Below are 71,153 nucleotides of genomic sequence, written 5' to 3'. Positions count from 1 at the left end.
GCCATGAAGACGATACAGCTTCATTTCAATGTTTAAACTGTATCAGAGGAGACTGCCAAATGAAGGGAGGGTGGAGCAATGATTGAGGCACACCGCACTTGCGAATGCAAACACATGAAACAAAGAGTCAGAGTCGCTTATTGGTTCCAACCTCTTTAAACCTATCCTTGAAAACTCGGCATGGCTCAACCTTTCGGCTACAATATGCAAATGCACCGGCATCTGGTGAACAAAGGCGCATGACTTGTTTGGATGAGAAGTATACATGAATTCATACGTCCGCCTATAAACAAAAGGACTGGAGATCCTCTGATTGCATTAGCATTGTAAATCAGGCAACCTGTAGTGTCTGCCTGAAAGCGTTCTGCTCTGCTTACTTCGCCTCTATACACCCAGGCGGCGCATCTGAGCCTAGATCCGCTTAGGGTAACAAGCTATTCGACTTGTCTGAGTACCAGTCCTCCTTGCCTGAGCTTTGGGAAGTTAAACCCAATAAACTATATAAGCCCCCCCCCCCCCCCCCCCCCCGTAAGAGCCTCGCCCAGCAATCTTTTAATCTCTATCAAAAGGACTGCTTTGGAGTGCATCGCAGATACAGGCAACTGTGGCAAAAAAAAAAAAAATAAGGCCTCAAAGTTGTGATTGATATCCTGCCAGTCTGCACGTCCAGCTAAGCCCCTCTGTGGGCAAACATGTATCCGCCCCCTCCATGCCTTGCAAAAGTATTCGCATAGCGAGCGAGCAGCAGCCAACACTGTTCACTAAAGCTCTTCAATGACCATGTGTTCTCTCATGTCGTCTATCGCCGCGTCTTATAATGAAACATGACTAGGGCTCATAAAACGGGGGGCGCCCGAGATGAAGCCGAAGGGGATGATTTGTGGAGTTTCGGGAGAAAAGAGGGGAAATACGGGATAGGAGGTTGTCGCCAGGGAGAGAGGATTATGAGTGGGAGGAGATTGCTGCAACGGGGCTGTCTGTTGTGCGGCGCGACTTTATTGTTCGTCGGTGAGGAATCGAGGACAAACACGGAGAGAGCCATAGAAGGGAAGGGGAGAGGGAAGGGGGGGCTATTTCGCGCCTTGACAAAAGGCCTGTATCCCTTCTGGGGAAGGCGACTAGGACTTTCGGGCAATAACTGAGGGAAGAGGTCCAAAAAAGGTTGCACTCCCTTCGACTTGAGCGGCACTTGCTGCAGTTGCATCGGTGATATTTCTTGTCAATTTTTTAAACGGTTATATCCATGGCAATGCGCGTAAACTGCTATACGGCTTTATAACTTCACATAGCAAAACTAAACAACACAGAAGAAGGAACGTTCTTGGGCATAAAGCTTCAGCGCATGTACTGAGAATGAGAAACCATAACCAAGAGAAGAACTAACAATTGTTCTTTCTTTTCTTTCTGTCATGAAGTTCTCTGGCTCGGTCGATATCCGTTTTGTGAGGGATCTTTCGAGCGTCGCCGCTTCGACCCCGAGAAACTTGTTTTATCTTCAAATCTATATTTTGCTCCTTCCTGGTACAAGTGCTTTGGCGAGGTTTTCTTTCTGTTTCTTTTCTCAGCGGTAGAACAACTTTGAAGCGTTCGCACCGGGCGAATATTTTTCAGCGTAAGTTTGTCGAGGTACAAGTTAGTTCCTGTGCTGAGAGAGCCGAGAGGCATATCATTCGTGCCTTTACTACGGAGTATACCGAATTTAGCACCGCGTTCGGTACCAGTCCCGTGTTTCTGCCGCAGTATCGGTTTAAACTTTTCGCGCGCCCTCCATTCTCAAGTTTTCGGAAAAGAACCGTATAATATGCTTATTATTTACTTTGATTTTTTTTATCGTCAGATCCTGCACGCGGCAATGTGGATGGAAAAGGAAAAACGTGAACAGAAAATGTCACCAAAGATAATTGCAAAAAAAAGCATAAGCTGAGAAAAGAACAACAAAATTGTCAGTTGTTTGGGGGAACGATTTATGTCGCAAAGCACGCGCAAGCGCGTGTGAGCTATTGCTAACCTGCGAGCTCTTACATAGCAGTTAGAAAATACAATAGAAAAGTTTGTTTTGTCAACAGATTTTTTGTAAAGTTTGCAGTAACAACTGATTGTTTTTTTTTGTTTTTGCAGCAATAAGAGAATTTGGTTTACTTATAACAGAAAATTACTACAGAAAAAACTAAAGTACTATAGAAAAACGCTTCAAAACAAGAGAAATTCTGTTTTTATACGACAAAACTACAAAAAATTTGGCGTATTTCTGACACAATTATGTCGGTTTTTTTTTTCCAATGTGATGCGTCGTGCCTTTAGTTAGGCCGGCGTCATTGAATCACCGATATATAATTTTTCTAATGGAGAAAAAGCACCAGGAGAAACCACTCAGTAAAAGAGAGCAAGATATTTTTTTCCTCATTTGTCTATTATTGTACCTACCGTTATGAGGCACAAAAAAAACCGCTGCATGCAGATTGATTGCATTTTCTATATTTCGGGCGAGAAGTCATGCAGGCCATATACTCTAAACAAGCAACCACAACGAAAAGCCAATCTTTTGACATCTGATACCAAGGCGTGTAGAGAGAATATAAGCTGTATTTGAATTTAGTTTCATTGTTCTTTCGTATCCGCTACAGTGGTCCAGTGACAATTCCAGCATGCTACTGAGCACACGGCCTTGGTACAAGCATCGGTGGAAGCATCTTATCAATACTAAAATACAAAAATAACGCACATGTACTGGAACGTCCCTGAAAGCCCCGGATGGCCGTAATTAATATGGAGCTCAGCACAGTACCATGTGCCTTGAAGCAATTTCCTCGCTTATCATGCGTGGAAGTTTAATTATTTTTTAATATAAAATTCGTGTAGCACTCTCCACCGCAGCGCTATTGTCTCATCACGGCCTTATTCACTCGTGATTAAAACTGTCCTGCCTGCTTAAATTCTCGTGAGAAAATGACATGCGCAGAATTCATGGACGTTTAGAAAAAAAGTTCCACTTTCTTCTTATCAACTTCTTGCCTGCAAAAACAAAGTGTTACCTGCAGTCTCGGAATGCTTACCACTGCGGAAAGATTTAAGCAGATATAGTTGACTGAGAAAAACGCCGGCCAAACACTTCAACATGCTTTCATTCTTTGTCTATTGTTTTTTTTTTTGTTGAAGTACTGCAAAATCTAGCTGCGCTACTTGAAGTTTACTAGAAGTTTTCTTCTCAACTGTTTCTTTTTTTCAATTGTTTCCTAAACTACCGTTTGCCACCAACGATTGAGAACAGCGTGTTCGGTGTGCATAATATTCGGTTAGCGGTACTTAGTACCGTTGGCTAAAAAAATATACATCGTCTACGCGTGAGCTAACCGCCTCTTCATTCTCCTTATGTTTCGGTTTCTACATCCAAACGATAACTTTCACGGTAGCTTTCACTATATAATCGCTGATACACAGTATTTCACTATATAATCGCTGATACACAGTTTAATTCACTAAAATGTTCGATCCAATCTACTTCAAGAGCTGAAATGTCCGGACCCCGTAGAGTATCTGTTACGGGTCCAATTGGACTTATTTTTGGAAATGTGGCGGATAGTTTGAAGGATGCTTCACTCCCGCCACCGGTTGGCCCGGTATTGCACTACCTCCGGGATCGGCCTTGTCTTTAGCGCGTCTTTACTATCCTGTCTTTCTATCCCATCTTTCAACTCTCCTACTACCTGCACGTGGTAGCGATTGTGGCTCTGTTTGAGCCAGTGAGCAGGCCTGTGCACTTTCCTTTACTTTTCTTTCTGGCAGCAACAGACAGACAGACAGACAGACAGACAGACAGACAGACAGACAGACAGACAGACAGACAGACAGACAGACAGACAGACAGACAGACAGACAGACAGACAGACAGACAGACAGACAGACAGACAGACAGACAGACAGACAGACAGACAGACAGACAGACAGACAGACAGACAGACAGACAGACAGACAGACAGACAGACAGACAGACAGACAGACAGACAGACAGACAGACAGACAGACAGACAGACAGACAGACAGACAGACAGACAGACAGACAGACAGACAGACAGACAGACAGACAGACAGACAGACAGACAGACAGACAGACAGACAGACAGACAGACAGACAGACAGACAGACAGACAGACAGACAGACAGACAGACAGACAGACAGACAGACAGACAGACAGACAGACAGACAGACAGACAGACAGACAGACAGACAGACAGACAGACAGACAGACAGACAGACAGACAGACAGACAGACAGACAGACAGACAGACAGACAGACAGACAGACAGACAGACAGACAGACAGACAGACAGACAGACAGACAGACAGACAGACAGACGGACGGACGGACGGACGGACGGACGGACGGACGGACGGACGGACGGACGGACGGACGGACGGACGGACGGAGACGGACGGACGGACGGACGGACGGACGGACGGACGGACGGACGGACGGACGGACGGACGGACGGACGGACGGAGGCAGCTTAAATGACGACGAAACGACGATCAGCGATTATATGGCAGTGTTCACTGTTTTACACGTACAGGCCGTCATTCGGTTGTTGAAACCGAAAAAGCGTCGAGATAAAGTTGAATTATAAAAGAATTTAGCGGTCGTAAGCGAATATCACGAGGTCATATCCTCGTGAATATCCTCGTATTCTTATTTCTTATGCGCCGTCATAGAGAAGGAAACACACGACTGAAATTAGGGGTCTGTAGTTACTTAACCGCCAGCTTTTCGTACATGTAATATAATCATGTCTATGTCTCTCAATAGAAGGAACGAATAAAGCTCCGTCTACAACGTCCTTTTCATTGCTATATGGTTATAGAGTTCTTTACTGATATAAATGATCCAATGGAGTTTAGCTTCCATGACTATAGAGTTACAATTTAAGATAGCAAAAAGCTGTCCGCTATCTGCCTCGCTATTATCCTCGGCTGCTTCTTAGTTCTCAGCGATGCCGTACAATTTGTTAGCGAATGTCTTCTTTGACACATTAGCCTAATGGGTTTTATGCCCACCTCTTATTTGTGTGCTTTCGGTATCTAGACTGCTGTCAAAAAACACAGGAATGTTATTTCTTTTAACAGGAACGTTTTTGTTTCATTTTGTGCAACTGATTGGATCAATACCGATCGAGCGGCCAGTTGGTGCTGTTCTCAATGCGAAACTCAGGAAAGCGTCATCAAATTTTTAGGAGTCGAATACTTTGTCTTCTGTTGCATCACCACCGTTTATACACCAGAAAATAAACGTATGGTTTGCCGGGAACTTCAAAGTTAAGACTGACGTATTTTTCTCATGATTTCGTTGAAACTCACAGACATAACTCATCCACATTTATGATGACATCAAGTGTATTGGGGACTCCATGATGGTAAACAGGAACTCCGCGGTTGTCAAGGCTCAGAGACCATTAGAGAAAGGAACGCTTGATGTCACCATAGTTTGTAAAAACGGTGAGTGGGTGGGTTGTAATTTCGTAATTTCTTTTTCCAAGGCTTTGAATTCTCTGTGTCCACTGAAAGTAACCTCACTGAAATAAGGGAGTAATTATACTAATTGGAATCCACCCAAGCGCAGCAAAACGGCTACAAAGCTTTCGTTTGCAGCCCCATGGCTGTGCTTCGGTGGATGCCAATAAGTATTTATTTATTTATTTATTTATTTATTTATTTATTTATTTATTTATTCACTCCTTCCTTCATTCTTACTGTAAGCTGATGCCAGTACAGGAGTTGAATTGTTGAACAACTTAAAACACAATGCAAAGCTACAATGTACAATCAGACATGCGAGAATTCAGTACATAGCATTTAGGGTAAAAGCGACAACATAACAGAAACTGGTCAAAATTGGTTTTCTCTAAGCCATTCACAAAGGAAAGCCAGAAATGTAGCAGAATTTAATAATTAAAAGAAAGATGCAGTACATCAACAGATCACCGCCCCATATTACTCCCTTATAGCAAATCTACTCCACACTGGAGAATTAACTAAACATTTGACTAACTTCATTGAAGCTATTACGTGGTCAATTTTTTATACATGTCGGTTTCAATTCACCAGCAGTGTAATGCAAATTGTTATCCTCTATTAACGCTCTATAACGCGAGAAGAAATACGTGGGCGACAGTGAAGTTGGACGCCATCTTTCTGTCCCCCTAAACATGTCTTCAAAAAGCAAAACGTCACTGCAGTGTACGTCAGACTGTCAGCAGAACCCCGCCAACGGGCGGACTCCTCCATTTTCTCTTTTCTCGGGCACAATAAAAATGACCATCGCGCGGGGCATGACCCACAGCCGGAATTGATGAAATGTCGAAGGACGATGTTCGCGTATTTTCTGTCCGGCGCCTAACTTAATGGAAGTGAAGGCGTGATTGATAGGATGATTGCGGATTGAACGGCCTATGCGGGCAGAAAAGCGTTTATAGCTCTAAGCAAGGACGCGAATAGCGAGAGGACATAGCAAAGAGCACAGCCTGGGCGCCACTCTGGGAAGCAGAGAAAGAAATGGAGAGAGGACAATAGGAAAGAATAGTGTTGGAGGGAAACAGAGTATGCGCAAGATGTATTTGTCTCGGAGCAGACCGTGTGTTACTACCTCTTTTGGTAGGGCAACATTTTCGGCCTCTGTAGCAGCAACAAAGTTTGCTGTATGCTGAACTTTTTCGTGTGTGTGTGTGTGTATTTTTAGATCGTATTGCTCGCTACGACTCGAATTTCGAATCGGACCGCTTGTCTGCTTTGTAGTTTGCCTTGGAAGGTAATGCAGTCGGAAAACCATGAAAGCCATGGGACACACAAGAATCCAGCGAGAATTATACAGACGCCCAAAGAGCATTTGTTGAAATGGGTTATAGACCATGCACGATATGTACCGCTTTTGACAAAATTAACCAAGCAGTCGGGTTCGTTTGTCAGCCGTGTACAGAAGCACTTTGGTCCCATTAAGCTCTAAATCTATCTAAGGTAAGGAGAACCTGTGCCCTTACCTTTGGAGACCTTTTGGAGTTTAGAAGTGCACGGGTGTGATACAAACCTTGTAATTTGGTTATTTTGGCAAAGGCAGTACCTGATCCTCTTCCTCTCTCCCTGTTTCCAATCATGTCATCCTCCCGCATGCGACGTCGTTCCTTTACCCAACGTTCCCTTTCTTCGTCACGTGGCCTAACTTAACCACAGAAACCGCTCCTAGGTGTTCGCCCCTAAATAGGGAAATTTAGGATAGCGGAAACTGATGATTTAAGATAATTGGGGAATAGTGGGGTGCCTGTGCCCATGCGCACAACAACCCTAGGAATGCTTTTGTTCTGCGCATGAGCACTGGGTACCCGCTATATCCCTAACCCGATCGATAGGATTCCCCTTATTCTAAAACTCCCTAATGACCACACGATGTCTTGTTTGGTTACGCCAGTACGCGTATCTAGGGAAACATTAAGGAAAGTACGAAGTGCAAGCTTGTTTGGATAAAAGTGATCATCTCCTGTCTTCCATATTCGAAGACGCTCCCCCTCTCGGTTCCTATTGTCACTGTTTGTTCAGCCCATATGCAACGCATTGTGTGATGATCTATACCAGTTTGTCTCGGCCGTTTGGAGAGCACTCCTTTTTAAAGTGAAAAGCTTCACTGCGCTAGGTAAAGCATTCATGGCGTAGGCTGGAGAATGACCTTGGACGACCTTCAGCCCAACACCGTTAGCCGTGTATGCCAATATGTGGTACAGTTGTGGTGTCGAACCGTTGACCCCTGATCCTGACCCATGACTTTTAGTTAACCTTTGACCTTTGACATTGGGAGACCTTTGGGTTGACCTTTGACCTTGAAAACATTCGATGGGGTGCTGTGAAGCCACGTGATGACATCCAATGGGGGTGTCCTAAGACCATGTAATACCACGTCACAGCCACGTGGTATTTTGGGTGTATATAGAACGGCTGCCGCGAGCATGTAGCGGAACTGCCATGGACGAGCCTCAGACGCCCAAGAAGTGTCCTTTCTTTTCACTGAATTCCAAGTCTAGCCAAGTTAACCCACTGCCAATTTTTTCCATTGCCTTTCTAGGAGGTTGGAATACAAGTGAGATCGATTTCTGGTCTCGTGGCGCATGCGCAGCGACCGAAAGTGTATGCGGTCGAGGCCTCCCCTTCCGCTTCTCTCCTCCGAGAAATTGGAACTACACGTGAAGCACTATGGCGGTCAACTGATCGCGTGGTGGGGATGTTTTATTTTATTAGTTTTAACGCTTTCATTGTTTCCCGGCTTCGGTAAATGAATTTCGACTTGTAGGGCTTCACATTCACTAACCGCTCTTAATTAATAACGAAGAATTAAAGATAAAAACAAGCTAGTAAGTTGATTTTTTAGAATGTCCTCAATAATATTAATTCTGCGTATATAAACGGGATTTCACTTAACTTCAAACAACGACCTAAAAAAAAGTGGCTCACTGCGGCTGGTTGTAGCTAACGACATATTGTTTCTTGTCGTGTGGCGCTCCTGAGAGTATTTCGAAAGGCCGCCTAATTTGGAAAATAGAAAATAATTATGCGAAATTTCAGCTTTTCAAGTTAAGGTGACATGCGCTTCGTTACCTTATAAAATGAGTTTAAAAACACCGCTTCAGCTTTTTGTTCGGTGAACGTGTCGAGTACATTGTCATTTTTCGTGGTATTTAAATCAAACCGGCAAATTATAAAAACAAAAAACATGAAAAAAAAGCATAGCCGAGCTAAGCCCCTAAGCCGCAGCGTTCATTGGGTGACGAACCTCTCGCGATCAACCATTAATTTAACCGTTACCTGTCAGGGTAGGCGCGTTATCTATCCAGTGTGCGAAACGCACTCAGCCTTAGAGGCCAAGCCGCGTCTACTTATCCGATACACTGCAGCTACCGCAGCTAATTTTTTACTTAGGCGGGACATTTGACATATTGAAGATTCTATGAGGCATGCAAACTTAAGAGTTTGCAGTGCGGAAAAAGAATTTTAGAGCTTACGCCAGCACAACTCATCCTTTGTACTTTTGAGAGCGTACTCCCCATATTTAGAATTATTCTGTTCTTTTATTTTAAAAAATTCACACTCAACCACTCAGACTGGGCCTCCGCCCTCCCAACAGGTTAATAAGCCTGAGGGAACGGTCATCAATGGCAGGAACCCGGGTCAAAACCCTTAAAGTTCCGTAGCCAGCTTCGCGCTCAGGCGGAGACCCTCAACTCCTCATCGTGGATGAGTGTGTTCCGAAATCGCGACTTGCGACTCGGCGATCATCCTATAGAAATGATCCTATGAAGAATGATCTTGCTGCAGGACCGGTTGCGATCCCGAGCCACCTTCTTCGGCCGTACACGTAGGGCAAGTTTAGTCTGCTAAAGAAATAAATAATTTGCTGTTGAACACAATTGTTAACCTTCTTCCTTTGCAGCACTCAATTGAAGCGGTCGTTTGGCAGTGAACTCCTATCTGAACCAAGCAATATTTTCTGATATAATTAGAAGAATAGGAAACATAATGCTCAATACAATCAACAAAACACTGTTGGGAATATGACACAATTTCAAACTCGTGATAAAGACCCTTCTTTTGCGCTCAACCTACAAGCCCTGCCTCCATGGCGAAATCAGCTAGCGCGTTCGGGTGTTTACCGAAAGGTGGGAGGTTCGATGCCTGCCGGGGGCGGCTAATTTTTCTTCCCATTAGGGCGAAGAGGCACTAAAACAAATACAAATGTGCTCGCTCACTCAAGACTGTAACGTACCCCATACCGTCGTATCGTCCTTAGAGTATGGTGGAATCCTGTCTTACAAGTTTTGTGTCATCTCTGAGCTGACAGAGAAAAAAAGATTGGGATATGAACTGTGAAACGAAAAAAATATTATCGCAGTGTCCTGAATTTTCATTTCGTTGTGTTCTAGCCAATGCAGAATTTTGACTTCGCTGTGTTCTAGCCAATGGAGTATGCCTGACTTCATAAGCGGGATAACAAAGCCGCTGGAAATTTCTTTAATGGTTTTTGGGGAAAGGAATGGCGCAGTATCGGTCTCACCTCTCGGCCGGACACCTGAACCGCGCCGTAAAAGAAAGAATAGAGGAGGGACTGAGAGAAGAAAGGAAGAAAGAGGTGCCGTAGTGGAGGGCTCCGGAATAATTTCGACAGCCTGGGGATCTAAAGATTACGCTTGTTATCTTGTTGTGCAAAGGGAAGGAACAAAAAGTCAAACTTCATTATCGCCACTGCTTTTTAATGTAGCTGAGCATAAACATTTTAGGCACGTAAACAACCCCTTTCAGCCAAGATTTTAATTTGTAAAGAACCGAATGGTTTTCTTCCTGGTAAATGAAATCTATCCATACTGTTAGGAATTGGAATTGATTAGTTATTAATTTTGAAAATGGGCTTCTTACTGCTGGATTTTTTTTAAATTTCTCACCTTGATTAGGTTAAGCATGCTATACTACTCAGCAGATTTGAAATTTACGGGGTTCGTCGCGTCGCAAACGCACTGTCAGAGAGTCATTAAACCGCAAGTAGGGTTCGCACATATGCGCTTTGCGAAAAACAGATTGCGGTGAATTATGGTGTGAGCCGAAATTCCATTTCTAGGTCTTATTTATTCATTGTATGTTGCCATGTAGTGGAGCTGAACATTTGTAGAGGTAGAATTAATATTAGAAGACTCGTGGTGTATTCCTGATTCGCTCTAAAACATTCGAAAGCAGAAACCGGCGGCTGTCTGATTCAATGGCGATGGGAGTTCAAACAAGACCAATTCGATTCGTGACAATGGCCTTTGCATTCAGTGGTTGATCGGAGCGCGAAAAGTTTGAGCCACACCCCATCTGGACATGCCCACTTTGTGAACAGTGTCAAAATAGGATCCCATTCGTCTTAATATTGAGAGTACAGCAAAATAAAAATAGGGAAGGTTGCACTGCCCTGCGCTATCTTTGTCTGATTTTCCTTCGTCTGTCCCATAGAGACATCTGCACTTAACAAAACAATATTTTGTTGAATATTTCCGAACGGCAGCATTACGGGCGTGGATATACGCTTTCAAAGTATGCCTACTACAAAGATACCGAAAAAAAAGACACTTAAAGCGAGTCGCTTACTCCAGATGGCCCTATTCATCTATGAAAATACTTCAACGGTTCTTTTTTGTTTCCTTTACCCGCTTCTCGAAGCTTCACTTCATTTGTACGCTTCCTCCCTTTTTAAGAAAAGGCGCGAAAGCGAAATGTCCTCCAGCAAATCCTCCGGGACATCCGTGTTGACTCCTTTCCCTACCATCACATCGCATGCATCCCCAATCTGGTCCCCATTCCCTAGTGCCTGCCTTTTTTACTTTAATAAGTTGAAGCCTCGAGCTCCTCTCTAAACCATCTCAATGCCACTGCCTAAGCCAGCTTCAACACTGAGCATATCTCGTACGGATTTACTCCTCTCCTTCCCAGACACGTTATTTCGAGGATTTCTCTGCCTATACGAAAAAGAAAACCTGACACAAACATGGCGAACAAAAGCAAAAACGACGTAACGAAAGGAGCATTGTTCACATAAAAACTCCGGAATCCAGCGAGTGGCGTTTATAAAGAGCACGGCCATATACAGACCTTTTATAAAGAGCGCGACAGTAGGAGGCTGAGCGAACCCACGTTTGACCCTCCACACCCCATGGCGAAGACGCGGCTTGCGAGAGTCGTCGCACCCGAAATCCCTTGATTATTAGCTTATTTCTTTTTCGCGTTCTCCTTTGAAGGCAATCTTTTTAACCTTTTTTTTTCGGGAAGTGTGATTTCCTCGTGGAACGAATTGCGTCACCCGGGATCGAGGAAAGGATCCCTACGGAACGAAGCGTGTTCCTCCCGTTTGCATAGTGATGGGCTCCGTATGATGCCGCCCCTGCCGTGCACGTGGCTTCGACAGAGTGAAAACAGCTCATGCTTTTTTTTTTGCTCTTCTTTCGTCTTCTCCTTCCTTCTATCCCGCATTCCTCACCGTACTCCTTGAGCATTTATTTCGACTCCTCACTTAATCTTCTTTCGCAGATTCCATACTGCTTAGTTTTTTTTTTTTGTTCGATGTCTTTCTTTCAAATAGTGTTTTTTTTCTGTCCCTTTCTTTTTCCCCCTTCGTTTCTTCTTGCTTTGTTTCGTTCCCTGCGTACATGTTTATCACCTTCCTTGCTTTACTTGCTGGGCCTCTGTTACCTTTGTTACTGGCTTCCCTGTATTAAGCGTGCCTGGGAGTACTTGCTATCGCTCTTGCAAGAAGGGCGAAGGCTGGTGTGGTACGTTCTGGTGCCACTGTTCTTCTGTCGAAACATATATGGGAGCTGTGGCGATAGCTGTAAGTAGGACTTTTGCTTGTGCTACCAGTCTGGGCATTGTAATATGTGCTAACCTTAAAGCACCCGCTCATAAAAAAGACCGGCGATAAGGATTGCGAGATAAGGCGAGTACGGAGATCAGGACTGTATCGCTGCGGAGACCCCTTCTCTCCGATGATCCCTTCGCACCATAGTTGCTTTGTTGTTTCTAGAAACAACAAGCCTTAATGCGTGGTAGCGTTGACTGTGCGGATGTTTAGTTTCTCCCTGAACATTAATAGAACGAAAAGAAGGACGTTTCATTCCGCGTAATCCATCCCGCTATTTTATATACTAGTATATTATGTTTTTTCAAGTTCGTCTCTACCTTGAATGTAAATACAGCGCTGTCTGCTGGCGGTGTGCTTGCCGGAGCGCTGCTACAGCGGTAATATGCGAAACGCTGTGGCGGAGAGCTAAATGGCATTTTGACTGCTCAGATCAGTTAAAATCTTTTTTAGTTCCCGAAATTATGCGTACAGACCGATATAACGGATCAACCGATTTGGGGGCAAATAAGGTAGTTGTGTAGAGATGGTACTCGGCAGCGTTTTAAAAGGCATGTACACGACATACAAGTTCACGATATTCATTTGCGTGCTTGTTTGTTTTTTTCCTTATTAAGGAATGTTGTCTGACTGCGTAAAAAGTATGTGTGTGTTAAAAAGTTCACACAGACACCTAATACTTAACTCTATGTGTGGGCAGTGCGATAGCAGTTGAAGCTGTTGATCCATTTATGAGCATAAGATACTGTTATGGATAGCGTTATGAGCAGAGAGCATAGTCACGGGACCGGTGAATACTCTTGAGTGTATATAAAAATTTTGCTTTTAAAATGTATTCTACTCTAGCGCAGAACAGTTAAGACTACCGTAGAACACCGATAGGTGCACGTTTGACGATAAGTAGGAGAAAAAGCTGGCGTTCTTAGGAGCGATCTGCGCACATTGTTATTGTTAGGGTGAGGCCTTAACGATATGCGAAAATTGCTTTCAAAAACAACTTCTTGTTTAAATGTGGTTATCCAGAATTTTTGGGTGTGCCCTTCTCGCATTCCGAAGTTGTGGCGTTCTTTATGAGCAAAGCGCTCGTCACTGACAGCAAAAATAAGGCAGGACAGGAGGTTACGCGTTAGACATATGACATTTTAGGTTTTGCACAGCACAATCTCGCGTAAAACTGCCAACCGTTGCAGGCCTAACCCGACCCGAATCACGACCGTTTGCCTCCCGATCAATCTGGCAGATAGCTTCCATTCCAGTGTCGCTTTTCGCAACCCGCAACTACAGGTTACTCGCAAGGAAAGCAGTTTGTACTTGAAGGAAATAATATTTGCAAAAAAGATATAATGAAAGCAGTGGGAAGGAGAAGTCTGCAGAATTAGGAGTTATCTCGGCCCTCATCAAATCAGCCTTCAAGACACCCACAGAGGGACGCGAAAGATCAAAGATAAGAGCACGAGCCAGGGGAAAAGATATATGCCCGTCGACCCGGAAATGCTACACCACAGATCAAAGAGCTCAGGGAGAAGAACTGCTATCATTCTCGGAAGTCGGGGAATTACGAAGTCGTTCGGCGTTGTTTGGGCAATCAATGAACGAGAAGGTTTCTAGCTGCGCAGTCCCAAGCCGAAGAGCTTGGCTTGTCTTCAATTGGCGTCTAGTGGCCTGCCTCTGTTTGATTTCGGTGTTCCTTTTATGTTTCCTTTTTGTAGGAGGTTCCTTCAGTCAGTGTGGTCATTGGTGGCATTGGCAGAGATAAGAAAAACTGGGTAATTCCTCAGTCGGTTGGGCTGCGGTCGTTAGGATTCACGAATCTGCGTTGTTAACCTTTGTGATTCGGCCAGCCGTGCTGAGTCTACCCGTTTCCGCAGGAATTTTGTCCAAATAAAGCGGAAGTGCTGAGCATTCCATATTTATATAGGCACCGTGCAGCAACTTAGGGACAGCACTCGCGGTGAAGAAGCAGCACCGCCAGTGGGTGCAGGAACAAATGCGTTGGGAGGAGTAGGAGGAGAAAACTTTATTGTACTACGCGGTTTTGGGGCATCTTCAGAGATGTTCTCTCCTTGGTTGTGTCCCCAGGTGTCTTCTCTGTCGAGTTATTTTAATCAATGGTCGGTTGCCTTCAGTCCAAAGCTCCGCTCGCCACTGCCCCCCGTTGAGCTTGTTGTACCAGACCTTGTCGGTCTTCACAGCGGTCGCTGGACATCAGTCTCTCCCATTGCTCAGCACTCGTGTTTTGTATTTTGGTGACCACGTCAATGTTTTTACAGGCCTAAGTAATGTGATACAGTGTGGGTTTTTCGTCGCACCAGGGACATTTGTCAGCGTATATTGAAGGGTGCATTTTGTTTAGTACGTGTAGGTTAGGGTAAGGTATCTTTCCTGTCAGTAATTGTCTCCAAGTGACAGCTTCCTATCTGTTGAGAAATTTATGCGGCGAGGAATATCGGATTCTTCCGCCTCTGTAATTCTGTAGTATTGCCGAGTATTCCTTGCATGCTGGCACAAGTTCCACGGTCTAGAGTCGTGGCCGCCTGGGTCGGACGCGCTCCCGGTCGGGGCGGCCATGGGAAAGTTTTCGGGATGGTTACAGCGAGGTGGTGGTAGTTTGGCTAGCTGGGGGGACATAGCGATGGATAAACAGTGCAGAAACATCAAGATACAAGATATAGAGACACGGACGAGCCCTGATTGTATGCTGGGCGTCTATTTCCAAGTAGCAAAGCACAAGAGACCGAGCAGAAGACACAAGAAGGGTGCCCAAGAACAAGAAGCAAAACAAAACAACGCAGCGAAGGGCAGGGTATCAGAAACTGCCGTCAAAAAAGGAGTAGAAATATAAGAAAAATAAAGAGCAAGTTTTGTAGCGAACGCCCCGTCCACATGGGGTACAATGCGGAACAAAACCAGCCACGAGTGCGTCAACCGAAAGGGACAGCCACCTGAGGAATATTCCCAGGCAATTGCGAATATTGTGAGGGAAGGAAAGTGCTTAGGCAAAAGCTGTGAGAGCGAAAAGAAAAATAAAAGAACACTGTGGGGGAAGTGTAGTACTGAGGTGAATTTACTGAGGTGAAGAAGAAGAAGTGTAGTAGGAAGAAAAGGATCTAGAAGAAGAAGAAGAATGAACGGAGAGGGAGCTAAAGTTAGGTGAAAAATACGAGAAGACGAAACGCCTGAAAACTCGCATACGACGCCCGGCTAGGTTCGTAGAAAGCGATGTATTCCTCTCTGATATATTAGACTTGGGCAGAATTAATTTGAAAGGTTACAATTATCTCTCTGGTTGGGCAGTTTCTTCTTTTTGTACAGATGAGTTTTTAAAGGATAGCATATAGCGTTGCTCTCTGCTGCAAACGCCTATAATTAGGATGCACATAGATCATTCTCTTCACATTGTACTTGTGCGCGCAGGCGGAAGCTAACCCAGCATCTCAACTTAACCCTGTACTTGCCAATGTACCAGGATTGGAATATATAATAATAATAATAATAATAATAATAATAATAATAATAATAATAATAATAATAATAATAATAATAATAATAATAATAATAATAATAATAATAAATGGGTTCTGCGGAAGCGAAATGGCGCAGTATCTGTCTCATATATCGTCGGACACCTGAACCGCGCCGTAAGGGAAGGAATAAAGGAGGACGTGAAGGAAGAAAGAGGTGCCGTAGTGGAGGGCACCGGAATAATTTCGACCACCTGGGGATCTTTAACGTGCACTGACATCGCGCAGCACACTGGCGCCTTTGCGTTTTGCCTCCATAAAAACGCAGCCGCCGCGGTCGGGTTGGAATATATGTATTATAATTATAATTGGTTTTCGGGGGAAAGGAAATGGCGCAGTATCTGTCTCATATATCGTTGGACACCTGAACCGCGCCGTAAGGGAAGGGTAAAGGAGGGAGTGAAAGAAGAAAGGAAGAGAGAGGTGCCGTAGTGGAGGGCTCCGGAATAATTTCGACCACCTGGGGATCTTTAACGTGCACTGACATCGCACAGCACACGGGCGCCTTAGCGTTTTTCCTCCATAAAAACGCAGCCGCCGCGGTCGGGTTCGAACCCGGGAACTCCGGATCAGTAGTCGAGCGCCCTAACCACTGAGCCACCGCTAAAATTCGGTTTTTAATGCGAAAGTAGCCCATTACGAGAAAAGCCGGCGGCATGTGCGTGTTAGTGCGTCTACTCGCAGATCGTACAGCAAGTACCTGCGATGACGAGAAAAATAGGGTGACGCCATCAAGCAGCCCTATGACGCACACACCAGGCCGAGCGCCGTCACTTCAGACAATACTCTCTTGCTAGTGATTTTTTTTTATTTTCTTTTTATGGGGCTTAACGTCCCAAAGCGACTCAAGCTGTGAGGGATGACATATAATGGAGGCCTGTGCATAATTTCGACCACCTGGGATTCTTTAATGTGCAGTGACATCGCACAGTGCACGGGCCTCCAGCATTCCGCCTTCATCGAAATGCGACCGCAGTGGCTGGGATCGAACTCGTGTTTTTCGAATCAGTAGCCAAGCACCACAACCCATGTACCGCCGCACCGGCCAACTCTCGGTAGTGATGTTTCGCATTTTTTGTACTACGTCGCTTGCAATGAACTTCAGTGGCGTATCAGTGGAGCTGTGTGACATATAAGTCTCTACATTTACGATGGACTAGTGGCCAACTCGTCTCAGGTCATCGGTTTGCAGCGCTGTATTCGAAAATATCTGGTAATTGCACCCTAGGCTGGGGCTGCGCAACGTATATAAGTGTGTTAATGAAATGTCCGAAATGAACATGCTTCATCGCTTTCGTAACTCTCTCCAACATAAGACCGTCGTAAAGAAGCTAAAACCAACACCGCCTTTTTTGGAGGGAACAGTGCGTCTTCAATAGTTCACAATCGGAACATAATTTAGTTACCTGAACGCTCACTTTAGGAGCAGTTCGGCGACTTATAAATTGACTGAAGATCTCAAGTAAATATCGCTGTATAAACAACTGGCTTGCTCCAGCAGATATGTTGAATAGATTTCATTACTGCGTAGAATGGCCTGCAGCTGACCAATTCACAACACTAGCAGCCGGTCACATTGGCCCTGTAAGCGACGATTTCCAGGCAAGTTTATTCGTTTGATGCTGCGAACTTTCACTAAGCCATGAAAACACGCGAGCATACACTTGCGCAGCACTGGCAGTTGTGAAGTCTGGGCAACAATGCACGACAGCGTAAGCCAGTTCACGCGCCGACGCTAATTGATTTCACGATAAAATAAGAAATGAACTGGCCAGCTAGACAATCCCGCGCAACTCCTTGGAGATGCAAGATGTCTGCTGGTCGGACATGGCGGCTCTCACCACTCGGCTGCGGCTCGGCGCGTTTTCTGTCCCAAAAGGGCGTTAGTTCTTTCGCCTACTGCGTTCGTTTTAGAGGCGAATGCACGCGAACGCAGCGCGATTTGCGAACGTGGAGCCATCTCTTGACCGTACGTCTATACTAAGTGCTACTACATGCGTGCAGGCCGCAGCATTCAGACCGTGGTCCATGGTCCAGACCTGCAGTCGTCCGCTAGATTCAGCTACTGCTACCACCATGTTTGTGAACCCACTGAAAGTGCCAAAAGGAACGCTGCAGCGAGGCAGCCTAGTTTCGCTTAAAGTAACTTAAGCTATGCTTAGTTCAACTTATAGTTCAACTGCGGGCACGGCGCCATCTGCCGGGCTTGCGTGAAACCAGTCAACTCACCGTCACGGCCAGTCTCTACGGGAGGGCGTGCAGTTTTATAGTTTTCACAATCGATGGGGGAACAATGGGTGTTTTTTCTCCAGCAGTTAGGCCCTCCGCCGCCACTAGGGGTGCCATGACCTCACCGCTCAAATGCGTGCGGACGGTGGTGGTGTGAAAACTTTATTTGACGCAGCGGAGTTCAGGACACGCATGTCGTTGGGCCCCCGCATGGCCCCACTGCGCTCAAACGTTCATGTCCCGGAGGCTCATGACGCTGGCAGCCCGGCCTGTGGCGATGGCTTACTTGGCCGGGTCCTCGGAGCGCAGTAGGGTCTCCCAAGCCTCACAAGTTGAAAGGTGCTCCAGGCCACGCGGGGGAGGATCCGCCGGGCAGATGAAAAGGACATGGTCGAGAGTGGCTTTGGGGTGATGGCAGAGGGTACAGGAGGGGTTTGTGTGGACTTGGTGATGGCGCGAGCGTATATAAGGGCAAGGTAAAGTGCGTGTTTGGAGCCGCCTCCAAGGTGTCTGGTGATAATTGTTGAGGGAAAGACGGGGTGGGCGGTAAAGCCGACGCTCGGCTTTGCAGGCCTGCGTCGGTTCACTGAATGAATGCATGCGTTCCCGTGAGAACCCTAGATAGTGGCCCACCGGTGCCCGGTTGAGAGAACCTTGGGCTAAAGCGTTGGCAGACTCGTTTCCGGGATTCCTAGAGCGGGCAGGCACCCATAAGAGCTCCATGTGGCGGGGCGAGTATGCGGCGAGGGAGTTCAGTATGCGAAATGCAGGGACTTGAACTCTCCCGCGAGCAAAATTTAGCATGGCAATTTTATTAGAGTCTCACAGTATATACCGGGCCTCCGTGCGCGTGATGGTTAGGGCAACAGCGGCCTCTTCAGCCTTCTCCGAAGTGGCAGGGGGGGTTATGTGAAGGGTGACAATCGGTTGGAAGGAGGGTTTCGTAATGGCTACAACCGCGTCGGGTATTAAGGCACCCTAAGCGCTAGTAGAATCTGGAAGTCCTAGCGACTGCACAATCCCTCCCTGCTTCCGCTGCGGCGAAAGGCGTTCGCCTGGTTTCCCTCTGTCGCCCGCTGGTACCTAGTGGGCGCAGCACCAAAATAAAAGAAAACGAAAGTCCCATGCTTTATTTATATGTCCTCAATGTAGTCAACTTGCCACTTGTTCTTTACGCGAAAATTTTGGCGATAAACGCATTTAAAAGCAGGATTCATTATTCCCTTCGTCAGAACTAGAAAAGCGTTTGTTGGTTTAAGTCCAAAAGTATGTACCTACTCTGATCAATTTCTTGTCATACCCAATGATTCTGCACAAAAGCATTTTTGATAGGGGAACTGTTTATGAACGCAATTTTTTAATATAATTTAATGTTTCACTATAACGATCAGTATATCCGCAGGTCTGCCAACAAGTCTTGCATTTTTCTTCTTGTTTGCTGTTTTTGCTGTCCCCAAAACCGTTCCCCACTGGTCTTCTCTGGCAGTTTTAACTGTTCGATGCGATCCATAACAGAAAGATTTTGCTAAATATCAGAAGAATGCACCATTACCTTCAATACTTCTATAAGAGTATCTTACAATTCTCCAATTCTCAAATTTTTTGTGCGAGAATATTGGACATATGTCTCACGGTCCGTGACAAGATGACAAGTTAATTCAAAGGGAACGGAATGAAAACTAGTAGATTTAAAGTTCTGGGCTCCTGTCATCCTGTAAAAATGTGCTATCGGAGACATAATCTCCTGTACATGCGAACGGTATAGCTGATAGCGCAACTATTAGCGCTATTAAACAGTAAACTGGTGCATTTCGCGTTTTAGATGTGCTGAAATGAAGAGATGAAGGGCACAGTAAATCTATCGCCAACAATTATCCCGTTAACGTGGTGATGGAAGGATCAAGGATGCGGAGAAAGGATAACAGAGATCATGGCAGTCGTTTGGGTGAGTTGGTTCTTAATGAAGAAGCTTCGTACAGCTTGAAAGACATGGATATATGTGAAGATAGAGTGCACGTGTTGTCTGCTTCGTATACCTGTGCGTTCCTTTGAAGCGCTCCGTTTTGTCAGCAAAAAGGGAGAGAGGATGAGTTGTCATTAAGGGGAAGCTCCCATGATGTATGCAAGCTGCCATGGGGCGTTGCGCAATCACATACCAACCTCTACACTCGGACCGTGGCTAGAGCCGTGGCTAGCGCGTTCGGCTACTGAGCCAGAGGGTGCGAATTCGAACCTGGCCGCGGTGGCCGCAGCACAAAGAAGGTCGTTGCTATGCGATGTCAGTGCTCTATCCCCAGGTGGACGAAACTATTCCGGAGCTCTCCACTAAGGCACCTCTTCGTTCTTTCGCTCCCGAAAAGGGATACAGTTACTGCGTCTTACATTTCCGTATTTCCCTTCGCTTCGCATGCAAGTTGAAAGCAAACAGATGCCAACGAAACCATAAGTACCCTTTCACACTCGGCATGCACGTGTTTTGCACTCACCTCGGTGTCCGCCACGTGTGTCAGTGGCCCGTGTTCGGGCAGTCTTCGGGGTTATCGCTCGGACAGTCATCGCAAACTGCGAGCAGAGTGTGCAGCCTGGGGTTTCGCAGTAGGCAATGACGAAGCCAACATTTTGCTTACAATGATTGCTGACTCAAGTGAAGACGAGGTGCAGGATTAGTACTGACTTTGCCTGAACACGAGATATGCGTACATCTTTGTGTTGAACCCTCATCACGTAGTGAATACAAAAGGTATCATTCAACGAGCTCTTTGAAAGTGTGAGACATTTGCTTCATAACATGGTTTCCAACTCACTGCTTCGGAACAGAAAAGAAACAGCCAGAAAGAGTAGGAAAAAAGATTCTGCTACGGAAGAGGTCGCGCGGTTTTGGACTTGCCATCCTGCGTTGCCGATGTCCATGCAGTTACTAACGCCCAGAAAGCGTATTTATAAAGGTGTGTCCGTGTTTCCTATTGTCTTGCTGGAAGCCAGGAACGGATAGATATTCCTCGTCAGAGTTCTCTTCGTACACCACAGGGTTGACATCTTTGCATTGACCTCTCGGGTACCGGGAGTCGCCGGTATTCTTCGCTGTGCATGGCTTTGGCACACAATCCCACGAGTATAGTGAAGTGCGCGCTACGATAAAGACTGCCAGCAGTAGCCCGTAATCAGCTGTCTTTTATGGCAGACTAAATTATCCAAAAGACGGAGACAGCAGGCCTATACACAGCAAAATATTAAATCTGACATAAACCCGAATGCTCTTTGAAAAGTTACACTGAATTCTTCAGGAAAAAGAAATAATTCCTGCCCGGGGTGGCCAGGTATTGCAAGTATTTTGTAGCGATAGCTACATTACGGTAGCATTTCGAGCGTTCAGCGTGGCGGCGCAATGGCGGTGGCGGCGCCGCCACCCTGCCACCCTGTGGCTGCGCCGCCACGCTGTAACGTGGTTGGTCACGTGGTGCGGAGCAGCTGCCTGCGGCGCAGCGCCGTGGATGATCACGTGGTTCGTCACGTGGTTGGTCCCGTGACCATATTCCACTCGGCCAGCTGCAGCTATGGCGTCACTCCAGGTTTAGCCAAAGCTCAACCACCGCCATTTCTTTTGCTTCACTGCTTCACTACACAGTGTCCTATGATGAATACCATCATTGCAATATACCGCGGGAGCTTGGCTGAAACCTCCTTGCATCCGCATAAAAATTTATGTTTACACAATGTCGCATAATTCCAAAAATACAACGCCATCTTCGCTGCGCATATGCCCGGTGTGTAGCTTTTTGCGGCTTCGCGTGAGATTTGCGAACATCATCTCAGCTAGAACATCTCCTCCAAGCTTCCGTTGTTCTTTCCCTCACCCGCACTTGCTGGAAGATCCTATCGCGCTGGGTGCTGCGAGTTTTCTTCCCCTCGCAGCTTCCACCTCACCTCAGCCAGTTTCCATCCTCCGATCGGAACATGGTTACGCTTCGCCAGCGAAGTAAGCGGAAGGTATCACATGAAGATATCTCGCTGCAAAAACTGCTGTCGAAAAACATAGCCCGCGGAAAAACAATACTAGGATACGACTCCAGAACGGATCGATGAATGCCTTTCAATGGAGGCCCTGCAGCCAATGGCGTCGACCGAATTTAATCACGTCGCGGTTAATCTCTGTAGCTGTTATCCACCTGCGGTGTCACACAAGACAAGTGGGACTGACCGCGACCTCATGGCACATTGATGACGCCGTTGGCTAGCGAGCATGCTTGCGAGGCTGCATTATTGAGCTGCATCCGACTACAGTCACATGAAGTCGTTATCTTTCCACATTTGTACCCTTATGGCTTAGTGGTCACGAAGCTCGGCTAGTGAACTCGAGTACCCGGGTTCGAACCGAACCACGACCCCCGCGTTTCGGCGAAATGAAAAGCGCGCCCGTGTGCTCTGCGATGTCAATATACGGTAAAGATCCCCAGGTAGCCGGAATTCGACCTCCGCCACGGCACCTGTTCCTTCCTTTCTTCATTCACTCTCTCCTTTATCCCTTCCCTTACGGCGCTGTTCTGGGGTCCACCGAGATGCGAGACAATCACTGCGTCATTTCTTTTCCTCAAAAAAACAATTTTCCCAGGTGGGAATGAAAGAAGAAAGAGAGAAAGAGGTGCCGTAGTGGAGGGCTCCGGATAATTTCGAACCCGGGTAATGGAACCCGACCGCTGCGACCGCGTTTCGATGGCGGCTAAACGCAGAAGGCGTCCATGTAGTGTATGTTTAAGATCCCCAGGCGGTGGAATGAATGAATGAATGAATGAATAAAACTTTATTTTCGTTTCTTTGGGCTTAGCGGGTTCCGGACGTCTTCATCTTCCGAGTTCCAATGGTCGGTGCCCTCATTCCAGGGCCCCGCTGAGCTTTTCCACCTCGCTTGCGTGCCGCACGAGTCCTCTCTGGACCGCCAGCTCGCTGCTGGTGAGCAGGCCCTCCCACTGTTCCGCACTGGGCTTTTCTAGTTTGTGGAATGCATAGTTGTGTCTACATTCCCATGTAATGTGATATAGCGTGGGGGTTTCCCCGCACCACGTGTATTTGTCATTGTATTGTCCTGGATACATCTTATGTAGTGTGTGTAGGTTTGTAAAGGTACCTGTTCGTAATCTTCGCCATCCCACGAAGACACGTTTGACTTCCCAGACGATCTGTTTCGACGCCTTTTTCGACTGGAGAAGCAGACTGTGGAGTGGATGTGCGACAAACTCGCTGATGAACTGGGAGGTTTGCTTGCGAGCGCGCTGTCGGTGCGGCGGCAGGTGCTGTGTGCACTGCGGTTCTTTGCCACGGGCGGCTTTCAGGCTGCCGTTGTTAACGAGGCGCACGTCGGCATCGCACAACCGACGGTGAGCAAATGCGTGCGGCAGGTGTTGGAGGCAATCTGCGAAGTTAGCGCGCAGAAGGGGTGGGTACATTCGTCACTATCATTTTCCTGCACAAGCTCTGTACAGAGAAGTGCACTGTGTTCCTTTGGTGGACAATGATGTATTTCTCTGTGGTCTGACACTGTGTTTGAACCAACTGTGCCTGTGACTTTATCTGTGCTGACATTTTCTGTGACTTAATCTGTGCTTCTGACTGTCTGTGGTGTCTGGACCAACTGTGCCTGTGACTATCTGTGTTGGCATTATCTGTGACTATCTGTGCTTCTGTCTGTCTGTGGTGTCTGGACCAACTGTGCCTGTGACTTCATCTGTGCTGACATTCTCTGTGACGTTATCTGTGCATGTTTGTTCTGCGCCTTTGGGGTTTTATGTTCCTTTTTTGTTGTTTCTATTTTCCCCCTTTTCTCTTTAAATTAAGTTTTCTTTTTTGACCGTTTAGCTCCTTTTCTTTTTTTATTGGCTTTAAGCCCGGTAAAGCGTTGCTGGTCCGGGCTGCCTCTCTCTTTCATTTGTTTTTTTTTATTTTTTTCTGAGAGGACCAATAAAAGGGTAAAAGGGTTCCCGCGGTCACCTCTGTGCCACAGCTATATATAAATAAAACACGCTTATGCTGCCCAACCACTTTATTTTTCCCAGCAAATCGCACTTCGCGGTCGTCTAATGTTTTCCCAAGGGAAAAGAAACAGACGACAACACATCACACACAGCAACACCTCACCTTTCGGCATTTTTGTCATCGATCGAAAGAGCCGAACAACACAGACTTCAACAAGTTGTCTTCGTCGATTTCGTACCAAGTGGTTCGTGCAACATCGCTCGGCAGGCACGTAGCCTTCACTGCATTCGTTCAAATTTTTCTGCGCACTTAGGTCAACCGCACATGTAGCTTGATTTCGGACGGAAATGTACACATGGAACACACGAGAGTTCAGCTCTCGTGTGTTCCATGTGTCTTCCTTGTGTCCTCGTCTTTATTTGCCCTGTACATTTCCATCATGAATCACCGACATGCCCAGACTGCCACTTTAGTGATTTCAGACGCCGCGTAGAAAGCAATAACACGGCGTGGAATCGGCTGTTTTCCTGCAAAGCGGCTTGACTTATTACCGCCGTCAGCGCATCCCCGCGGCAGCTAAAGTTACCATCAAATTTAATAGCACAACTTCAAACGCATTTCGTTTTGCTTACTATTTTCAAACTTTAAACACAATGTTTTCGCAAAATAAAATATTAGTTATTTTGATCGCTGCTTATTTCTTCTTTTTACAAAAAATTAACAGACAGCCCCTCGCCTGCAAATAAATGCTCTTGGGGCGCCGCCCTGCTGTAATTGGCTGATTCCTCGTTGCGTCAAGCGGTGACGTCTCTTCGTTTTGTCATTTTGACGTCACTGTCAATAACTATTGACAGAATTTGTAAAAGTTACGTAATCCGGCCCCTGGTGGTCAAAATTATTCCGGAGCCCTCAACTACGGCACCTCTTTCTTCCTTTTTTCTTACACTCGCTCTTTTATTCCTTCTCTTACGGCGCGGTTCAGGTGACAGCCGATATTTTGGACAGATACTGTGCCATTTTCTTTCCCCAAAAACCAATTTTTCAATTTTTCAAATTTTTCTTTGGCTTTCTCTGCTAAAGTATCGACGCAGCCGAACCGCGTCGTGTTAAACTGGAACACCCTCTCGCGCTGTGCATTGCAGATCGTCTTCATCATTTAAGGCTACTATCAAGTTAATATTCGCGCATTTAGTTACATGGCGGTAGTTACAGAGAGATATGCGCTGCATGCATTGGCGTGGACAACGTTGCGGCAGGCAAACGGTAGTATAGAACAATATGCGTTTACGTTGACAACACTGCTGCAGAAAAGGGGCGCTGGAGCATAGGCCATTTGCGAACATTGGGTAAATTGGCATTGATGATGAAAAAGTTGAAGACATGCATAACAGGGCCTTCTCGATCGCACTTTCAGGTACGTGGCGGCGGCGTACACCTGGGAAAACTGTGATTTCGCACAATATTTGCTGCTTAGCAATTCTAAACCGCGAGCCAATTTTTTTTTTCTAGCATAAGCGTGGAGATGTAGTAGTAACCTGACACAAGCGACATTATAATGTGTAAAAAGCGGAATGAGGCAGTGGTGGACACATTTTCGTGCCTTCTCTTGTACAACGTATCCCTGTGATGAATAATCATTAAGGCTGCATCCTGTGATGGAAGAGGAGTTAATATTCTTATTGCGTTAGATATTAGTTATTAGCTCGCTTTGCCATGTGAGGTTGGTAACAGTTGGTCCTCTTCACCCATGGCGTTCTCCTGTGACACATGCAGCCAATTGTTCTCTACGTTAGAGCTTTTGGAAGAGCATCGTCAGAGCATGCAGGAGCATAGTCTACTGGGAAGACACCGCTGCGGCTACTGCAGCTACTCCAGCGATCGCAAGTAAGTCGAGGGTTGACCATGCCTAGCGCTTTGCTATTAATTTTTCGGATAGGTCCTGCGCTGGCGCTAGATAGAAGCTAACATGAAACGGTGTTTGGTGCTCTTTGATCACACAGCAACATATAAGGACAACCGCAGTACGAACCATTTTCAAGCGTTTCGCTTCTCTAAACGTACGGATCAGCGTGGTAAACAAGTGAATTGTTCCTTGAAGAGGAAAATGCGCTGTTATAAAAGGATGCATGTCGCATTTCATGACGAAGGCCTCATGCCTTCCCCCTTCCGAAGAAAGAAGTGATTGAAGTGGCATTTATACGGCTGTGACTTAGAATAATAATAATAATAATCATAATAATAATAATAATAATAATAATAATAATAATAATTGGTTTTTGGGGGGGAAACGAAATGTCGCAGTATCTGTCACATATATGGACACCTGAACCGCGCCGTAAGGGAAGGGATAAAGGAGGGAGTGAAAGAACAAAGGAAGAGATGTCCGTAATGGAAGGCTGCGGAATTATTTCGACCCCCTGGGGATCTTTGGCGTGTATTGACATCGTACAGCACACGGGCGCCTTAGCGTTTCTCCTCCATCGAAACGCGACCGCCGCGGCCGGACTCAAACCCGGGAACTCCGCTTCAGTAGTCGAACATGCTAACCAGTGAGCCACCGCGCCGGGTAACGTTATTTTGTCATTTCTTCGCATAGCCAACGTAAAGGACCACATAGCGTTTTCAACGCTGTTGAATACTTCAATGAACTCTCATCGCAGTGGGCAGCAGCGGCCGCTGACTGCACACACCTCTGTCGCACCTAATGTAGCCACTAAGTAGCTTAAGGATGGCATGTGCTCTTAGTATGACGCAATGGTTACTTCACTGGTCCTCTTCTGGCGCGATAATGAAGCTGTCATGTGCACATTGTATCAGCTCAACTCCTTTTAAAGCGAAAGCTCTACTCCTCGAGTACAACTCCGAAAGTCAAACTTGGCTGGTGTCTGGCCTTCAGCCGGCAGAGCAGAGGTGCGCCCTGTAACGTCGCGCCGCGTGACCCGCTGATGAGAGGCGTCGCTGCTGCGCTTGTTCGGAGCCTCGCCGGTGCGGTACCACGTGACTAGCAGCGATTTAACAGCTACTTCGCCGGCACTGGTTGCCCGGTCTCGCCATGGATGAAGCGCGCGCCGGTCTGAGCGGGTCAGCTCTTCTACGCAGGCGCCAGGCTAACCATGCTTAACACAGCTTTCGCTCGTATAACTAGGCTCTAGCCATGCTTAACCCAGCCTAATTTTGTCGTCTTTTATGTTACTCAGGTACCATGTCTTCCAGCACGAGCGGATCCACACGGGCGAGCGGCCCTTCGAGTGTCCCGTCTGCGGACAGTGCTTCACTGTACGGTGCAATCTCAACACGCACCTGCTGGTCCACTCTGGGGAGAAGCCCCACGAGTGCCTGGACTGCGGAGAGCGCTTCAGCCAAGCTGGCAGCCTGATGCGTCACCGCACAACGATGCACTTTGTATGCGGCAAGTCTGCATTGCTAACGTGTCCGCAGTGCGGAAAAGGGTTTCGCCGGAGGCGTAACTTAGAGAAACATACGCTGACGCATACAGGGGGCCCGGGGAGACCCACCGCCAGCTCGCATCCCGTCCCGGAAGAGGTCACAGCAGCAAGGCCGAGTCCAGAAGCACGACAGTTGGAAGCGTTGCCACCGCTACCAAGTGTACAGGACGCACTGTTGGATGGGCGCATGTAACATCAAGGATAAGAGAAGTCATGCACGTGCGCTTTCGGCATGCCTCCGCTGAAAGATACGGACCTAAATACAGCCACTGACGATGAAGATGCAAGTGTATGGACGCTCGCAAAAATGGCAGTGGAGAATTGCGCTAGTTGCGAGGCTGACATCACCAAAATAAAGAAAAACCTCTAACATCAGCGGTGTGAGGGCGTGCGATCTTCTTCGGTGATACGGGAGTAATTCTAGATGAGTAGAGAGCATGCATAAACCCAGCACGGTTGAAAGCACTCAGTCGCCTATACTCATGTCGCACGTACAGGCGGGAGAAAAAATGGGAGAAACCATTAAAAAGTGGCAGGCATTCATATTAAAAGAGGAAACAGACAGCTCGCCTAGGGCTTCTTTGTTTATTGCAATGCAGCGGAGGCTAGCCAGCAAGGGGAGGAGGCATGCGTTCGTCTCCATGCAGTGGTGAGTGGGCTCCTCAGAATTCCTCAGCATCAGCCACCCCGCAACCTCTCTCCATCTTCCCCTGTCACCCACACCCCTCGTCAGAACAACGAACAACCCACTCCTCACGGCCCGGGGCAACGACCCGTCTCGTTCCCTTTCTTGCCTAGCGTCTGTTGCTTTGAAACCGCGACGGCAAGAGAACCGGTCTACGCCAGTTCGCTGGAGCGCCTCCTTCGAGGGTCGTTCGCAGCTGCCTTCTCACCAACGTCATAGCGGCCGCCATCTCTGGGTCTGGAAAGCATAGCGAAAGCCTCGGCGTTTTGTTAACCCGCCCATCGCCAACCGGTTCCCGCGTACACTGTAGAAGCTAGCCACAGTACCTAAAGATGGCGCCCGTGACGTCACGTGAAAATTAACAATAAGCACGTGTACTGCAGTAAGTGGTGTCCAAAAAACATCCGACATTGCGTCACGGCTCAGCCTTGTCACGTGAATTTGGACTTCCGGGTCTTTCCTGCGGTTTCGTTTGTATAGGCATTGCTTGCAGACGTGCGATTTCGGCATTTCTTTCCTTAATACTAACGCTCACATCGCTGAAAAATGGGTTGCGCGCTGCCTCAAACTGCAGCCACTTCAAAGCAACGGAATGCAACATGTTCCGAGTGCCGTCAAGTAGTGAACGGCGAAAACAGTACGCCGTTGAGATCCGCTGGCAGACTGCCTGCTACGAGCTCTACGGTCAGCTCTTGGCTTTGCTTCGAGCGTTTTGTGTGCGGTAAACGTTTTAGAGCGTTGTGGAAGTTTGGGGGTTTGGTTAAGTAGTCTGTTTTCTCTTCTTGAGGAGCACCGATTTCTCGCTCGGACAACTTCAGCCACAGCCGTCCTTGCATGACTGCGGTAGCACCGCGCGGTAGTAGGTGTGAAGATATGTGCTGTTCGGCCTCCGTCACTACAGCTCGATAAGATGTTAAAGGACAGGTCGATTTATTGCTCAGGAGTTTATGCTGCATGCGAGTTGCTCGAATCCAGAGCTAACACTTTAGGCCTATGCGATCGCAACGGTCAGCTGCCGAAAAGGCGACTCCGGCCACGGCGGGGTCCCGTTGCCTGACATTGCTGGTCGCAGTATGTGTTTACGAGCACTTTTCGGATTTATGAATTGTTTTATGTGAACATATTTCCCAACTTCATGCCCAAAGTGAAACACGTACGTTTTCACCATGGCAGAGCAGTCGATCGACATGAGCACACTACAGGTGTGGAGAAGCGAGCTGTTAAGTTAAAGTTACCTGTTTGTGTGGTCCCGCATGTTGCAGTTATGTTTCTCCGTTTACTGTGTGCGGAGAGGGAGGGCGACAAACAAGCTGGTCACATTGCAAAGTGATAAGAGTTATTCACCACTATTCTTTTCATACTCTGAGGCAGTAAGTTATGAGACGCTTCACTTCAGGATAACCAAACTAAAAAAAAATTATTGCAGTCAACATAGTCTAGCTGCTTTTCACCTTTCATTGTACATCACGTGGGAGAATTGATGCATGAGACAAATGTTATAATAATGAGCTGTTGCTGTGCAGCAAAGCATGATTTGAAAACTGTCTAGGTGCTGAACATACATGTGAAGTAGATAAATGTGTCTCTAACTTACATGTGATACATCACATGGTTGCATATAGGAATATTGCACTGAATGGTTGACTTTTGATAGAGACGGTTATTTCAAGAAGTCCAAAATGCTGCAAGGACGGCAGAGGCCAATCTGGTGATCGTTGGGTCAATTATCCGTAAGGATAAAGAGTAATATGCTATAAAATTGCTAGTTTTAAAAGACCAAGGAACAGATTGTGTTCACAGACATCCTAGATTTTTGGTATCACCAGTGTCTTAGGGATGGCTTACCAAAGTCAGTTAACATTCAAGCTATGCTGCAGTGTTCACACCAAAACTAAAACTGGATGGGAATGCCTTTCGTTCAACATCGCACAAGACTTCTTTAAAGGAACTTGTAGAAAAAGCTGAAAACAACTTGAATCAAGCCTCTGTGTGCAGTGGAAAAGCCAAGGCATGTTTTTACCTTCTACCATGCTATTTATTATAATTTACTATTTGTCACTCAGATCTCCTGCATTAAAATCATTTATTACATGCTGTACTGCATACTTTGTGCCTGCAAGAGTTTTTGCAAGACAAAGGTTATATCAGATGTTACTACCCACATGACAAGAAGAGTTCCCAATTAACAGCTGATGAACTTTCTCATTCTGCAGTTAAACAGTAAAACTGCCTATGTGGAGATTTAGTTCGGCTTTTGGCTGCGGTCTGCTTTCTGTTTTGTCTTTATGTATGACGTTTACGTTGTGGTGCCTGTAGCAAAGTTGTGTAGCAGGCTTTGATGCTTTGTTTTGAGTTGGGGTTTTCATTAAGAAAAACACAAGGCAAGCTAATCTTCTGCCCAACTGCTTGTGTTATTACTTACCTACCTTACCTTGAACACTTTGCATATAATGCACAAGTTTTATATTTCCACATTTATGTACATATGCATCAACAGCTGAGGTACCAGCCATTGGGACATCTGCTCGTACCTTGGCTGGTGTTTCTTCTTCGACCAGGCTCCGAGCACTAAGTACACGACAGCAAAATAGCTACAGGCTCACCTCTGCCTTGCTGGGAAGCCATAAAGCCATTCAAGAGATGCCATAAAACAATGCATTTATTTTAGTACTTCTTTTTCATGTACATAAAGCAGCAACCAGCACTGGGAAATCAAGCACAGGAATTCTCAACATTCAGAGCTGCAAGTTATATATAAATGGCATGTAATGTTCCGCACCACCACAGTCAGGCTGTGAAATGCATTGCGTCGTTTTGTGTGTGAGTGAGGTTCTTGTGCACGTACCAAAGCCTCAGTAAGTGGGTGCACCTCTCTCAGTGCTGGAATAGCTGCTATGTCACTTGCCTATCCGTGCCCTTGACGCACACTAGTAGAGGTTTTTAGCCACAAAGTCGAGGCACGCATGCTCGGTGCAATTCGTACTGACAGAAAGAATACAGTAGGGCTGAAAATGCAACATTTGTCATGCAGTTGCATTTTTGCATTACAGACAAACTGAAATTCAATTGCTTGAGGCAGTTGTTATGCATGCGAGCTAGTGCAGTAATTATTCCATAAGCCATAGCAAATATTCGACAAAATCAGTTGAGCTGATAAGAACATGACAGACAGTAAAAACAGATTGTGCACCTTTACCGAGGCTGTGAAGCATTGTTAAGTACTGATTTTTGGGAGGAGCTCAACTTGCCGCATCTGCCAATTATAGCGCAACTAAACCGCGGTCAACCTTGCTTGCAGGCAACGACAACTCCGGTGCTATCGTGCAGCAAGAAACCCTTGCAGCCCTGATGCTATCGTGCAGCAAGAAACCCTTGCAGCTCTGAGGCAGTGCACATGAAAGCTTTGTAGACTAGAAAATCATAAAATATTGCACATTGTATGGTGTCACGTCTAGAAGCGATACATGAGCAACGAGGGACACTGTAGTGAAGGGCTTCGGATTAGTTTAGACGGGTTCTATAACACAGCACACGAACGCACCTTTCACGCTCCGCTGCCATCGAAACGCAGCCGCCGCGTCCCGGATCGAACCCGCGGGTCCTCAGACTCAGTAGCTGAGTGCCCTAACCACTAGGCCACCGCGGCTGGTGTAGAAAAAATACCTGAAGTCCTCCGAGGATTTGTATGGTGCAAGCTCTTCGCCCTCGCAGCCACTCAGCTGCTGGTAGTCCATATATTCAGCACCTGCTAGCGCGAAACCTCTCGGAAATATGTTCCCTAACATATATTAAAGATCAATGCAACAGCCGAGTAACAACAGGAGAACTTTTTAATGTGTGAATGAAGCGTCCTAATGTTTTGCGCGAACAGACGACGCACGCCGAAACGTTCGCACTTGCAACGCTTTTCCGTCATTAATTCAAATACAGAACGTCGAGCGCGGACATAATGCACGTACAGCATCCCGACCTTTTTACAGCTTCATTCGCGCGTATTAACGCATGAAGAGCCAGATTCAAGCTTGTCAATTCCGCACTTCAAGTAAAGCGCTGTACACAGGCATCTCGCCAAAAGACCCGGAAGTCGGAGTACCCAGCATGCCTTGCGGCTTGTTCAGATTGGACACCACCTGTTGCGCTAACCATTATTTTCCTGTTGCAAAGGAGGAAACGCTTTGCGTCACTGTATACTGACGCTTCACGGACTCCTTCGATCAATCAATATCCCTCAAAAGAAAGGTATACAAAAACTGTATCTTACCGGTACCCACAAATATGAGGCAGAAACGTGGAGGATAACGAAAATGGTTCAACTTAAGAACAGTGCAGCGAGCTATGGAAAGAAAAATGATAGGCGTAACGTTAAGAGACCGGAAGAGGACAGAGTGCACCAGGGCTCAAACACGGGTTTATGACATCCTAGTCGAAACCAAGAGGAAAGAATGAGCTTGGGCAGGGCATGTAATGCAAAGGCAAGACAACCGATCTAAGAGTAGCGGACTGGATTCTGAAAGAAAGCAAGCATGGCAGGGGGCAACAGGAACATAGGCGGGTGGATGAGTAAGAAGTTTGCGGGGATAGGGTGGCCGCAGCTGGTACAGGACAAGGTTGAGGGGAAGGACAGGACAGACGCCTTTGTCCTGCAGTGGGCGCAGTCACGTGATGACGATAATGATCAAAGCATTGACTAGAGATTCATACAGAAAGCTTTTGGCCTCACTTGCGCCGTAAGTAGCCTTCTACAGACAAGTGATTGATAGCTTGTGTACCGAACTGTGCCATTTGATATCACAAAAAAACAGAGCAAGCAAAATTTCGTGAATGTTATGATTGGTTGGACTGGTTGCATCTGAGCGGCCTGCACAAATCAGCTTACTAAGAGAGCACTGTACAATTTTAAAGAAGTTTACTGTGATACCTGTGAGCAGTTGTTTATGTAAAACGATATTTTTCATAGCGTACAAATTTTGAAGCCAAGCTAACATGAACTGTTTCCCATGAGCCACTGCACAGATTGGAGTAGCCTTTTATTGAGCAGAAGACTGCATTATGCACCAAATTTGATTCAGTAATTAAGCATTTTATGTTGCACAAGTGCAGACTCATGCTCAGAACTTTTGTTCAGTGAAAAAAGAAGGCAGGTTGAGTTTGAACCATTCTTTCGGCTCTGTTTCGTCTGCTGTGGATTTCGGGTTGTCATTGCGATTGTTTTGAAGAACCACAATGTGCTTTTCGCGAGTGACCAATCATTGACTTAGCTGCCACCTGCCATGGTGCTTAGCTTGCTCACAATTCGGTCGGCAGGTTGTGATGACGTCGCAAGTTCATGTGACGAAGGCAGCCCACCTAGAGGGACTGCCAAGATAATTTAATTTAAACACTTCAAGACTCCCTTTCCAAACTATAAAAAGTAGTGTTTTTGATATATGTTTGCTTAGTTGATCTATTATTTGTCGTACCTGCACGCTATTTTGGTTTTTACTTATGCTTCTGTAAATCTGCAGTTTTATTCAAATATGTATGTATGATGTATTCTTGTATTATTTGTGATAATATATTTGGAAACTAAGCTTGTTGGTGTTTTGAAAAGAATGCAAAGTTATTATTGCACAGTATATGCTATTCTCCATCTCTCCATTGTTTCTGTTAATTATTGTTAGTAACTATGTCGGCACTGGATTGTAGAGGTTTTCTGGGCCATGTAAAGCTGTAATTTACAGCTTTTAGTCCCAATGTCCTTCTAAACTTCTGGTAAAATAAATTGACTTGAATTAAATCTTGGGAGATTTTTCACTCACAAAGCCGACGACGTCAGATTTTCTGCTGAATGGGAGCCTTACAGCTATAGCGGTAATAAATGACTCAGTATTCGTAGTTGTTTTCTTAATTTCTTTTTTCAGCATCCTGTGAAGTGGCAGACTAATGGGCACTATCGTTAGCTTTATTGTATGGAGTTCTGGCACACCTGTGGCTATCGCGATGGAGGCAACCTAAACTGCAATGGAGCTGTGAACAGTTATCCAGCATTTGCTTTTTTTTGCCATTAATGAATGTCCTTTACTTACTGCCACCGGTTTATTCCGAAAGTATTCACATAGCTGACACAGCTCACATATTCATTGTGGTCAAATTCCTGGAGTACGATGATCGCAGTTCAAGCAGTTGCTTTGTCTTATCGCTTATCATGGACATCCTCAGATGCTAGACAGTGACATGGTGAGGTCAAACACGTAACGAAATAACAGCAGCAAGTTTTCACACCCAGAACAAAGAACAATATTGAAAACCAGGACAACCAACGGAAATTTAGGCACAATATTGCAACCAAGTTGCACTGCGTTAATACTGGCAGCGGCGTCAAATACACTGCTGTTACATAGAGCAATGAAAATTATGGGGGCACCTAAGCAATTCTTATGACGTGTAACTGCAAGAGCATTTGTGCTTGTCGGTAGTGTTGTAGGTGTTACCGAAAAAAAGTAACTAAATACGTTACTCGTTACGCTGAAAAAAAGGAACACGTTACCACCCTACGTTAGCTACAAAAGAATGTAACGCTTTACTGTTACCGAAAAAAAGTACCACACGCTACTTTGCCGTTACTTCATGGCCATAAATTTTAATTCGTGCATCTTCGCTGCAAGACCTAACGATAATTTTAAGTAGCTCATATTTCATATAAAACTCCTAGCGCAAACAATGATTTTACTAGAAATCTTGATTGAACGAGAATACTTTGCACAAATGTGCAGGAGCTTAGCAATGTTATAGTGGTATAAAGATGCCTGTAGAGTTACATGTGATGGCTTTTAACTCTGGGGCACACGGTGAAGCCATTTCTGAATGTGACATTAAACACAAAATGGCACTTCACCATCAGTTCTAACTTCACAAAGAAAACATCTCTGGACTCTCAACAAATTTACAGTAATTCTGAAAAATGTGATGTTCCAAAATGCTCGGCATGCTTCCTCTTTAGAGGGTTGTGTGTGAGTGGTTTGGGAAAGGAAGGTAGGTGAAGGCAAGTGTGTGAATGCGTGTTCGTGCACGTGTTTCATGCTTTATGGGTATTCTGCCTTTTTTTTAGCTGGGTGCGTCATGAAAGGCAGGTGTTTTTTGTGGCATGCAAAAAGGGTCGTCAAGATCACCTGTACGTTTTGTTTATTTACAGCATCATTTTAGGTGCTCTGCACCTTTTGTTTTTGGAAAAAGGACGGAGGGGCGGACAATTGGAATAAAAAGTAACTAGTAACGTGACACCTTACATAACTCAAGTACGTTACTCATTACAGCTCCGAATGGGAACGAGCATGTTACTAACTTACTGAAAAAAGTAACGCGTTGCCGGTAATGCCGTCACATGTAACACTTTACCGCCAATACTGCTTGTCGGTGACTGTGTCGCTGAGTTGTTGTCGGGGGCTTGGGGGAGGAGGGGGGGGGGGGGTGAATGTTGTTTTGCTGCGTTGCGATGGTCGCGGGCTTCATCGGCAGTGAGCTACTACCTCCGGCCGTGCTTTGCTGCCTCGCCTGATGATGTAACGCGAGCGATTCAACTTCGAATGATGAAGAGCCCATAAGGCAGGTTTACATGAACAAGATATTGGGCATCGTATTTCCTAGCGTATCTGGCAGATTTGACACTCCACTAGCCGCAGTTACATGAATGTGACAGAAGTCGACTCCAGCCCCTTTATGAGGGTAAGAGCACGTTTTGAGAAGGAGAGGCGTGACTCGTCCTCCGCTCTCTTTTTCGACATTTTGACACTTCCCTCAAAAAGTGGGCTGGAGTCGACTTCTGTCGCATTCATGTAAACGCGGCTACTTTGTACATGTAGCACATCAAGTCTGTCAGGAAGGTGACCTCTCGCCCAGTGCACGCCAGGGAGGAGTCTGCGGTATTGTATAGCACTGCAGGGGGGAAGAGGAGTGCCTCCAAACCTGTTCCCATTCACCACGAATGTCCACTTGCCTTTCTCGATCTTCCCCTGCCTTGTGATGGCCTATTGCTCCAGGATGGGTGATGGCGTTATTCGCAGGCAGTGTTTCTGCCACACGTGCAATGTGTGCAGCACTAGGACCATGGTCTTTCTTGCAAAATAAAAGTATCTAAATCGATCTAAATATATTTAAATATCACTAACACCGTTCCCCTTCAGTGTTGATCAATTCGGCCTCGCCCTGTTATCAGCTATCCATCTGGGTTAGCTTACTTGGTATAGTGACAACCCCAGACCAGTGGTGGTCCCATACCCGAACCCCGGATCATCACTACTTTTTTCTTCACCTATGAAGTTTCTGTGCAAGCTTCACAATTTCCTTTGTAGGCATATGGCTGCACTCGTGTGATGCACTAATGAATAATCCCTCGGTCCATGTCGAAATAGCCGAAGCACTGGACTCATTCTTCATAGAGCGACTCATTGACCTCTGACCAAATGAGTACACTTGCTTATTTTTAAATTTGTTTATTGATTTCCTCAGGCACAAGCACCTTAGGGACCCGTTCGGAAACGTGATCGCAGTAATCCACGTCAGGAAATGTTGATAACCACAAGCAGAAACAATACTGAAGAGTAGGAAAATGAGAACAAGATTATGACAAAAGCCCCAATGGAGCCGCACTATGCGTGAAATGCAGCTAGCAGGAGCAAATACAGTGCAACCATGTTCAACAAATAATACTATGAAAAAGGCTTTTATGCAGAGATCATCGAGAAATTAAACAGCAGATGAATGAAAATTATTGCAATGACAGCAGCACCTGATAGTAGCTTTCCAATCACACATGCGAGAAAAAATCTTTGAAGTAGGCGCGGATGATTTAGACATCCTCCTTTCCCATTCTTTATTTTTGGCGCTTGTAGAGCTATACCATCTCGGAAAAAGTTAAAAGCGGCGGCGAGCACCGGTGCCCGAATAGGACAACAGCAGGATGATAGCGAATAGAACAGCGTCAGGTTATAAACCGCGGCAAGAGCATCCGTTTACCGCGCATCTGCGGGCACCAAGGTGACTTTTCAACCCTATCAACGTGCAGCGGCGCTGTGCTTCGAAACTCAAACACATATAAGTGGGACGAATCCAACCATATCAACGCACTGTTGTCTGAGCATTTACAGTAAATATAAATGTGCTTGTTTTTGTTTCTTTCTTAAATTAAAATGCCGGCCGAATCCAGATAATTGTACCTGAAGACAGCAGGTTTTTTGTTTTCTATTTTAGTATTTGCCTATTTCTCTCCCCTTTTTTTTCGCCGTCAGTTTTTCTCAACGCTTCTCTTTCTTGGGGCTGCCTGTTGGCCTTCCTGACTCTTTCCCTGCTATCGCAGGAGCCTAATTTGGCTTCGCTGTTCTCCGTTCGTTTATCTGTCTATTATGTCGGCATCGCAAAACAAACACCACCCACGTCACTCGCGTGTGTAGGTGCATAATACCGCGCCTTCACTCCTCGCTGCACTGCTGTTACTCTTCCCCCGTGGAGCCGTGGCGAACACGCAAGTGCCTTCTCAGAGCGCCCATGTTAAACAACTCCATCTTGCAGTGAGGGCATTTCAGCCTGTACTGACGGTGGTGCACCGCTCTCTCTTGTCTTACGGCTTGGCTGTGTCGCTTGAACGTCTGCCCTCACTTCGAGCAGGCATGGGGCTTCTCTCCAGAGTGCCCTGATATGTGCCTCTTTAGGTTGCTGCGAAAAGAAAAACCCTTCCCGCAGGTGCGACACACGAACGGCTTCGCCCTGCCGCCAGTAGTGTGTCGTAGTCTGCGGTGACGCACCATGTTAGGAGCATGGCTGAAGCACTGGCCACAGTCCTTGCACTCGTGCAGTCTGTCCCCCGAGTGAACTGACAGGTGGTTGTTGAGGTTGCACCGCACCTTGAAGCCCTTCCCGCACACCTCGCACACGAAGGGCCGCTCGCCCGTGTGGGTCCGCTCGTGTCTGTTGTGGCAGGTTCTGTTTTGGAAGGGATGAAAGGATAAAGAGAGGCCACATTTCGACCAGCATCACTGATGGCTGAGAGGTGAAGAGCAGGGATACCCACTGCATAAAGCCCACACCACTTGCGGCCACCCGGGAAGGTAGAAAGCATCTGAGGTTCGTTTTCCCGAACTACATTGAATTAACCTTCCCACTTTCATCTTGCAACAAGAAGCTATCAGCCTTCGTGCTCCACCCAGTTTATTTCAGTTTTGAAAATAAAAATATCCAGAAAAACCACGTTTCTTTGGGTGTGATCTGCTTATCAACGACACTAAACAAATACTAGAGGCCAGACTTCCGCTTACTTGTTATTGGTGGAGTAGGGGCAGAATCTGCAGCTGTGCCTCTTTTCCGGTTTCGGCGGATGCATGTTCCGCCGGTGCTCCTCCAAGAGGTCTTCCTCAGAGAAGAGGTCGGCGCATATCTCGCAGGGGAAGAATGGGACTGGGGTGCGCTTACTGTTTCTGTCCTCTGGGAATAAAACGAAGTCGAGAGCGATGTGCTTGCACAGAACACATACTTGAGATCCGTTTAATTTTAGCACAGCCTGTGTTCTAAGTCGTCAGTAATCAGAAATGCACGACACCCAACGAGGTGGAATAGTTTCTCGCAACTATTCCGCCGATTTCTTTTCTTCAAAAATAATTACGAACGCTTATGTTTAGGGGCAAATCACGCGACGTTGTTGACGCCACTTTTTATGCAACCCATTGCTTCGGCGGTGCAGGCCGCAATAGGTGACGATAGGCCAATTTGACATGCCCGATTACACTCGACACGCTGCCTCTCACAGCGCTCCATGGACGCCAGTATGACGACTTCTGCGCCTCAAATGAATATTGCCTGTAGGAAAAATCACTTCAAGGTCTGCTCTTTCAGATGACAAACCCATTGGTAGTTTACTTAAAGTGCTATTTCTTTTTAGTGCTACAAAAAGTGCAGCAAGTAAGTATCCATTTGAGCATTTAATTCCTTACGCTACCCCCTTTTTTCATAGACTTATGCTGAGTTAACAAAGTGACATTATCCATGATCCATCACTCGGTAATGCATCTTTTCTTTAGACTAGGCCAGATTTACTTGAATAGATTAAATATGAGGAACGTAAACATTCCAACTTGGCTCATATCTTCAAATTACAACCACTTAGAAAATACGGCATTGACCTGATTGTATCTTGCTACCCTAAGAAGGTTAGTTCGCCTCAACCTCTTTTGCAAAAGTTAAACGGTCCATGCAACGCTTTTGAAGGTGACATTAAAACGGATGCATTATGTAAAGATGAACGTTCACGCCACATACAGATTTTCAAAAGTGAGTCAGTAACTTAAAAATTGTGTTGTCGGGACGTCTCTTGAAGAATAGAATCGCTGGGAACATACAGATTCGAGTATCCGTGCTGAGAAATTGTAGATTTTTTACTTCCCTGCCTGGCATTTTGGATCCTCAGATTGGTTGTCATCTAAATTTTTTTGCTGATTCTGCTAACATATTTTCTTCCCATTTTTTCATTTACTTAGAACCTTAGTACACAAGACAAAACTGCTTGAACGAAAACTCCTTTGCATGTATATATTAAAATATTCATGGTAGTGAAAGAAACTTATTAGACGGAAGACACTTTAAATATTCCAATTTGCCATTTAGGGTTAACAGAAGTTCAAGAATGATGCACCTTGGCTGTTATCTAAGTAGTTGCAGCAGAAGTATCCCTACAGGACTTCACCAAGCTACTGATTAACCGCAGGAAGAACGCCAGGAAGAACGAAGAACGCCTAATTTCCTTTCTCACGGTGAACAAGGTTCAGGAAAACCTCAAGGTGCATGCTTTGCTAAGCGTCATTAGGCCAAAGTCGTACAGCCTCTTGAAATCTTTGACTGCACCAAATAAGCCGCCGGAAAAGGCGTTAAAGGAACTAACTGAATTGCTTCGCAATTACTTCACCCCGAGAGTGTCTGTAATTGGAGAGCGAGTAAGATTTCACAGGAGATGTCAGCTGCAACATGAAAGTATCGCACAGTATGCCAAGCTCGGAAAACTTGCTCAGACCTGTGAATTCGGTCCCTTTTCGAACGAATCGCTTCGTGACAGGTTTGTGGGTGGTTTATTCCGCACCGACATTCAGCGATATTTATTTGCAGAAGACAAAACGCTGACATTCCAAAAAGCCATTGAGTGCACACTTGCTTTGGAAGCAGCTAAGAAAAATGTTCAGGAAGCACACGCTAGAGAAGCTGTCAACGACTTTCACAGAATGAGCGCTGAAGGCTCAGCCCAAAGGAGGCACTCTTTTGAGAGTTACCGCTGTGGCTCTGACAAGCATTTTTCCCGTGCCTGTCCGCATATCACAGACAAGTGCACGAACTGCGGCAAGAAAGGCCACGTTCAGCGTGCCTGCCGTAGTCCCAAGCAGAAGCCAAGCTCAAGGAAGTGGATACGCACTCTTGAAAGTGACGACACAGGAAACGTCCAGACGTCTCGGAAAACCCGGCGTCCCATTACCGTCGACGTCGAAATTCAAGGTGTACCCTTGTGTATGGAGTTAGACACAGGCGCTACGGTGCCTGTAATATCAAGGCAACAATTCAAGACACTTCGACGGCCATTGAAACTCCACCCGACAGAACTACGACTGAAAACATACACAGGAGAAGTTGTCCAGCCCTGCAGCATCTTCAAAGCAGCTGTAAGGTACAAGGATCAAGTCGATCACCTTCCATTGTAAGTCATGGACTACGGCAGACCAGCTCTTCTACGATGTGAGAGGCTTGCAACTTTGCGCTTGGACTGGGACGAAATCTGCAGTTTGCACAAGCTATGCAATGATTCGCACCTTTACGCAAACCAAGAGAGCTAACGCACGCCACTGAAAGCGCTCCTAGACCAATATAGCACAATTTTTGACAACACCCATGGCAAAATAGAAGGTGAGCAAGCTGCCTTATTAATTAAGGAAAAACATACAGTCTCTCAAAGCTAGAAATGTGCCTTTCGCACTACGTTCAGCAGTGGAGGAAGAGCTGCGAAAGCTAGAGGAGGTGGGCATCATTACACTGCAAAAAATTCCGTACCGATAACGTACATTCTGTACATTTTAAAATAGAACCATTTCTGCTTTGGATGGAATGTAGGGAATGACCATACTTCAGTCCAGTAATGAAGGAAACGTCGTGATTCTCCGTAGTCGTTGCAGGAGAAAAGCCTAAACATTCTATTTTAACACAGACACAATGGTTAACCCTGTTGGCATTGTATGCCAGGAAAAACACTAATTACTTGCTTAAAGGCAGCAAAAACAAACGATGCTTATGATGTGACGCCACTTTTGCATGACGAACCGTTGGCCCGTGGACTATAAGCGTCACATGATGTCCCATTTTCGATCTGTCTGGTTTCCTCTCAGCCAACAATGCCCGCAAACTAGCATGACGAATGAGAATGTTCGATGAGATTAACCTCATGTGCAAAGGTGAAGATCCGAGAAGGGGTGATAATCGGATTAGACCCAAGTAATGCATAATGCTTCAAGGTTGAGTGATTGGTACAAATTGTGAGCAACGTTATATAACAAAGGCCTTACTTAGCAATAATGTTAAGGAATTTTGACTTCATAAAAAATATTTTCACCACGTTGCTAACCACATCACAGGGTAACGTTTAATAAAAATGTTACTGGAACATTTGGTTTCCGTGAGAAATGCAGTATAATGAGGTCAACAGCTGGAAAACATTTAGACACAGACAAAAGTTAGACAACTTCTCCAAATTGAAATTGAACACCACCTAAGTACAGTGCAAATATGATGAAAGTGCACAGGTTGAAAGCCGAATTTATTCTGCCGTTTGGTAAGAAAACGAACCACTGAGTAAACCAAACGCATGGGAAAACAAATCTGTGAGCACAGTGCAATGTAGCAGTCACATCTTTGCTACACAACCCTCAATCAAAAACACTAGCTCCTTCATGAATAACAAAAGCACAACAAAATATTGGTCGCTGCAATTTTTAATTCAGTACGTACCTCTTGCCGCCCATTCATGCCTGCTCTTCCTGCAGATAAATGAAACGTCGCCAAAAAGCAACAAGCAGCCATAATTGCTGCAGTGACAAGGAGGATGTGCACCATCGATGCTGTTCCCTCATCATGAGTAGGAAATAATAGTTTTTTCTGGAAATACTCTGAGAGCATGAATTTTCTATCCATCTTTTACTCAACTTGCACTGACACAACCCATCGTGTACTCGGCAGCTTTGACAAAAAAGTGGGCCAGCTGATAGCCACAGAAGACTCTAGAACCTTGCTGATGAAAAGAATGAGCAGTTCCTTATTTGCACCATATTTTATAAGGTACTAAGAATGTGGCTAAGGTAGGGCATGAACATTCTTTTTTTCTGTTCAGGTACATACTTTCTAGCCTGTGCTAGCATATTACAGCAATGTAATTAATGAAACATGCCAGCACTGTACAACATGCTGCAAGACTTACGAAATACTCCCCCTACAAGGCTACTGCAGGCCTGTTACATGCGGAAAAAGTTTATATCTACCAAACTAGCTAGTCTGTAAGATGAGACACCAAGCTTTATGCAAACATATACGCTAAGAGCGACACAAAACAATACACACACGGTACAAGCGCAAACTAACAACTGTTTATTCCTTGGGGAAGATGTGTTTATATATGCAATGTCAGTTTTAAGATGCAACCTTCCCCTCATCAGTCAAGTGACCATCACCACAACCCAGCATTTGCATTTATCATATCAATTTTGTTTTTTGTAAGTGCAATAGAAGGAGTGCTTACACACGTTCCATTTTCCGCATTTTCGATTAAAAATGCTTCAACTATTTCTCTTTCAATCCTTTCTTTCTGCTTACTTACAATTGTGGTCCTATTGAACATTGGTTCACATTTCTTTTTAGACTTGCTGCAATGTTGCACTAAATTCCCTGGGTGGTTAATTTTTTCAGTCATTATGATGCAGAGCCTTACGAAGTCCTGCGATCACAAAATGACTGAGCGTCAGCATTCAGATCAGCCAGCTGATCGATAGTGGGTTCCCTGACAACATGATCACGTCAGTGGCCGAAAAACTGCTAAAATCCTTGACGAGGAAAGGAAAGAAGTCGGAAGAGCAGGGGAGCAGAGAAGGAGTGGTTGTCATACCGCATATACATAAAGTATCGCACGCAATGAAGTGGCAAACAAACATCAAGTGAAAGTTGTATTTAGCACACCAAAAAAGCTTGTAAGCCTCTGCAAAAAGGTGAATGCAAAAGGAAAGCGTGACAATCGCAAGGAATGTGACATTGCCCATAGGGAAAGGCTCATACCATGCCAGAGAGACATTATTTATAAAATTCCAATACCATGCGGGAAACAATACATTGGGCAATCAGGAAGATGTGTCAACACGAGGCTTATAGAGCATAATAATGACTGTGAAAAAATGAACCACCCGGAGAATTTAGCGCAACATTGCAGCAGGTGCAAAAATAAATGTGAACCAATGTTCAATAGGACCACAATTGTAAGTAAGCAGAAAGAAAGGATTGAAAGAGAAATAGTTGAAGCGTTTTGAATAATTGAAGCATTCCACATTAAGAAAAAGGCCGAAGGATGTGTTAGCGATACCTCCTTATCACTTTACTCTGCCGAATTAAAGTTTTTGTGCTCGCATCATTGCCAGTAATCTCGCATGACTGGAATTTTTGTTAGCTTGTGCAAGTTTGGAAAAAATGTATATCTATGCGTTGGTGTGAGAAGAATAAAATAGTTGTTAGTGTTGCGCCAGTCCTTGTGTTTCTCCTGTGTATGTGGTTCGTCGAATGTTTTGCGCACATCGTTCATCTGTATCACCATGCACCAACTAGACCCAACAGAAGTGTTACTTCCTAGTTTAGTCCACTCAAACTAAAACTTTGCTTTCTGTGTCGCAGGTAGAATCTACAAGGAATGCAGCTCTGTGTCTTGTAAGCAGGAGGCAGTGTTAAATGGAGCCATGATCTTTTCTTGGAATTGACAAGCCTTTGCCGTATTATGTGCTGAACCTCGAGTGTGAAGAGGTAAATGTCATGTCTTGGATTTCTGCAGAGGTGAGCCATCACAGTGAATCTACCACTGCGAAAGACAGGGACAAGAAAGGAGACAATACAGGCGCTGACTTGCGGCTAAAGTTTATTGAAGTGAACACAGAATATATAAAAAGCCAAGCAACACCACAAACCACACAATTACAGATAAGCATACAGCACAACACGAGTCAAAAAATCGCTCCTCAACAATCCTCTGATTGAGATAGTTCAACTCATTGTGTGTTAACACAATAGACAACACACTTAAACATTCGTCACCGATTCGTAAGATGTGTCCAGCCTCGATAATCTCCCATTTAATCTTCTCCGAATTTACTGCCAAAATGCGTGTTGACAAAAGGAAAGGGTAGCAGCCTTCACATCCCTTGCAATGTACAGCCAAGTTAGAACCCCTACCCTCTTGTGCTCCTGTAATCTTACATTCATACACCTTCCAGTTTGACCTACATAAATTCGACCACAAGATAATAGTATCTGATACCACATTTATCTTACAAGGTACATATACATTTCACTCTACATGTGTACTTTTCTCGAGCCACATTCACAGAATTATTCTTAAAATTTTACACATTTTACACGTGTAGAGTGAACTGTATATGTACGTTGTAAAATGAATGTGGTAAGTTCCAAAAAAGACATATTACACACCTGTTTCTAAACACAAGCTCGTTCTGCTCCGCTATACACGTTCACAAGCTTTTCATGAGATCATCGTACGGGATGGAATAAAATAGTTCTACATCAACACTAGCCGCAAGACAGTCCGCTGGGTTGTCATTCTTAACATACTTAACCACACTGCAAATTGAGTACAAGAAACGGGTCTTCAAGATGCGATGTAGGCAGATGCTTTTGCAAATAACCAGAGGCAAAATTTTGGGCCGAGAAAAACCAGTTTTACATCATACCTTCTGGCCACATTTTTCAAATTGTGTGACAATCTATGTATGCACGGTAACACAACCGGTCTTTTGGCATCTGGCTGGCTGGCCCTGGCCTGATTGTGCCGGTCACCGCGAAACTGTTTCAGCTTCTTTAACAATTTATCGTATGCTCTTGCAGTAACATGGTTGGGGAATCCTACGTTCGTTAACCTTAAAATCTGCTCTTGGGAACTAGTCGCCATGCTGTGAAAGCATAACTTCATCAATTCTGAGCCCAGGCTAGAAAGTGCAATGCTATCTTTCACTAGCTTGGAATGGTCGACCTGTAGCCAGGTAGCAGCTTAACACTCCTAGGTGAATACTGCCAGCACACATGGCTTGTGCAGAACATCAAGGTAAGATCCAGAAATCACAGCTCTTTTTGTTGGGACATTTGCTCCAAGGTAAACCTAAGATAAAGGCTTTGCTCCTTAGACAACTTGAGAATATGTACAGGTCCCAAACTATCACAACCTTTACAAAAGACCAGAAAATCATCGACATAGAGAAAGTTTTTTTCCCCCAGACTATGCATGTTCTTGACAATTATTCTATCCACCCTGCTTAAGAAAATATCGTTTAGCTCAAGGCCAACCTTCGAACCACTACATATACCAGATTTCTGAACACGTATACCATGCTGCGATACTCTACAAATATGCTCTTCAAATAAATGCTATTCAATAACATGATCTTCAGATAAATTTCAGAAAAGAGTTCATACAAAATTTTGCCCCTGGTTATTTGCAAAAGCATCTGCCTACATTGCGTCTTGAAGACCCGTTTCTTGTACTCAATTTGCAGTGTGGTTGAGTATCTTAAGAATGACAATCCAGCGGATTGTCTTGCGGTTAGTGTCGATGTAGAACTATTTTATTCCATCCCGTATGATGATCTCGTGAAAAGCTTGTGAATGTGTGTATCGGAGCACAACGATGAGCTTGTGTTTAGGAATAGGTGTGTAATATAAGTCTTTTTTGGAACTTACCTCCTTTGATTTGAAGTGAAAAGCATGTTTGTGGAGTATGGCAATGCAGCATATGTTCAAAAGTCTGCTAAATATACTGATTTGAAGGTTGCCCCTGTGCTAAGCAATATTTTCTTAAGCAGGGTGGACTGAATGATTGCCAAGAAATTGCATGGGCTGCGGGAAAATCTCACTACGTCTATGATTTTCTGGTCCTTTACAAAGGTTGCGATAGTGTGGGACCTGTACATATTGTGAAGTTGTTTAAGGAGCGAGGCCTTTGTCTGAAGATTACCTTGAAGAAAATGTCCCAACAAAAAGAGCTGCGGTTTCTGAACCTTACCTTGATATTCGGCACACACCATGTGTGCTGGTGATATTTACCCAGGAGTGTTAAGCAGCTACTTGACTATTGGTCGAACTATTCTACACTAGTGAAAGATAACATTGCGTCATCCAGTCTGGGCTCGGTATTAATGAAGTCATGCTTTCACACCATGACCACTGGTTTCCAAGAGCAGATTTTAAGGCTAACGAAAGCATAATTTCCCAACCATGCTATTGCAGGAGCGTGTGGTAAATTGTTAAAGCTGAGCGTATAAGATTGGGCAAGTTGGTCAGACATGCTAGAGATAAGAATGGTGTAGCATCAAGTAACGAGGACAGCAGGACAGCAGACCCACACACAAGTGCCAACCTTGGAGCAGATACAGAATCCAAGAGCGCGTGCTTGACATTCAGCATTGGCAGCCAAGGATCTGGCTTGTTCAATCTTGAATGTTCAAATCCGTGTTTCCTCATTTCCTTGACTGTCAACGCTTAATGTCAAGCTTGGCTCTTGGATTCTGTACCCTCTCCAAGGTTGGCACTTGTGCCTAGGTGTGCTTCCTGCTGTCCTCGTTACTTGATGCTGCGCCATTGTTCCCTTTAGCATGTTAAAGCTGAAACCCCTTTCCAGGAACTGGCAGGATCAGGCCGGGGCCAGCCAGTGAGATGCAAAAGACCGACTCTGTTGCTGTACATACCTACATTGTCACAAAATTTGAAAAATGTGGCCAGAAGGTGTGACGCATAAATCATGTTCTCATCCCTAATAAGTTGTCTACCATCTGTAAAATTGTTAAGACTAATTTTGTTAATTTCGTTCGGGAAAAGCACATGTGTAGAGCAAAACATGACAGTGTATATGTGCCTTGTAAAATGTGTGTGGTGTATTGGATACCATTATCATGTGGTTGGGTTTATGTTGGTAAAACTGGAAGGTGTATCAATGTAGGACTACGGGAGCACAAGAGGTATTTGGATATTGGTAGGGGTTCTAACTTATCGGTATATTGCAAGGGATGTGAAGGCTGCTAGCCATTCCTTTTGGCAACTTGCATTTTGGCGATACATTCAGAGCAGATTAACTGAAAAATTATCGAGGCTAGGCACATCTTATGACTCGGTGAGGAATGTGTGAGTGTGCTGTCCATCGCGTTAACACGCAGGGAGTTGGACTGTCTAGATGAGAGGAATGTTAAGGGCGATCTTTTACTTACGTTGTGATGTAGCTTATGTGTAATTGTGTGGTTTGTGGTGTTCGTTGGCTTTTCTATATACTCCCTGTTCACTTCAATAAACTTCAGATGCCAGTCAGCACCTGTTTTGTCTCCTTTCTCGTCCCTGTCTCATGGTGATAGATTCACGTATTTGCAGAGTAGATTAACTGAATTGTGTACTTGCAGAGGCTTGTGAAGGTAAAACCAGAGGAATATTTTTTTCTTTATGCAGAATGGAAGGTTAAAATTTTTTTCACAAAGTTAGATGTTTGCAGCATGTAATTACATTCGGAAAGGTGAAACCCGCTAAATTGTACATTTTGTGGGCAAGGGTGCTGATGCTTGCATGCAAGTGAAAACATTCGTACAGGTTATCTGGCTAGCTTCCATCTTCCTTGCGCCAGATTTTTTGAAATGACACTGTCAGATTTATTTCAATCAGAATTTCTAAGAACATATTAATTATACCAAATCTAGTGATCTTGTATGATAAAATTCAAAGTGTGATGATCATTGGTATTGCTTAGTCTGGGGCAATACAATGATGAGTACATAGTAAAATTAAATATGACCAGTCTAACATAAACAAAACTAATCATTTTTTAGAGGAAAATTTTACTACCGAAGTGCTGTAGTGGCATGGCATGATGAAGACATAGGCAGTGTGCATTTAAAAGTACCTGTATTCATGATGGCACAAGAACTTGCACACAGTGCTTCAGGCAGCCAGTGAGTACCTTGGTGCTGTGCTTCTGCTTATGTAGCCAAATTATGTTTTTAATCTAAAGAGAGTGTGTATCTGAAAATTTTAGCAAAAATTGAGTAGCATTTAGGTATTCTTGCACGAGATACTGCTCTGAAAATTGGTTATTAATGATGTGTCTCACATGTACACTCATCTGTTGAAAAGAATAGTAAGCATACCTTGCGAGCTGAGTAGCTGAGTACCTCCAATGTATGAAAAAAATGTCCAGGTTATGGCACGACACGTGGAGCAGCCCAGTGTAGCACATTCAGGCTTCATGGAGTGGAGAATGAGGGCAGTAATTACTTTAAGAATAGAAAACGCAGCACAACCCAAAGGACCAGGAAGCTGACAGAACACATTGACCCTGAAGACACTGCGCATGAAGGGCATTATGGAGTTGCCTGTCATGTCATGCAAGGTGGAGGTCAGTCAGGACGGGTGTTAAACCCGAGTCGATGCAGACACCTTCTGTCATCACGTAGTACTCATTGCAGAACTTAACAAGCAAGAGCCGAAGGTAACAGCTGAGCATGACCAGGCTTTTATGCTTTCCTCCACAAGCAATCTGGAAGCGCACTTCTTCGAAATCTTTTATGCTTTCGCTCGACATATATATCATTGCAGAATGTGGCGAGGAAAAGTACATACCCTTGACGTCAAGTGACAGTGCACTCACAGGGCCTGTTAACAGCTCACTGAGGTGTTCTGATACATCTAAAGGGCACCTCATGAGAAATTCTTAGGCTTCAGAACACTGAGCCCTTGCAGAAATTTTCTCAAAGTTTGTTGCCACATGGACCCCTTCGTAATGATGACCCTAAAAGGCGAGCCTTCCTTTAGTGTCACAAAAAAGGCCTAGGACATGGGTCTTTTTCCTTCTCCCTTAGTGTCAAAATGTTTCCGAGGGAGATCTTTCAAAGATATGGAATGATTTCACAAAATGTCAAAAAAGAGACTGAAGCTGTGTGAAGCAGTACTAGTAACAAACGTACCACAGCTGTTGAAGAAGCAGAAAGACCCATGCCTTCATCCTTTTTTTGCATCAGACACATGAGGATGCTTCATCTTTCTGGGTCATCATTTTGAAAAGGTTCACATGGAAACGGCCTTCGGTTAAATTTCTGCAAAGAGCCCTTTATGAAAAATTGAGCATCCGTTCCTCATGAGGCACACTGCAGATATTGGAATACCTTAAAGGGGTCGGGACATAAAACTTTGAGTCTTATAGTAAGCTTGTTATAGGCTTCCTCTGTATGTAAGGTCACCCACGGCGAAGTATTGGACGCAACAAGCACTTAAAATATATTTTAATTGAGCTCCAAAGAGTACCTAAGTGCGCTTTCTCACGATCGACGCCCATCGCTGGTGCTATAGGTGGTGACGTAGAGCCCTGGGAACGATATCAGTGAATAGCAGTGACATCATACTACAGTAACGTGGCGTACTATGAACGGTGACTCAGCGGTCGGTGTGCAGATCGGCATATATGCCGTCGCTGACGCACCAGCCGGCACCTCATATCGGCAGCCGAGAGAAACCTTCACCAGACAATGCCTCTCGTTTTCACCTTCTCCGTAATACGAATAAACGAAACGAGCGACTACATTTCATATGTTCACCCTTCAGCTCACCTGCCATACAAATAGGCCTAGCGAGTCCGTCTGATTCGTATGTGCAATGTCGACGATTGTGGAGAGCGAGTTCACAAATTTTAGCGAACACAAATGGTCATCAAGCGTAGTTTTGACAACAGTGACCTGAAATCAAGGATTGCTTACATCTTAGGACTCAACTACATCAAGCAGGAAGTGCCGCTGTCTGTCGGTCAATGATGCAGGCGCGTGCAGCAGCAGCTACAGTCGTTGGCGTCGCTTGAGGGCAACAAATTAAGCCATTTTGTTTACCTCAAATAGGTGCCGAACATACCTCTAGATAAACCAATTTAAATTCAAGTACTCGTAAACTCAAGTATTCGGAAAAAGCAGAAAAGCAGTTATAACAAGTCAGAAACGCCGGTCCTACGCGTTGTCAACAACTTGGATATGAAGCATTCCCAAGGCTGGTGCTCACGTCCTTCGGCGATTCTTGCAAAGTTATCGCACTTCGCAAACAAGGAAACCAGCAACTGGCTCAAAAGAGATAAGCTTGCTTAACCGAAATGGATCGAAGCTTGCAATTCATGCCGAACTAACGCACAATTGCTGCCTGTATACAGATTCATATACGTAAACAAAAGTAGCGCCAAGATGCAGTCATCGTCATGGGCGCATTCCTGGAGGAGTTAAGTACCCGTGCGGTAAATGCCGAGTCATGTACAAGTCTGGAAGCATTCAGTTAGTGAATACATGGACTGTTTGCTAAACTAGCAGCACATATAGTAATCAGCAGGCATGGGACCCAGAGTAGTCTCGCAGCGCGGCTGCGCGGCTGCACAAGCGGCGTGAAGTGAAGACAGACAGGCAGTGGTCGGTAGAAAAAGTGAGGCTTCGTGTCGCTGTAATGTGACCAGGGTCGGCTATGGGCCACCGACGCAGACGTCCGCCGAGCATCGCCGTCAGCGTGGCAAAGCGTAACACAACGCTGAAACCACGCTGGCATACGTGGTATGGCAATTGAGATCGGCCGAAGCGAGCCTCTTGGTTTCAGGACTCAGTGTCGTTCCTTGCTCACTTGGCTTTTTTCAGCATATCGTAGTACCGACCAAGTTTGTAGGCACATGATTTCGAAAGGCACTGCTATGCACAGCATGTGTACAAGAGCAGACGACGCAGTAATACATGCGTCACAACTTTTGGGGCCCATGTGACCAGGGTTTTAAAATTTAAAACACTACCTCAGATGGCTGACAAAAGAAACGTAACCAAAACTGAAGTACAGTTCTTTTGCAATACACTGGACTGGAAGCGCTACTTGTCTACAAATGGTCGGTATCACGCAGAATGGGCAATAGTAAACCATCATTCAAACTGGGCGATTTGAACAGGCAAGATAAAGAAAGAACAATGTGTAATATGCCCAAACAATGCACTTTGTTAAACCTATATACAGCATTTGGTTAGTAAAAGCCACTACGCAGCAAGTTCTGGCGGTAAACTCAAGGTTGTCACGCATTTCATCACGTCACAGGGGCATTCTAAAATCTCAGGCATCGTGTCCGATCGGTGGATCAATGATTTTTCATTACAAGCCTACACTTTTACGAACCTGTCCACATGAGGCGGTTAATCGCCGCGGGAAATGACATACCCCTCACCGTTCACAGTTGACCGCGAACCTTGTGGCTTGCTGAGCAGCCCCCGCTCCCGGGAGCACGATGGGTGGCATGACACGAGGAGCTCCTTGTCCGTGCCCACAACCTTGGATGTCCGGTAGTAGATGTTGCCGTGGCGCATGTATGCCACCAAGTTCTGTTCACGCGGGCTGTCGGTGCAGTTCACGTAGCGCATCCAGTTGGAACTGTCGAGTCGGCGACCATCCACCAGGAACACCATGCCATTCTTGCGAACCTGGGGCCACCATGAAGAAACTCAGCTGTGGGTTTGACCGTCATTTTTAGCTGAACAGCACCCTGAAACTTCTCTTTGATGACGGTGTAAAGTTTTCATTTTCACCTCAGCTGGACACCACTATCTAGCTGGAAACACAAAAGGAGGAGCAGGGGCGGTATATTCACTGTCATTAATGCATCCCGAGAAAGCTTCGGTATAAGCACTTCAATGGCAGTGTGCATGATATGATTCAGTATTAAAATTATCGAATGGAGCTGGACAACACACAGAAGTTTCTCTGTATCTCAAAATAAGGTGATAAGGCAACTGACAAGAAAATATTTTAGCTTTAAAACTCCTATTTAAGAGCAAGATATGGGCTTGGAGAAGGCATGCAATGCGAAGACATGATAACCGATGGTCCTTATAGGTAACGGACTGGGTTCCCAGAGAAGGCGAGTTTAGCAGGGGTGGCAGAAAGTTAGGTAGTCGATGAGATTAGGTTTGCGGGTATAGGGTGGCCGTGGCTAGCGCAGGACATGCCCTGCAATGGGAGATATGGGAGATGCCTTTGTCCCGCATGCAGTAGGCATTGTCAGGATGATAATGATGATGAGAGCTGTAGTTATGGAAGAATGTAGAGCCTGGTGTCCTAATCGCTGCTTCTGGAGTTCTAAATAGGCCTCGTGTGAAACGTACCTGCCAAGCGTAGGTGTTGCCCTCACCATTGTCATCCACCTTCACGCCCTGGTAGGGACCGAAGTAGACCCTCTTGGGCAGTGGTTTTAATGTGAACACCCCGAACTGGGTGTGCTTGCGGTTGCAGCGGCGGATGGCCAGATCTTTGGGGAGGGTCTTGTTGGCACGCAGTGGGTCCCCGGCTTCCACCTGCAAGCGACACACCGTCTAGTGGATGCCTGCAATACTTCCGCTTCTGATCTCCACAGCACTGGAAAAGTAAAAACTGTAGTGCTCTGGCTTGGTGGATCTAGACTTTCAGACTCTAGGAATCTGTTGATGTGCGTTTTCATGAACACAGTAATCCTGGAAAAGAGCATTTGTTTTGATTTGTTTGTTTTTGTTTTTCAGGAAAGTTAACGGAGCAGCAATTTGCTGGATACTAGGTGAACACCTGAAGCGCGCCTTGAGGGTATTAAGGAAGGTGGGATTGAAGAAAGAAATGGAAAGACATAGGGTGCCATAGTGGAGACCATCAGAATAATTCTGACCACCTGGGGATCTTAACGTGCACAGACATCGCACAGCATGAGTGCCTTTTGCATTCTAGAAATGTATGCTGCATTGAAAAAATGCCCCTTCATGCCTGTGGTGTTAAAGATCACAAAATGAAGGACGCGCAAACTATCACCCACGGTTGTCCACTGGGCAACGTGGTGAGAAAGAAGATCAAGGATGCGATGAAAGGAAAAAGATAGCAATGTGGTCTTTCAGGTGAGATGATTCGACATTGAGAAGCTTGTAGAGCTTGAAAGACACGGATAGATACGAAGATATAGTGCACGTGTTGTCAGCTTCGTATATCTGTCCATGTCTTTTCAGCGATACCAGTTTAGACAGGATAAATAACAGGGAAGAAAAGAGAAAAGGCTGCCACTGCATAGAGCTGCCATAATGTATGCATGCTACCCTACTGGAAGGGGCATTCTGGAATCGCAGACCAACCTCTCCACTCGGACTGGCCACAGTGGCTCAGAAGTTAGTGCATTCGGCTACTCGGCTGGAGTATCTGGGTTCAAACCCTTCCGCGGGGGCCGCAAAGCCAAGGCTCTCGTAGCTGTTCGGCATCATTGCACCATTTCCAGCTATACGAAATTATTCTGAAGCCCTCCACTATGGAATCTCTTCTTTCTTTCGCTCCCGAGAAAGGCTACAGTTACTGCGTCTTTCATTTCCGTATTTTTTGCCGCATCGCATGACGACTGAAAACAGACAGATGCCAATGGGATTCCAAGTAGCCTTTCACACTCAACATGCACATGTTTTGCACTCACCTCTGTGTCCTTTACGTGTGTCAGTGGCCCGTGTTCAGGGCAGTCGCCGGGGTGATCGGTCCGACAGTCATCGCAAACTGCATGCAGAGTGTGTTTAACGCTCTATCACGTGAACAAAAAAAGGCATGATTCACCGAGCTTCTTCAAAGTGTGAGACATTAGTGTTATAATGTGATTGCCAACTGACTGCTCCAGAACATAAAACAAACAGCCAGAAATATTAGCCAAAAAGATTCTGCTACTGAAGATGTCGTGCCGTTCTGGACATGCCATCTTATTTAACTCCTATTAAACTTTTTTACAACGATGTGTGCGTGGTTCTTAGTGTTGGAAGCCAGGAAGCGGTTTTCGCGGACAGCTCACACAGGTTTTCCTCGTTGGAGTTCTGTTCGCACTCCATGAAGCTGACAGTCTTTCGTTGGCGTCTCGGGTGGCGAGAATTGCCGGAATGCTCACCGGAGGAGGCTGCGAATAAGAAAGGATAGTTGCTGTAAACGTCGCTTTGCAAAGCATGCCACCAGCACTTTTAAGTACTGAGTACGATTCCGTGCTAAGATCAAGACCGCAGGCTGCAATCTATGAAAAGTTGTCTTTCATGACCGACTCAGTTATGGGAAGCAAAGGAAAAATGGCTGCCCCACGCACGAGAAAAAATATCAAATGTGAAATTCACCCAACGTTCACTGTTCCCCTTGTTCAGGTGAAATAATTCATGGCCTGAGTGGCGAAGCATTGCTTGTTCCTTCACAACCCAGTGTTCTGTATTCAATCACATTAGTGGGATGGATACACGAAGGGAGCTTGGAGAACTCAGGACGAGACCGTCGAGGAGTGCGTTGCAAGGAGCGCGGGCCATTTGAATGCCGTTCTAGCCACGGTGGAAGTATATTCTTCCACCGTGGTTCCGGCCATTTCGTCTGCTTCAACTGAAGCGCTACAACAATTTCGGCTAACTGAGCGGGAAAAAATATCAGAGCAGCTGATTTAACGAGGCTTTACCTTTCAAAGAATATTGTTTGCAACGCTCGTCTCGGCGGCCTTGTGGTAACGCTTTTCACTGCCGAAAACAGATGGCACCACTGCCGCCCTTCAGCGAAAAAGCGTCGTCTGTGGTTCAACAGGACTTGTCGGGCTAGTTGGTTGATCATAATGCAAAAAGACGAACTGCGCAACAAGAACACGGACGAAAGGGAGGCAGACACACACTAACGCAGTGTGTGTCTGCCTCCCTTTCGTCCGTGTTCTTGTTGCGCAGTTCGTCTTTTTGCGTCGTCTGTGGGTTTTGGTTGCCGATCATGCACGGCTCAACTAAGTAAGTACCGTTGTCACACTTGCTACGATACCAAAGTTACCATAATACGCAAGCTCTATGTGCAGTTTCACGGCAAATGAGCCAGCGGTTGAGGCGGGAAAGTTTTTTAATGTCTTCACGATAAAAACGCACAACACTGTAAAGCTACAGTGCTCCCAGTATCGACCATTTTACTTATAGAAAATGCCTCAGCAACCGGGACGGTTATAATTTCATCTCGACGCATTAAAACAGAAAGTGGCTGAAGTAAAAGTTAAAGGTACGTATGCCGCAAGAAAAAAGAAAAAAAAAGCATTTAGTGCCTTTGTAAGCTTTTGCCAGGTTTTATTTACAGACACTCGACTTTTAGCGATCTAATCAATCAATAGAGGAAAGTTTAGTCTACTTTGCACAACCGCATATTACACACATAAGGAACCCAAAACAACGAGGGGTAAGCGGCACGTCGTGTTTCTCCGATTTTGGCGCGTGGAACCGCGGAAAGAAAGGCTTTAAGTTTCGGCCGAGATCTACAGCCAAAAACTCAACCCCGAGCATCCTGGCCTCTCGTACCACAGGCGTAGAGCGCACGCGAACTTTGCAATACGTAGACGGGCGCAGCTTGAAGTAACAGCGCCCGGTGCAGACGATGCGAGGCGCGAGCCAGAGTAGACGAGTTACGCAGCAAACTGTCCACGTGACGAAGCGCAGCGAATGGGCGTAGCGGCTGTGAAGAGAAAACCAAGAAAACTTGGTACTGTCAAAGCCCCAGAGATGGCGCTCACGTCTCTTTGAGATGAAAGCGGCAGCGGAAGTGGGGCCGCGTCCCGGGGGCAAGTTTTCCGACTGTCCTTATTTAAAAACGTTGACACATGCACAAGGTATTAAATAACCTATTTTATCAGTCACAGGAGTGCGCAGAGGGGGGGTCATAGCCGCTATAATATACGTTGGGAAAGGGGAGCGAATTTTGTCCCATATAGTTATCTGCTACCAGCAAGTTATGAACGGGTGACCATGAACATTGCCCCCTATTCCCCTTATGCTAATGCCTACTGCGCAAACATATGACAGCAACTGAAGCCGCCATTCCACACAGCGCGGAACTGGCTCAGAAACTCGCGTGACGGGGCGCCCGGAAAAGTTCGGCACAAGCCTCGGCAACCAGCGCATCGTGCACGGGGTAGACAAGCTCACCGGTTGTTGCGTCGCTGCAGTCGGGAAGCTCGACACGCATCCGAGGCCGAGTAGAAGGACGGTGCCGTGATCTGCGAAGCTCCATACCGTTTCCCAGCGAGTGCAGGCGCTGCGTCAATGGTCTTCGACACGCACTGCACGCAGCAATGAGCTCGAGCACCCATCCAAACACTGCTGACACGGAGCAGCACCGACAAACGCCTCTTGGGAAACAATGTGGAGAGGGTCGCGGTTCAGCCTGGGCGGAAGTGGCCTGCCCTTTCCTCACTCTTGCGGGAGGAGTGGCGTGTTTGCGTAGTTTACAGCGCACAACAAAGCAGCGAGCGATGCATACGCTCAACTACAAGTGTGCAGCGCTTTGTGGCTGAATACTGTGCGCTTTTTCAACTCCTTTGTCTCGGGTACAATGCGCACTGCAGCTCCGTAAACAGGCCAACACGTATTTCTGTTCGCTACAGCATTAAAGGAGACTGGAAGGGCCCCACACGCCGGGCCACCCTTTTCTGGGAAGAGGGGAGCGATGCTTTTTTGCCTTCCGCGCACGGTCCGCCTTCTCTCCTCCGCTCTGCTTTGCCTTGCGGCATGCAGGTTCTGTTACAGTGGCTAGAGCAGCCACAGTAGTTCTGTTCAGCTCGACTCTCGGCAGGTGTCTTCCCAGAAATACGTCTCGAAGGCGGCGTGTGCGGCTGGGAATTCGTCCGAAATGTCGAATGAGAAACGTGACAGAGGCTGAAAGGGCGTACTCCTTTTGTTGTGGGAAGGAAGTGTCTGCATGGCTGTTCTGGGAGGGCGGGGGCGCTTGGGGCTTTTTTTTTTTTACCCCTTGCCCTTCAGCCGATTTGCATGACGTGGACAAGGGGCGCTTATGGCCGATTCACGCGACGGACTGTTCGCCCCCGGCCCGCGCATCATGTGTTCGTGCGTCACCAAATCGAGAGGCGTACTGTCGGCCCGCGAACTGGACAACCAAGGAAGCTCAAGTGCATCTCCCCTCGCGGGAATTAGCGGCGGCCCGCGAAGATGCGCGCGCCAGCTCTGGCAACCACTGCTCTTGCCAGTATTTCGGCTGCCGCATTTCGCTGAGTGGCGTCCAGCTGGCGCGCCGTTTGGACAAGCTGCACTGCGTTCGCTACCATGACGAAGTGATCGACTCGGCTAGCAAGACGGCCCAAGCCATTGAGGAATTGGACAAAGGGCCGCACCTGCACCATTCAATCGCAGTCATGGGTCGGGAGGAAAAATCAGTTTGACCAGCGTTGCCAGACGCTTCTATCCCGGCCGCGGCGGTCGAATTTCGATGGAGGCGAAATTCCAGAGGCCCGTGTACTGTGGGATGTCAGTGCACGTTAAAGAACCCCAGGTGGTCGAAATTTCCGGAGCCCTTCACTACGGCGTCTCTCGTAGCCTGAGTCGCTTTGGAACGTTAAACCCCCATAAATCATAAACCAAAATATTGGCTTTTGTGGACTGCAATGCTTGGCCAATAGGGGAGCGTGCCATCGCTTATTTTCAGCAAACTTTGCATTTAGATGGTTTTCTGCTTGCTTGTTACGATTTATAGACAGGATATTGAATGATAGGACATTCTTGATTATTGAACGTTTGTTTTTTCATTATTTTTTGGCCAAAAGTTGTGGTTCTGAAGTCGGTAGCTCTCCGCCCTGTGATGCTTAGAGCACCCATGGTGGTAGATGGTCTCGAGGAAGGTCCATGCAAACTCCCATAGGCGAGACCCCAGCTTTCCCTCTAGTTAACAGTAAGGAACTCTATGGTGCCTTCCCATTAGAAGAGGTAAGGGACCGAAGCATCTTTCTAGCCCTTTCCTGCCCATGGGAAAATTATTGGTTCTTGGTTGGTATAGGAAATATTTTTGTTCCTTTAATGGAACGTGCTTCATACTCAAGCATATAGTATCATTGTTGCGAGGAAGAAATTCTCTTTTCACTGCCGTTAGTCTCAATGAACAAGTTTAATCGAAAAAATACGGGAAAAAAATTTACACAAAATTTCCAACTACATTGAACAAACTGTAAAAAACGTCATTTCTTCATACACACAAAATGCTAAAGAAATTTGTGTGCACGTTTTGTTTAGGACAGATCTGTGCAATATTTCACAAAATTTCGGCTTTCTATGTACCGAACTTATGGAGGGGCAAAAAAAAAAAAAGCAAACCACTTCGCGGAACTGCGGAGCGCGATGCCGAGGCCTGGATGTCCTACAGGGGAAAACACGACACTCTGCGCGGCCGCCGGCAAATGGTCCCTCCCGAAAGACGTTGACAACCTGCAGATAAGAAATCTGACCTTCAGCACACAGAGGATATCTGCCGATCAGCGTGCGAGCGCAGCGGAACTAAAATCCGACGGTGCTAAAATCCGACGAACCGAAGGTGTCCTCCGAGTCGCTGCTGCTATCATTGTCAAAAACGTCGCTCACAGATGTATCTGGATCGATGGAAGCGCGCCGTTTGCGCGGAGCAGAAGCGCGCGATGTCAACGCCATCATGGACATGAGAGAGGATCGCCCATGGAGGAAGGAAACAGGGAAACTTCCTCCGTGGGTCAGTGGTTAGGGCGCTCGACTACTGATCCGGAGTTCCCGGGTTCGAACCCGACCGCGGCGGCTGCGTTTTTATGGAGGAAAAACGCTAAGGCGCCCGTGTGCTGTGCGATGTCAGTGCACGTTAAAGATCCCCAGGTGGTCGAAATTATTCCGGAGCCCTCCACTACGGCACCTATTCTTCCTTTCTTCTTTCACTCCCTCCTTTATCCCTTCCCTTAAGGCGCGGTTCAGGTGTCCAAAGATGTATGAGACAGATACTGCGCCATTTCCTTTCCCCCAAAAACCAATTATTATTATTATCCTCCATGGGATCGCCAAACTCATGGATGCCCAACTTAAAGGCGTCGTTAGAACCACCGCGCGACGAAAACGCGAAACAAGAACCGAAACTGAAAAAATATTTTTATTACTTACTGGATGGCGCTGGTTGTCCATAAACGCTTGCGAAGCGCGTAAATACGAATTTGCAACCATATAGTTAGCGGGCTATCGATGGTAATAGCTTCGGCGGTGATAGGCGTGCTCCCGAGCACGAAAAAAAAAAGCTTTTTTTTTTCTCCTTCAAGAGATGCGTACCAGTCTTGCACCCCGAAAAGTGCCAGCTGCCAAGGAACACGGATAGCGGATGACGGTTTCATTTCGTTTGGCCATATGCGAGGTGTTCCAGCTAAACGAGTCTCCGGCTGAGTTTTGTCTTTGCAAGGGGCGCGGGATATACGATAAGCGAATTTTCATTTGGTGCTCTCCAGCAGCACCACCGTAATGCAGTATTTTTTGAATTCCGCTTTTCTTTTAGATTTCTTAAATAAAGCTGCTCAGACGGTACCTTCTTAAAATCACTTCAGCTGGCTGTTTTGAAGCGAAAAGCTTCACTGCGAAAGTAAGAGCCGAGCTTCGTGTGAGCCGAACTGGTGAGTTATGCGAAAATAAAAGGTCAAACTTTGTGCAACAAGTATTTTTTGTAAGCAAACTTTGCTTACACTTAGCCCTGAAGCGCTGAGCCCTTACAGCAGGGGCGGATACTTGACAATGTAATAGATGATATAATATCAAACAACAGAAACATTTCTTGCACGGAAAAGATTTATTAAACTCAAAGTGACAAACACGAAAATGACAAGAGGAAACCACAGATATAGCAAAGCACGTTGACCATGCACTGTTCTTTTTTTTTTCAGGTATACTTCTGTAGTTGCGTTAGTACCTGATGGAAACAACATTAGAAGGTATAAAAAGAGGAATGAAGCAGAAGCGGACAAAACTACGCGCCTTTCTAGTAGATGCTGTGCCAGTAATGATTGACGATTAACACTGCGATCTGTTATGGGAGAGTTAAAAGTTCTCGGTTCGAAAGATGCTTCTTCTGAGCTCAGTTCGCACTCCGATGATGGAAACAGCTCATCCACTTCACCCATTGCGTTCGCCTGAGACATGATGTGTTTTCGGTGCCTGCATGCTACTTAACAAAGCTAAAAAATGGTAGTTTCTGGTCAACGTCTCCCACCGGTCCCCCTGCAATGAAGAATGCCCAGTCGGCCACTCTTTATGGAGATCACAGGACTAACACAACACCGTGCCGTACAGCTTTTCCAGCCATCAGAATGGAAGTGGCTGAACAACGTACGGATACCGGGCGTTCATCCCCTCAGTGGTGCTGTGCCTAACGTAACGGCTGTCATCGTGTATCCAGAGGTCTCCCAAATTGAGTGGTGGCCACTGCCAGAATCACCGTTGCACTATTTATAGTACACTGCCCTTATGAAATGTTGTCAGAGTCCCAGTCATTTAAATGAGTGACTCAGGAGGAGCAGTTGCCAACAGGCCCCTATAAGTCTAATGCCACCTGTACTTTCACCTGACCCACCCACACACCGTGCGGCGTCCATAAAAAATAATGGCCGAGGACAATTGCGTTTCTGGACCACTCGGCCCTTTAGCGAAGTCGCGGGCGGAAGAGGTTTGTGGTGCGCCTTTTCTCGGCATGACCTGCCCTACATGACCATAGCGTTATCCGGTACTGCAAAATACTTTATGCTTACATATGTTCTCGAAGCCAAGGAATAGTGGAATTAAAATGACTTTTCTTTTCAAACCGGTTCCCCAGTAAATTTTTTTTTTGTAATTTTTCAGCTGAGGAATTTTTCTTCTAGTGAGCACTTCTGGAGGAGACTTTTTTACGGAGGCTATTTTTCCGGGGATATATCTTCCGGCGGCATTTTTTTCCCGGATATTTTTCCTTCACTTGTGTCAGTGCATAATACCGCAAGTTCACTGCTCGTTGGACTGCTGTTCCTCTTCCCCCGTAGAGCCATGCATGGCGCGCACGTGTCTTCTCATATTGCGCAGGGCAAAGAACCGCTTGCCACAGTGCGGGCATTGCACCTTGTGCTCGCGTTGGTGCACCTCTTTCTCGTGTCTTGTGGCATGGCTGCGCTGCTTGAACATCAGTCCACACTGCAAGCAGGCATGGTGCTTCTCTCCAGAGTGCGCTGACATGTGCTTCTTTAGGCTACTTTTAAGGTAGAAACCCTTCCCGCAGGTGCAACACACGAGCGACTTCTCCTTGCCGCCAATTGAGTGTCGTAGTTTGCGGTGGCGAGTCAGGCTACCAGCTTGGGTGAAGCGCTGGCCGCAGTCCTTGCACTCGTGTAGTCTCTCCCCCCGGTGGGCTGACAGGTGGTTGTCGAGGTTGCACCGCACCTTGAAGCCCTTCCCGCACTCCTCGCACACGAAGGGCCGCTCGCCCGTGTGGGTCCGCTCGTGTCTGGTGTGGGAGGTTCTGTTTTGGAAGGGATCAAAGGAGGAATAGAGAGAGGGCACATTTTGATCAGCATCAATAGCCTTGTTGACATGAACACGACAGCGACGGGCCGAGTTGAAACGCGCCAGATGTCGGGCTATCCATCCCGACCCGACCGCGTTTATATGAACCCGTTTCCTGTCGGCTAGAGATAGCCGCTACCACTAGAGTCGAGCAAGCAAACCATGCGCAGACGCTAGAAGAGGAGCGGGAACGCCGAGGCTTGTGCAACGCCGCCAGACCAGAGACGTGGCAGTAGAGGAGGCACACGCGGCAGCGGATACATGCTCTTTCCAACCGGGTCGGGCCGAGTCAAACCCCCCCCCCCACCCCCCTGCAGTCGGGTGGTCCAGCTCGACTCGACGGTAATATAGATCGACCCCGTAGCTACAGATGCTTCTAGTTCACTCTACCCTAGCGTTTACATTATCCCAAGAACCGGTTTTCAGCCCGACAGCCTAGTCGACCCAACTTTAGTCGGGCTTATGTAAACGCCCAGAATGATAGCTGAGAAGTCAAGAGCTGGGATACCCACTGCATAAAGCACAGACCACCTGATGTCATTCGGGAGCATTGAAAGAACCGGTTTTTTTTTTCTCAACTACACCGAAGTAAGATTCGCGCTTCCCTCTTGTAGCAAGAAACTATCAGCCTTTGTCCTCCACCCAGTTTATTTCAGTTTCGAAAATAAAAATATCCATAAAAACTATCTTTCTTTGGGGGTGATCTGCTTATCACCGACGCTAAACAACGAGGAGAGGTCACACTTCCGCTTACTTGACATTGGTGGAGTAGGGGCAGAATCTGCAGCTGTACTTCCCTTCAGGCTTCGGCGGGTGCATGTTCCGCCGGTGCTCCTCCAAGAGATCTTCCTTGGAGAAGAAGTCAGTGCATATCTCACAGGCGAAGAACTGGACAGGGGTGTGCTTACTCTTTCTGTCCTCTGCAAATAAAACAAAATGTCGAGCGACGCACTTGTGCCGAGTGCTTACTTGAGGGCACTTTAATTTCAGCACAGCCAGTGTTCTAAGCCGCCAGTCATCAGAAACACATGACGACCAACGAGGTGAAGTAGTTTCTCACAACTCTTTCACAGGTTTTTTTTTGTTCTAAAAATAATAACCACGGCTCGTGTTTAGGGGCTGATCACGCGACGTCGTGGAAACCATTTCGTTATGCAGCTCGTTGCTTCAGTGGTGCAGGTCGCAGCAGGCGGCGATCACCGTTTAGACACGCCAACATGAAGACCACTACAGCTCTAAAGAATATTACGTCGAGGAAAAACTAGTTCGTGGTATGCTGTTTCAGACTGCAGCCCCACCTGTAGTTTCTTTAAATCGCGATTCCTTTTAGTGTGACATAAAGTGCAGCAAGAACGTGTCCATTTGAACGTTTATTTCGTTACGCTACCCCCTCTCTCTTTTGATAAGCGCTTAGTTAACGAAGTTGCCCACAATATCCGCGTTCTACGACTCCGTTATGCATTTTTTAATTGGACCAATACAGATTTACCTGAAAAAATAAATGCCAGATCAGTGAATATTCCAACTTATTTCGTCTTTTGGAATTACAGCCACTTAGCCAAGGTGGCGTTGACTTTTTCGGATCTTGCTGCCCTAAGAAAGTTAGATCGTCTCAGCCTCTTTTACGAAAGTTATATAATAATAATAATAATAATAATAATAATAATAATAATAATAATAATAATAATAATAATAATGACAATTATTTTATTTTGTCACCGTCAATAGCAATACAGGCGAGACGGGCCGGTCGAAACATTTAGATAACTTGTAGGACTGTGCCTAAAAAAGATAGTGACCATGAATCATGCGTATATAGACAAAGAAATCAAATAACAATTAATATGAAAAGAGCACACTAAGAGTAAGTCGGTCCAAAACAAATTGAAATTAGCATAAAGGCACCAAATCTAACAACGCAAAACAGATTGCACTAATCTAAAACTAAGTTTGCCATTCGTTCTTCGATTATTCTCTCAGCTCTCCTCTAGAGCTAGCCATAAAGATTTCAGCGGGCAGTTTGTTGAGAGTAACCGGAACATAAGCGCAACACCTGGCTGCACCATATTTCGTGTTTGAACGAGGAAGAATGTAACGGCTATGTTTTCGAAGTTGTCCCGTCAGGGTAGTTTCCTGTTTAAATTCACAGTACCAATATTGCTTAAGGACAACTTTATCAATGAATAAGGATTTGACTTTTGGGAGCCCTAGTTCACAGAAGATATTTTAGCTGACAAAATGGGTATGTTATAAGCAAAGTTTTAATAATATTCTTTAAAATGCTGTTGATCCTGCATATCCAACAATCCAAGCAAAAGGCAACGATGGTAATACCGTATCTTAACACACTGCACACCATACCATGTACAATCGTTTCTTTTTAGAGATAAAGACACAAAACTTTTGATAATAAACAACACCGTGCCAATGACCTCAATTTAGGACAAGCATTAGATAAGTGGTGGTGTAAGCTTCTGTCGAAAGACACTCCTAGATACTTAACACATTCTACATATTCAATAGGTGAACATTTACAAGAAAGACAGAGTGAAATATGTAAGTAAATAGGAACATTAATAACGGTTGTCTTTAGTGGAAAACGAAAACAGACGAGCTGTATTTCTTGGGCGTTGACAGCAATTCCACTGTCAGCAATCCTGCGCATTGTATTGTAAATGTAATTTTGCAACAAACCAGAGGCCATTTTGTAGGATAGATGCTTTGCAAGTAATGCTGTGTCATCAGTATATTGGAACACTAAACATTTGGAAATAGCCAAAGGGAAGTATTCACAAAATATTACAGAACAATGGAAATAAAATTGACCCCTGAGGTACACCCGCATTCAGTGGCAATTTACAACTGAAAACGCCCTTATTAACGGTAGCGATCACTTATAAAGATTGCTGAGGTAGTTTTCGAGAATGTGGTAAAAAGGCCCATGTAAACCTGAGAAATACAGCTTGCTTAACAAGATTTGATGGTTCAGAGAGTCAAATGCTTTCGCTATATCCACGAAGAGAGCACACGCGAAAAGAGTTTTATCAAACACTGAAAACAGTTAATCCGAAAATTTGTCAAGAAGGGCAACAGTACCAAACCCAGAGACAAAGCCACACTGGCAGTCATTTAGGACAGAAAATTTGTTAACAAAAGAAGACAGTGCAAAAAAGAAAATTTTCCAAGATCTGGGTAATTACCGGTAGGAAATTACAGGTAGGTAGGAAGAAATTGGCCGGTAGTTTTCAATCTTATCTTTATGTCCTGACTTGTGTAGGGGTGAAACAACTACAGTTTTCAGGCGTTCAGGAATTTCATCACCCTCCAAAAAAAACATTCATTATGCAAAAGAGAATATCTGACAGAGCATTAAAGTTCCTGCGAAGGATGTGTAATCATATTCGATCATATTCAGTAAACTTGTTAGGGCGGAAACTGAAAAGAATTGCTTCCAGTTCACATTTAAAGACCCTAGGAAGAAAAGCTGACCCAGGTATGGATTGCATTAACGAACTAGACCTAGTAGTTGGAGTAACAGCCCTTTGCGGCGCTTTTACAAAGCGCCTGTTGAAAGCATCTGCTACTGCTGGCGGAGGCTGACGAAAAGAATCGAAAACGAAACATTTAATAGAATTCATACCTCTGAGATAATTTACTAACGACCAAGTTTTGCTCACATTATTTGAAGAATGCTGGAATTTATAAAGAAAGTAAGGGCGCGTGGCACCGCGCAAAAGGGCGACAACCCTGTTTCTTGCTGACTTGTATTCTAAATGCAGAGATAAATTTCTCGTACCTCTTTTGCACCGCTTCAACAAACTATCACTATAGGAAATTGCATTAACAATTTCTGGCCTCATCTAGCACTGACACTTTCTCGTGCTAATTTAGTTACCAACCAAGTGCACTGCAAATCAGTTTTTCAGCTGCATACAAAACATTTCATAGAGGTTGCCCACTGAAATTTCGTTAGTTAACGAAGCCCAATAAATGAAGCGATAAGATTATAAAGCTTGGATTAATTGACAATAGGGAAAAGGCATTCGCGCTGACCAGAAGCTGTTACCGTATTAGGGATTCCAGACGTGTTAGGTGAAGCAAGACGGCCAGCTAAGAAATAGTGGTCGGCCAACCTTTGCAAAATCGTACATGACCGAAATGAGCAGTCTGGAGCTCTGACCGCTATGTGATCTAGGCGTGACCGCACCAGTCTGTTATTAACTAACTCCACTTTATTAGGAGCTCCAATTGTACATTCTAGACCATAAGCTGCCAGCTTCAATAGGTAATCACAAACACATACTTTCGTAGGGAAAAAAGGTTGATATTCAGGTCCCCAGTCAAACAGAATTGGTTGACGGCACTCCACCGCAGCAATGTTTGTTCAAGATCAATAAGAAACCGTGAAAGGCTGGAGGAGGGCCGTCGATAAAGAGATAACAGTTGCATAGGAAATTACTTTTTTACAGACTTTGAGCATTAGAAACTCAGCATGCTGAAAAGATTCATCTACAGGAAAAACAACACAGTTGTCATTCACAAAAACAGCAATACCGCCGCCACGACGTCCATTTCGTGTATTAGAATGGGCCGAAAATCCCTGCAAAGCGAGTGCATCAAGGCAAGCCTGAGAAACATGGGTTTCAGTTACAACAAACACGTCAACATGGCCAGCTGCAGATTCAGCTATACACTAGGTTGCAATATTCATGGACTATTATTCATAGAGATTATTAGGATTATTCATAGACAGAATAAACATAGACCTATATCCAGCATTTGGTTAGTAAAAGCCACTACGCAAGTTTTCGCGGTAAACTCTAGGTTGTCACGCATTTCATCACGTCACAGGGGCATTCTAATATCTCAGGCATCGTGTTCGATTGGTGGGTCATTAATTTTTCATTACAAGCCCACACACACCTTTACGAACCTGTCCACATGAGGCGGTTCACCACCGCGGGAAATGACATACCCCTCACCGTTCACAGTCGACCGCGAACCTTGTGGCTTGCTGAGCAGCCACCGCTCCCGGGAGCCCGATGGGTGGCATGACACGAGGAGCTCCTCACCCGTGCCCACAGCCTTGGATGTCCGGTAGTAGATGTTTCCGTGACGCATGTATGCCACCAAGTTCTGTTCCTGCGGGCTGGCCGCGCAGTTCACGTAGCGCATCCAGTTGGAACTCTCGAGTCGACGACCATCCACCAGGAACACCTTGCCATTCTCGTGTACCTGGGCACACCACGAAGAAATTCAGCTGTGGGTTCAACCACCAGTTTAAGCTGAAGGATGCCCTGAAACTTCTCTTTGATGACTGCGTAAATTGTTCACTTTCGTCTCAGCTGGACACTGCTATTGAGCTGGGAACTAAAAAGGAGGAGCAGGGGTGGTATATTCACTGTCATTAATGCATCCCGAGAAAACTTCGGTATAAGCACTCCAATGGGAATGCGCATATCATTCACGAATAAAATTACCGGACGGAGCTGAACACACAGAAGTTTCTCCGCATTTCATGATAAGGGGATAAGGCTACTGTCAAGAAAATATTTTACCTTTAGAACTGCTATTCAAGAGAAAGAAATGGGCTTGGACAGGGTATGTAATGCAAAGACAAGGTAACCGATGGTCCTTATAGGTAACGGACTGGGTTCCAAGAGAAGGCAAGTTTAGCACGGGTGGCATAAAGTTAGGCAGCCGATGAGACTAAGTTTGCGCCCACAGTTAGAGCAGGACATGCCCTGCAATTGGAGATATGGGAGGGGCCTTTGCCCTGCAGTGGGCATAGTAAGGCTGATGATAATGATGCAAGCTGTTATTCTGCAAGAATGAAGAGCTCCTAGTCAAGTTGCTGCCTCAGAGTTTGTAATAGGCCTTGAGTGAAACGTACCTGCCAGGAGTAGGGATTTTCCTCACCGTTACCCTCCACCTTCACGCCCTGGTAGGGGCCGAAGTAGACCCTTTTGGGCAATGGTTTTAACGTGAACACCCCAAACTGAGTGCACTTGAGGTGGCAGCGGCGGATGGACAGATCTTGGGGGAGGGTCTTGTTGGCACGCAGCGGGTCCCCTGCTTCCACCTGCGAGAGACACGCCATCTAGTGGATGCTGGCAGTGCTCGTCGCTTCTGTTTTTTACACCATGAGAAAAGCAAACGAACTGTAGCGCTCTCGCTTGGTGGACATAAACTTCTGGACTCGAGAACTCTGTTCATGTGCATTTGCATGAACACGGCAGCCCCAGAAAATTGCTTGCATTTTTTTTCGGAAAATTAAACAAGCAGCAATTGTCTGGAATACCAGCACATACCTCAACCGTGCCTTGAGGGAACTGAGGAAGCTAATATTAAAAGAAGAAACGGAGAGACATAGCTGCCCTACTGGAGTTAACCAGAGCAATTTCGACCACCTGGGGATCTTAACGTGCACAGACATTGCACAGCACAAGACTGCCTTTTGAGTTATAGAAACGTATGGTGAATTGAAAAGATGCCTTGTTATGCAAGTGGTGTTAAACATGACAAAATGAAGGGCGCACAAACTATCACCCGCGGTTGTCCGCTGAGCAACGGATGAGAAAAAAGATCAAGGATGAGGTGAAAGGGAAAAGACTGTCTCTCAGGTGAGTTGATCTGTAATGGAGAAGCTTGAAGAGCTTGAAAGACACTGATGGACATGGAGATACGTATAGTGCACGTGTTGTCAGCTTCGTATATCTGTGTCTTTTCAGCGATACAAGTTTAGACAGGAAAGAACAGAGGAAGGCCCGCCACTGCAGACAGCTTACATGATGTATGCATGCTACCCTACAGGGAGGGGCATTCTGGAATCACAGACCAACATCTCCACTCGGACTGGCCACGGTGGCTCAGGAGTACGCGAATTCGGCTACTCAGGTGGAGTATCCGGTAGTGAACCCGACCGCGGCGGCCGCAACGCCAAGGCCACCGTTACTGTGCGATGTTTGTGCACAATCTCCACGTGTACAAAATCGTTCTGAAATCCTAAACTAAGGCATGTCTTTCTTCTTTCGCTGCCGAGAAGAAATACAGTTACTGGGTCTTTCATTTCCGTATTTCCCGTCGCCTCGCATGCAGGTTGAAAGCAAACAGATGCCAACGGAACCATAAGTACCCTTTCACATTCAACATGCACTGTTTGGACTCACCTCGATGTCCTTTGCGTGTATCAATGGCCCGTGTTCAGGGCAGTCACCGGGGTGATCGGTCCGACAGTCATCGCAAACTGCAAGCAGAGTGCCCAGGCTGGGGTTTCAAAGAAGGCAATGATGGAGCCAACATTCTGCATGCAATGCTTGCTGACTCAAGTGAAGACGAGGTGCAGGATTAATATTGACTATGCATGAACACGAAATATGCGTATCAATTTGTGTTTAACGCTCATCACGTTATGAATGAAAAAAGGCATCATTCAACGAGCATCTTGGAAGTGTGAGACATTAGCATCATAACGTGTTTGCCAACTGACTGCTCCGAAACATAAAAGAAACAGCCAGAAATAACAGCCAAAAAGATTCTGCTCTCAAGACGTAGTGCCATTGTGGACATGCCATCCTGCGTGGCCGATGTCCACGCATGCAGTTACTAACTCCTAGGAAATTTCTTTACAACGATGTGTGCGTTTTTCCCATCGTAATGTTGGAAGCCAGGGAGCGGTTTTCGCAGACAGCTCACACAGGTATTCCTTGTCGGAGTTCTGTTTGCACTCCATGAAGCGGACTGTCTTTCGTTGGTGTCTCGGGTGGCCAGACTTGCCGGAATGCTCACTGGAGGAGGCTGCGAATAATGAAGGATAGTTGCTTTAAGCATTCTTTTCCAAAGAATCCCACCAGCACTTTTAAGTGCTCGGTACAATTTCGTGCAAAGATGAAGACTGCAGGCTGCTATCTGTTATCAGGTGTCTCTCATGGCAGACTTAGTTATAGGAAGCAAAGGAGAAACAGCTGCCCTACGCACAATAAAAAAAATCAAAATGTGAATTACACTGAATTTCGTTTCAGAACTTTCACTGGACCCTTTGTTCAGAAAAAATAATTCATGGCCGGAGTGGCGAGGCGTTGCTTATTGCTTCACAACCCAGTGTCCTGTATGAGTCACGTCAGTGGGATACACAAAGGGAGCTTGACTCTAACATCCTCATATCTGTACAAACATTTGTGTTTGCGCAGTGTCCCATAATGCGCTTATCTCAGCAGGAGCTTCGCTGCACATGTTTGAGTTTATTTCTCACAGCAAGTACAGAGCATGTACAAGGTCATGGTGTGGTGAGGGAGACGGGAAAGAAGGTGTGTCAAAGCAGCTTGAGAGGCTCCGGTCTCCCCGTAACTGTGTCTTTGCGGCTTTTAGTGACCATCTATGAACACTATTTCTCCTAGAACCACTCCTGCCAGCTTCAATTGTTCTTTCATCCGCACGTGCTGGAAGGTCCTAGTTCCTTTCACCTTGCAACTTCTACCTGACCTCAGCCCTATCATTCGGTCGGAATAGGGTTACTGGAAGGTGTTCCATGAAGACCTCTCACCGCAAAAGCTTCTGTCAAAAAACATAGCCCTGGGAAACACAAAAGTATAAGATACGACTCCAGTATGCAATGGTGAATGCCCTTCAATGTAGGGCCTGCAGCCAATGGCCTCAATTGAATTTGATGACGTCCCGGTTAATCTCTTCGCACCTGTTAGCCACCTGGTTCGTCATATAGTCCAATAGGCGATTAAGTGCGATGTCATGACACTTTGTTGTCCCCGTTCGCAGGAGGGCTTCCATTACTGAGCTGTATTCGACTATAATCGTAAGAAGTCCTTGGATTGCCACTTTTGTAATAATCGGACTACAGACATGTATTGCGTCGAGAACAAACCGCGTCAACTCTGTGTGCTCCCGCGCACTGCCTGGCGGGCGGAAATTTGCGATAATGCCATTCAAACTGGGCTCACTTAATCAGGGAGGACACTTAATGGAGAGTTTTAAAGAGCAGAACCAAGGGTCGAATCCCCCGCTTACGCTGCGTATGGCAGCCTTGCGGTGAATCCTCGCGAGAGCATTAGAATAGGGGGCACGACGCATCTGGGTTACGTTATGCGCTTGATGTGTCATTTATCCTGAAAAGTGAAACGCTGATTTGTAAATATCGCCAATTTATTTTATTTCCATCTTTCTCGATGTAGGCATCTTAAAATTAGAGAGGTTTTGCAGCCAGGATTTTGTGGTGCTAGCATCTTTAGGCAAATAATAAC

General features: G+C 45.9%; 3 protein-coding genes, 1 non-coding gene and 2 pseudogenes across 4 annotated transcripts; 3 read left to right on the top strand and 3 right to left on the bottom strand.

The window, feature by feature from the left end:
- The first annotated feature begins 3,494 nt into the window (after positions 1–3,494).
- Positions 3,495–3,651, top strand: LOC144105834 (U2 spliceosomal RNA; annotated as a pseudogene).
- Positions 3,652–9,122: 5,471 nt separating this feature from the next.
- Positions 9,123–9,339, bottom strand: LOC144105765 (small nucleolar RNA U3). The gene has a single exon (XR_013308889.1). It is a non-coding gene; the product is annotated as a small nucleolar RNA U3 (small nucleolar RNA).
- Positions 9,340–25,906: 16,567 nt separating this feature from the next.
- On the top strand, positions 25,907–27,902 carry LOC144105433 (zinc finger protein 711-like). Its single transcript, XM_077638547.1, has 2 exons — positions 25,907–26,014; positions 27,328–27,902. The coding sequence occupies exons 1-2, from the start codon at positions 25,950–25,952 to the stop codon at positions 27,767–27,769; spliced, it is 507 nt and encodes a 168-aa protein (XP_077494673.1). The 5' UTR covers positions 25,907–25,949; the 3' UTR covers positions 27,770–27,902.
- Positions 27,903–35,781: 7,879 nt separating this feature from the next.
- LOC144104214 (histone-lysine N-methyltransferase PRDM9-like) lies at positions 35,782–56,709 on the bottom strand. Its single transcript, XM_077637093.1, has 7 exons — positions 56,512–56,709; positions 54,387–54,488; positions 54,024–54,100; positions 52,711–52,899; positions 51,777–52,029; positions 38,548–38,713; positions 35,782–38,215 (listed from the first exon to the last, which is right to left on the bottom strand). The coding sequence occupies exons 1-7, from the start codon at positions 56,594–56,596 to the stop codon at positions 37,888–37,890; spliced, it is 1,200 nt and encodes a 399-aa protein (XP_077493219.1). The 5' UTR covers positions 56,597–56,709; the 3' UTR covers positions 35,782–37,887.
- LOC144105432 (uncharacterized) lies at positions 40,040–42,529 on the top strand (annotated as a pseudogene).
- A 3,441-nt stretch (positions 56,710–60,150) lies between the features above and the next one.
- On the bottom strand, positions 60,151–67,999 carry LOC144103634 (histone-lysine N-methyltransferase PRDM9-like). The gene is made up of 4 exons (XM_077636301.1): positions 67,793–67,999; positions 66,882–67,134; positions 62,654–62,819; positions 60,151–61,855 (listed from the first exon to the last, which is right to left on the bottom strand). The coding sequence occupies exons 1-4, from the start codon at positions 67,997–67,999 to the stop codon at positions 61,345–61,347; spliced, it is 1,137 nt and encodes a 378-aa protein (XP_077492427.1). The 3' UTR covers positions 60,151–61,344.
- Positions 68,000–71,153: the final 3,154 nt, after the last annotated feature.

The sequence above is a fragment of the Amblyomma americanum genome, chromosome 9, assembly GCF_052857255.1.
Source record: "Amblyomma americanum isolate KBUSLIRL-KWMA chromosome 9, ASM5285725v1, whole genome shotgun sequence".
NCBI classification, from domain to species: domain Eukaryota; kingdom Metazoa; phylum Arthropoda; class Arachnida; order Ixodida; family Ixodidae; genus Amblyomma; species Amblyomma americanum.
The sequence above is the reverse complement of the archived record's forward strand: the minus strand, read 5'-3'. Positions and strand labels throughout refer to the sequence as shown.

Bases quoted from the DNA above. Each gene is read 5' to 3' on its own strand.
- LOC144105433 (XM_077638547.1), top strand. From the start codon at position 25,950: ATGCAGGAGCATAGTCTACTGGGAAGACACCGCTGCGGCTACTGCAGC. The intron at 26,015-27,327 runs GTAAGTCGAGGG...TATGTTACTCAG, and splicing joins AGCTACTCCAGCGATCGCAA to GTACCATGTCTTCCAGCACG.
- LOC144104214 (XM_077637093.1), bottom strand. From the start codon at position 56,596: ATGGAGCTTCGCAGATCACGGCACCGTCCTTCTACTCGGCCTCGGATG. The intron at 54,101-54,386 runs GTGAGCTGTCCG...CTCTGCATGCAG, and splicing joins CTCCAACGAGGAAAACCTGT to TTTGCGATGACTGTCGGACC. The intron at 38,216-38,547 runs GTAAGCGGAAGT...CTTCCAAAACAG, and splicing joins CCCTACTCCACCAATAACAA to AACCTGCCACAACAGACACG.
- LOC144103634 (XM_077636301.1), bottom strand. From the start codon at position 67,999: ATGGCGTGTCTCTCGCAGGTGGAAGCAGGGGACCCGCTGCGTGCCAAC. The intron at 67,135-67,792 runs GTACGTTTCACT...TGGTGTGCCCAG, and splicing joins AAAATCCCTACTCCTGGCAG to GTACACGAGAATGGCAAGGT. The intron at 61,856-62,653 runs GTAAGCGGAAGT...CTTCCAAAACAG, and splicing joins CCCTACTCCACCAATGTCAA to AACCTCCCACACCAGACACG.